Source organism: Strigops habroptila, chromosome 2 (assembly GCF_004027225.2).
Source record: "Strigops habroptila isolate Jane chromosome 2, bStrHab1.2.pri, whole genome shotgun sequence".
In the NCBI taxonomy this organism is placed as follows: Eukaryota; Metazoa; Chordata; class Aves; order Psittaciformes; family Psittacidae; genus Strigops; species Strigops habroptila.
The window spans coordinates 35,005,576-35,071,952 of NC_044278.2; the positions used below are offsets into that span (position 1 = coordinate 35,005,576).

A 66,377-nucleotide genomic window follows, 5' to 3' on the forward strand; every position below is an offset into this window, starting at 1 on the left:
ATTTCTGGTCAGCTAGCCCTGTACTCCTGCACGTATTCACTACTGCACTTTTCACTACCTTGGAGGAAAATCAAGAGAGTTTTTCAACCAGAATTTCTGTTCAAGTTGACTTGTGTTTCATAATAGGAGGCTTAATAGGGAGGTAAGAGAGGTAGGGAACCCTAACCCTTTCTTTCTCTCTGGCTCTGCATGTCAGACCTGGAAGGTCCCTCTAAGGCATCCATCTGCTCTGGGAAACAGAAGTCAAATACTTGTGAGCCAGATGTAAACAGCTGCATGGTAGGTGTCATTTGTGATCCAGCCTTAATACAGACCATGCCTAGGAGCAGTTACAAATGGCTCCATAAAAAAGACAAAATACGTAGCACAGGTAAGCAGTACCTCTTTTCTTATTTCATCTTCCCTTTTATCTTATTTGCTTTCATATCTGTGGTATGGAGAACACTTTTGTGTGGCAGAATTTTAGCCCCAGCATATTAAATTGTTCAAGTAAATGCTTAAGTAATGTTCTCAGTCTAAGCATTTCTTTACTGTTTGCTTACCTGAATAGGAATACTTTTGTGCTGTTACTTACCTTCATTAACCCTAGTGGCTAGTCTGGCAGGCTGGCTAGTTCTCTCTTTGATATTTAACTTGATGTATGTAAAATTACCCAATCCAAGAGCTGCTGATAGCAAATCCTTTTACATACTGCAACTCCTAGGCAGCACAGACTTTGCAAGGGCATAGCCTTACAGCAAAGTACCTTCTGAAGATTGCTCTGGGTAAGGGTAATGTGCCTTTTGCCTGTAAGACATCAGTGCTACAGGCTGTGGTTGCCTTTGTTCGCCCCTCCAGGGCTGGCTTTTCACTACTTGCTTACATTTTCTATTTTCAAATATTCTGGATTGGTGTCAGAACTGCCTTTCCTAGTTTATTTTTATTTTAAACTTGCAACTTCTTGTCTTGTCCAAAGGCCGCGGTTAGCAACTGTAGAAAATGCACTGACTATTTTCCAGTAGTCTGTGTGCCTTTGCTGACAACTTCAACAAATATATTGAATTTCAATCTGGATCATAATATTTTATAATCTCACATTTTATAATCTCACATTCCAGGCAGTTACAGTTTGATTCTCCTGTCATTGTGAACTACTCATATTTTTAGCAGGCTGCTGAATAGTTCCTGCTGTGTCATATCATGCTGGTTTCTCTGTAGTAGCTGCATTATAAGCCCCCAAGGAAACATATTCTGTAAAACAGGTTTGGCTCAGACTGGATGTTAAATCAATGTTATAAAGAAGGTTGCACTTTTCTTTCTTTCTTTCCATTCCCCCCCTTCCTTCCTTCTCTTTCTTCTTGTTCCTTCTTTCCTTTTCCCTCTTTCTTTCTTCCTTTTCCTTTTCCTTTTCCTTTTCCTTTTCCTTTTCCTTTTCCTTTTCCTTTTCCTTTTCCTTTTCCTTTTCCTTTTCCTTCCTTCCTTCCTTTCTTCCTTCCTTCCTTCCTTCCTTCCTTCCTTCGGTCTCTGGCATGTATCTGTTTCCTTTTGCCATATAGGGCGGGAATCCTCAGGAAAAAGAAAACCTTGAGGTTGTCCTCACCTACCATCAGGCAAAGTTGCTGAAATGAACTTGTACACACAAGAAGCAGGATCAAAAGGTTAATGATAAATAAAGGCCATGTCAATATACTGCTTTTGCAAGCCAATCTCAGATGATAGATACATTTCAGAAACCTTTAGAAAATGGAGTACCTTTAAGTAGAGTTTTAGTGCTCCATAAGCACTATGGACTTGATACTTGCAGTCAATTGCTTCATGTTTACTTTATAAAACAAACAGCAGCCATTAACTGGTATCCTTAATTTTATCCTTACTAAAATTTTAAGGGGCAAATAAAATACAAATCTAGAGATAACAAGCACATGTCTAACAGCTAGGTTTGCACATGCATGGAGACCTATAGCAACTACTCCATATAGTAGGGCTGGAGATTATGTCAGTGCTCCATTAAATCAGATTAGTTAATAGTGGTGGTCTCCTGCATGGGTGCATATTCCCTGCCATCTATCTCTGCAATGCTGTTTCCATGGTATCACTTTGGCGACAAGTCCTGAAGAGGTGGGGAGAGATCGGAGCACAGTGTCTGCTGGTACTATCGCACGTAAACATGATTTACTTAATCTTGAAATGTCAAAAGAAAATGTAGAAAAGTTGGGCTCAGCTGGCAATACCAGTAGTAGGTTGGACACTTGAAAGTTAGAGATTCAGTAAATACAAGCCTTTTTTTTGCCTTGTTTGCTCTTACTATCTCCATGCCCTTTTCCCACCAAACACTTTGCTTCCTGACTCAGCAATAAATTGAATAATTTTTGTTCCTGTTCCAAGAAGTTCTAAAAACAAATTTTGAACTCTAATAGAAAGCAAGAAATGGCACAAAGGAAATATACCAGCTTGGATTTTTTTTTTTTTCTTGAGAGGAAATGTGCGGAACGTTATTTGGATAACTTAATTTTCAAGAACATAACAGAAAATGGAAGATGGCATTTAAGCATGTTTAGTGTCTGAGCAAACTTTTAACGTGAAAAAGTTACTTTGGTTTTCTTTGAAATCCTTGTATTAAGGCTGGGGTTTACTACTGAGGAGAGAAAAAACCCAACCAAAAAGAGAAAAGAGCAATAGATAGGTTGCTTTTCCCCATAAAAAAAGGGACTGAAACATAGTTTTCAGCTGGAAAGCAAATAAAAAAAAAAAAATAGACTTTGTAGGGTTGAGTAACCCTTGCTAACAGCTACTGCCACTGTCCTGGAGTCTAAATGAGAACTGTACATTGCATTGAACTGTGTGTACAGCCTCTGAAGTTAAGCTGCAAAGCAGGAAGTAAAAAGTTTCTCTGTATTTGATCTAAAGGGTCTAGGTTGTTTGGGAAAAGGAGTTGAACAGATAGACCAAGTTAAAAAAAAGCCACACAATGATTCCTGAAAACTTCCAACCCTGCACCCACCCTTTCAGGCCTACATATATAAATGACCTGCTGTTTCAAAATGGCAAGACCCCATAGCCTTGCAAAGGCAGCCACTTTCTGGTCCTTGACATTTTGGTGCCCAGCAAGTGGCTGGACAATGCAGCCACACCACGGACATGTTGGGAGGTGGCATAAGCCCTTTTCTCACTTCCCTTGCTGGGCTGTGGGACAAATGCCCTTCTGAGAAAGCCCATTGCTGCTTACCACAAGTCAGAGATGCTCCAGCTATCTCCTTGTGTTTTGCTTTCTCACATGTGGTTTTAGTTCCCAGATGCCAAAATTGCTCCACCGCTTTGTGGGTGGCAGTGCCCACTTCATGTTCCTGAGGAGGGCACTGCACACAAAGGCTGAAGCTGGGAGGTAAATTTTGGGAAAGCAATGCTCCCAACTGACCCTGTCATAGCCCCACTTCTTCATATGGGTGAAGCACGATGCCAGACCATGCTTCGGGCAGACTACCCCACATGAGGGCTGAAGGGGTTGTTCATCCTCCCACCTTTGCATGAGTTGAAGACAAGAATAAAAACTTTCAAATGAGATTCACAAGCCCATGCTGTGTCTTACCTTTGAGTGTTGCAGCGTGCATGATGGCAAGTAGGGATTTGCTATTTATCATCGACCTTCACCCCCTAACCCCAAGTACAAAGCCAAACAATTTGAGGGACACAGCAGGGATGACATGGTAATACCCCAAGTTATTGCAATTAATGCCTTTGGTCTGTGCCTGTCAAACACTGCCCTACAGAAATACTGTGTTTATAAAGGAGTGGAAGTGCAGGATCCTGATGCTCTAGATGGTATAAGGAGTTGTACCTGCACCAACACAGTGCAGTGGCTGTGAAGTGGTGCTGGGACTGCTCCATGCTTGCCACTGCAGCCCCAAAGCCCACATCTGTTTCACAAGCTTGCTATGGTACCAACCACTTTTATTTAGATGGCCCCTGCCCTTCTAGAAACTGCTAATGAACAGCAGGATTTCAGTTTGCTTTTGGGACCCACCAGCAGTTGGATGGCAACTCTGGAGTATCAGGTAGACTTGGACATGTGTGTTAGTAAGCACTAGAGCTTGTCTCTCCAAATGATGCTCCTGCCTGTTTCTGTGCATCTGGGGGTATTGCTGCTGATAGAGTTCTACCAGTGTTGTGGTTTGAGCTGGAGATCTGCAAATGAATTAACTGTTGACTGGTGGGCTTAGTTCTTATTTTTAGATTTCTGGTCCTTTGGACACATCTGAATTACCAGACAGATTTATCAAATCTTCTGGATCTTTGTATGTTTGATTTGGTAGCATTAAGTTGACTTGTTGACTACAGACAACCTTTTCATTCAAGACCATATAAATGCAGTCACTGCACAGCTTCTGGGGGGAGTTGTTTATTTGGAAGAGAAACCATCTCATCAGCTCTCTGTCATAAATTAGAGATATTTATGCCTGTCACAAAAATTACTTTTGGGTTGGTTTTTTTTTTTATTATTCTTGTTCTCTTCTGTGGTGCTCCTGTGTCAGACAAGATGGTAATGCACATGAATTAAATTTTATATAGTCTTCTAAGCTTCATAGCTTTTTCTTCCTATACCATAGATGGAATACTTTGGGATCAAAGCATGTCTCACTGCACTGGAGGATACCAACAAACTCTCTCCTTTACCATAGGTGGTAAATGATTTCAGCATTTTAGTAAGGGGGCTGCCTTCACCTGGAAAATCAGAATTGGCAATGGTAATTAAAGAAACTGCTTGTACAGAGACATCAATGCTTGAGCAGTCTGGGACTGCTGTGCTGAACAAAGATGCACTTCAGTTAGTTACAGAGTGGATAGATACAGCTGGCCTCTCGAGCTCTGTAGACTAGGCCATTTAAATAAATGGATTTGATTTACAACTACAGAGAATCTCAATTGTAATTTTAGTATTATAAACCTCCAGAAGAGATAATTTCTGTTTTCTAACAAACAGCATCATTTTCTCCAGTACAATACAGTGAAAATGTTGTACGAAAGTACAACATAAATGCAAATGAAATGTTCTGTGAAAACATTAACAATCTCAGAAAAATATGAGACAAACAAAATCAGGAAACCATAATATATTTCTTTTCTTTGTCAGAAGGTTTGATTTTAATAATTTTGAGATGTTCTGTTCTGAAGAAGCAAAAACATTTCATTTGGATTTCATTATTTGCTTCACTTAATTCAGCAAACTATTGTGCCATGTTGTGTCATGCTGTAATATATCTTCTTATATCAACCATAGAACCCTAAGCACGGCTGCGGTGCACCAGGCAGACGTCCACCTAGCCAGCACCCTGTCTCCAGCAGTAATGAATTGTCACCATGACTTCACTCCTGTGGGAAATCTGAAAGCTGCAATTCACCCCCATTCTCAAAGGGGAGAGGTCTGGATAAAGAAAGGAGGATGGGTATTTCTCCTGCCAAGTTATCTAACTGTGCTGTAAGCAGCTTTAGAAAACATAGTACCAAAAATGCTGGTGTATTGTCTACACTACAGCTCCTAGTCCTCCAGAGAGTCGAATTGGCTTGCCCCACTTCCAGTGTGGCTCTATAGCATTAACTCGCATCTCAAATACAACCGAAGGGTGAGTTTGTATGCCTATTTGCAGATGACAAATGCAGGAACGGGCAGCTCAGGCACACAAAGGGAGTGAAGCTGTGATAGCAGAGGCTGAGGTGCACCTATGGCATGCACAGCTCACAGTGCCTTCATCGCACTGTCAGCTCTGCTGGCTGCTGCATTTCTATCATAGTGTTGTACACATTTCAGTGTCACTGAAACAATTGGTCTTGCTGGTTATGAGTGTATTTCTCTTTTGATCGCCTTTTTTTGAAGGCTGCCTGTTTTAAGCCGGAACAACAAAAGAATAAAATGGCAACAATTACAACAGACTGAGCATCCCTTTTCTGTGTTGAACAGTAGTACAATAAACTGCAAGAACCATGTCCCCAAACTCCAGAGCTTTTTTAGAAAGCTTAGAGAGCAGCCATGGTTCCTTCCCAAACTTTTATTGAGAAATCAGCATCCTACAGCACTGTGTTTTAAACACTGAAAAAATACAACTGCATCATCCCATTCATTTCATTTATTAAATAGATCAAAGTATTGAAACCACCAAGTTAAATATTATCACTGTGTGACTGGAAGGGTAAATTTAATGCTGGTGTAAATTCAGGAGTCTCCCTGATCAGATTAATTCAAGCCTTCAGATTTTGCAAACTAGGGCTATGGCATTGCCACTTTAATTGCCAGAGTGGTCTTTTGAAATGGAAAGTGTGAGCTTAGCAGGATGAGGCACTGAAGTTCCAAAGCATTTCTTCTAGTAATTGCAAACAGATCTTATGGGCTGGTAGAAGATTTCAACCTCAACCTAATCTTACAAAGGGTGTAGCTACCCAGGGTCTCAGCGCAGACAAGGGAACTGTGAAGGGGCAGTTGAGGAGGGGGTGAATAACTGGAGCTTTTATGAGTTTTGGACCAGTTCTGGCTAAGCCAGTCCACAGTCAGAGCTGTCGGCAGCCACAACCAAGCCTGTCAAGCTCAGAAACCAGGGAATCTGACAAAGACCTGTGTAATCGATTTGTTCATTCATTCATTTATTCGTTCATGCAGTGGCTGAGTTGTAAGTGATTGGCCTAGTCCAGCAAGGAAGTATGCAACTCACAACCGTAATTCCAACCAGCTTTTAGAAAAGCATCCCAAACAAGATTCCTGTTTCTTTCCTACCAGGTTAAACAATAAAAGTAACAAGGAGGAATCAACAACACAGAAGTTAATGCCATGTAGGCAATGTACTGATTAGTGGTGCTTGCTGAGCCTCCGAAAGAGCCTGTGGCTGTTGAGTGAAGCTGCTGACTTTGCTTGAGATATCTGCACCAGTGGTGTTAGGAAGCGGCAAACCCACTGGCTGTCCTGACCTCTGGAGCTCTGGAGCTCACCCCCAGCCTGCTGCGATGGGACAAACTGGGTAGGGGCTTACAAGGATGGACAGTTGCATTTCCAAATCCACATCTCAGGGTCTGGCTTGTCACCATGAGGCTGTGCCCTTGTCAGATATTCTTAGATGAGGTATGATGCCTGTGGCAAATCCCAAATCTTTCCACCTATTTTCCAAGGGTTTTCAATTAATGCATGCGTCTGAGTCCCAGCCCCTAGGTCATGGGCTCACAGCAACATTGGTAAGTCCTTTTTCCTTCTCTGTGAGGTTTGCCCTGGAGGCAGCCAGCTGAGGTGGCCCAGAGCAGAGCCAAGGACTGTAGCATGGACCAGCAGGAAACCACACCTAAGCTTGCTGCATCAGCCTCTTCTAGTCAGCAACATGCCCAGACACTTAATGCCCTTTCTGTGTCCTTCAACCTTCAAAGATTTCTTTTAGGACTGAAAATTTTCCCTTTAATGCTTACTAGGTAATGAGAAAACCCAGTCCCTTCATCCTGGCCAACATCTTGAACTGCAGGGTGAGAGCCTGGGCAGGCTTTGGCAATCACAGTGCATGGTCTGTAAAATGTCATTAAGATCTGTCTTTTCCTTGCTCTTGGGGCTGTGGACAGGCACTCTGCACAATGCACAAAATGCTGATCTCCAGGCAGGAGACTCACTCATCTGCTTGAAGGTGTCTGTAGGAAATTTAGTTTTCAGCTTACTCTCACAGTGGTGCAGGGTCAAGGATTTTTTTAAGCTTTCTTTTTCTTTCACAAAGTCTTTATTAAAATATACACACTGTGAGCAATGAGCTGCCTATGAGCTGCCCTTGTCAGCTTCCTGGTGCTGCAGGTATGCTCCCCATACAGGTCACCATCCAAAAGATACTTTGCATCCTGTCCTTGTCTGCTGGGATGTATTATGATTTCAGCTCTAACAGGATCTGCCTGCACCCTCCCTGTGCTATTCCCCCTGCCAAGCATGTGATTTCTGTTGCATGGACTTGGCAGTTGTCAGCCCTGGGAGGCTGAGCCATTTCCCAAGCTCAGATTTCTAGACTTTCTTCCCTTCAGACAATATACACTGCGTATAGAGACCAGGAAGCTTTACATAGTCAAAAGGTGGCTTTTCTTGAGAGGTTTCTTTTCCTGAGAAACACCTCTAGTTTGCCTCACTAGGCAATGAAATGAGGATGCCGAATGCATTCTCTGGTGTGTCAGGTGTAGTGTATGATATCAATTGTCTTTTAAAGTCCATTCCCCTCTGAGAAGAGAGGAAAATGTGCGCTGTTCACATACTGACTTCTTTTTCCTTATTTGTTAAGGAAGCAACATGTCCTCCTGTGGATGGATGTGGAGTGCCTTCAGGGCTGAGTTTCTCCCTGGATCACCGGTTCCCAGAGCAATGCACTTGTAGCGCACTTTGCAGGACTGGCAGTGACAGGCTCCACTGACCCCCCCTCGGTGCAGAGATGAGAAGGGTGAGGTGAGGTGCTTTTGTGCTCTGTTCTGCAGTTTGCAGAGACCATCTCTAATCTCTGAAGTCCCTCAGATTTTTCTGCTACTGTTTTGACTCCAGTACATTTACCCTGGGGGTGAGAGCAAGGACGTGACATTTTAAAAATCCTTGACACTATTATGAACTCACTCTTTCATTTGCATGTGCCTTTATCTCCTTCAGTGGGGAATAGCCCTTCTGAGCCCTTTCTTTTCTTGCTTTATGTTGCCTGTAGCTTTTCTTTCAGAGCTCGTAACCCTGTCAGACACCTTATCAGCTTGTGCAGCTCTGTCCAGCTGAAAATTGATTATTGACATTTGTCTATGGGCTGATTGTCCTTTTATCTTGTGCACAGCATCTTTCATGGCTCCTGTGAATAAGTCCCTTCCCTCTAATGGTGCTGTCACCAACCTCTTTACCCATGCTGTGTACCATAGGTTAATGCTGCTTCTTTCTGAGGCAATGTAATCTGTTGCTATTCTTGCATCTTTTCCCAAATGCTGGGCATAGCTGTGTCTTGCCAAGGCATGTGCATCATACATGGTCTTTCATAGTCTTCCAGCTCAGTAGACATTTCATTTCAGGGCTCTTTTCAGAGTCTCTGCCATCCTTACATCATCCTCATTCTGTTCTGGTTGACTTCCTTTGTTTGGCAAATCCTAATTCCTTTCTCCAGAGTTAATTCTGCTTTCTGCAGTAGCCTGCAGTCTCTGCCCCAGACAGCATTTGCAAGGGAGGTGCTTGCTAGGGTCCACTCCTGAAGCTCCTGAAGCTGTAGCTTTGGCTCTGCCACATAAGGGCAAACTTTCCTTTTTGTACCCTCTCTTTGAAAACCTCCAATTTACTTTTTTAGCTTTTAGATTACAAGACTCACATTTCTACATTTTTTTTCTTTGCCCAGCAGAATTGAGGATTATTTGGAAACACTAAGGAATGTCTCTTTCTCCTGCCTCTCCTGTCTTTTGCTGGCAACCTCTCTTACCTTTGCTATTCTCACTCTCAGTTCACTGCAGTTTATAATCTCTTCTGGTATCCTCTTCAGGTCCAGTGTGTTTCAGCACTGCCAGGTCTTTTGCCACTTCTGGTCTTACAGAAAGAATGTTTTCTTCATTTGTTTTGCTCCTGAGGCTGTGTACTGATGTCCTTGTGACCCCCAAAATCCCTCTGTTGTCTTGCTCACCACAGCCCAAGCTAGGGCCAAGGAGGACAGTGAGTCCCTTGGCTTTTCATGACCTGTCACCCCTCTGTGCCCTGAGCACCCCCCTGCAGCCAGCAGGGCCCCAGGAACTTGACCAGCTGTGGAGAGTGCCTGGATTTCCTTACGGGGTCCTTGGTCATGCACAGCATTGGACCTGCAGAGTGTCTCTCCTTGTAGAGAGGAATCCAAACCTCTCTTTTCTAAAGGTAGTAATGAGGCCGTGGTTTAAAGTGCTTTTCTCAAGTTCAGAGGTGCTTAAATTTATAACTGTATGAGTCTTTACTTTCTCTCTGTACCTGAAGTCTGCCTCTGATTTACATTTGCAGTTTGAGACATATTCTATATCAGAAAGATATTCTTGCTTTTATTTAGGGGAAAAAAAATCACAAAAATTTGCATAAGATGCCAAAACTTCACTCACATCAAAATCCATAACAAGAGCTATTTAAATTCCTGTTCTAGGCTTATAGTATTGTGGAATAATTAAGTTCATATGTTCATTTGGACTGAAAAAACTGCAATACTTTAAGGAAACTCAGTGAGCTTCCCTTCTGCTGTGGAGAACGGAAAGCAAAGCACCCAGCTGTCAAGGACCAGGCAGTGATGGCACCAAATCTGCACTTGGTGCAAGGTCACAGGTTGCAGCAAAAGCCGCAGAGCATTGATGGCTCTCATTGGGTCAGGATCCCACCTTGGGGCTCTCTCTTCCTATAGTCTGAACTAGTGCAATCTCCCTTCTGCAATTTTGGTATCTGTCAGTATAGGCATAGATTGCATAGAAGCTGGGGTCCACAGGCAGCTGTGTACAGACATGTCCTTGTGGCTCTGCTCCCACCAACTGCTCGGGCTCCAGGAGTTCATCTGAATTCAAAGGGACTTGTGCATGTGTTAAACTAGAGACCAGCATGGATTTCAGTGTAATTAGAAAGCTGCCCAAAAGGAGAGCCAAAAAAAGTACTTGTTTCTGGCCTGGTTTAGTAGGTAAGAGTTTTGACTGGAGACATTTGTGAAGCTGGGATTTTGGTGAATCGGCCAAAATGACCATATGTCTGAAGAGCTACCTGCAAAGAGGTATTAAAATGCAGAGGTTTTGCAGCTGAGGGTGCAGTCTGAGCATCTGACCATTCCACTGTAATGACTTTTGTCCTAATAATAACTTAAATGGTTTCTTAAACATTAACTTGAACTTGCTCAAGGGAATGGCCTTTCTTTGCTTATAACAATTTCACATGAAGTACAGCATGCACATTGGAGGGTAACTGGAGTTAATGTCAATTATGAATCACCAATTTCCTGCTCTAAATAGCATTTCTCTTCAGCAGCTTTACATACAGCAAGCTGCCCTGCAATTTTAACCCAAATTATTTAGCTGAGACTGACTTTCATTTAATGTTTCCTTTTTAAACATCAGATTTTGCACAGGGAGTGGCCACATGAACCTGGGTGGTAGACACATAAATTGGCTTTAATTTTTCATAGTAAATAGTAGAGAAAAACATCTTCTACATTTTGCTTTTTGTATTTTTACTGTAGAAAATCACATCATGTGTGTATTGGCAGGAGACTGCAACAAAATAAGGTTGCCATTATTAGTATCTGGCTGTACCTTGCCATGTCATTTTGGCAGCTCTAAGTGAATTTATGGAAAGGTTTTTGTCATTATGAAAATGTTATTCAAATCACAGTCCTAACCTGATATTATATTGAAAAAGGCAATGATACCCTTTTCAAGTAAGTGGAGATACTCCTGACAACTTAGTGTTTTCTCTCTCTCATGCAAACCATCCTAGAAATGAAGCTACATTTGACCCTCAGAGATATGCAAGCTACAAGGAAACCCTTAGGATCTGAGCCATGCTCAGGGAGTCTACTTTACATCACATTTAGAAACATTAACCCCAGTTTGTACTCAGGCAAACCTGAGTGGCACTAAGTCCAGTTGTGGCACTGGATGCTGTTTAGGACTTTCTGACAAACTCCAACCTCTTCAGGAATATGGGGGACAGGAAACAGCAGAAATGTTATTGTTTGTGGTTTAGCATGGTGGGGTAGAGAGGCCAACACTGGTACCCAGGGTGCACCATATATCACCCACATGGGGAGGTGGAGATGCTAATGCCGGAGAAGCATAGGAGAAATTGCCAGAGACACCACATGTAAGCTGTATCCCAAGGTCCCAAACTCCTTGTTGGAAACTTGGGGGGCATGATTGTAAGTCCTTCCTACAAGAGACTGGAGTTAATACAGCCTGCTTTTAGATGTGGTTTGGGGATCCTGTAGAACACATCATAACTGTTCTTTGATATGCAGATAAACATTTGACAGACTACAAGTGTTCACAGAGAGACTCTTTCTGCCTCTACCAGATGGAAGAAATACACTGCAAATTGCACACTGCACATAAGTGTCATTATCCCACACTGTTTGACACAAAACTTTCCCTGCAGCCTTGACAAAAAAGCAAGATCTGTAGCACTGACCTATGTACAACTATAGATAGCTGGTATGTTATGTATCTACCACATATGCTTGTAAAATAATTTGAAACAACCATAAAGGTGGAATTCATCTGCCCTAACCAAGTCATCCAACATCTGGATGACTAAATCCGAACTACTCACTCTTGGCTCTCTTTGTTATTAATAGAGATAAATAGATACTGTCAAAAGGCAATTCTACCTCATCCCTTCGGGCAGTACCTATTTGTGGTTTCTACTGACAATAAAAGGATCCTAGCTGGGACTGAGATATTCGACTTCAGGAAGGGCAGATAAATCCCACAAGTGTCTGCAGAACTGCTGATCCAAATTGGTGAGATTCAGAGAAACACAGTAGCTTTCCTCATTCTCCATTGGATATAAAGTAGTGGCAAAGGACAACAGAGAGGTGCAGCCAGTCATTCCAAAGGTGATGGGGGCAGGGATCATGGTGGCCACAGTCTCTTCTAGGAGAAAGAGACTCTACCTACCAGCAGCCTGAAGGCATTAAAAAAAGACATCTTTACCCTTTTATTTATGATCTTCTCATAGGATTGAGTTGCCTTTTTATCTGTCTGCCCTGATGTTAGTGTCTCCCATTGGCTTTTCAACCATCCGACCAATTTCAATCAATTTTAATGGCAAGGCATATGTCTCAGAGAAAACTAAGATTCTGAACAACATGTAATGAACTGTAGTGCTTAGGCAGGAGTATTGCATCCTATTGCTGTCCGGCAGAAGGAAACTGAAGCACCCACAGTTTGGCAGTCTGAGGAGGCAAGGAACCACAGCATGCTGGATGATGAGCATGTGCTTTCTAGCCAGCGAGGGCAGGTTGCCCCTTGCTCAGCCAGCAGTCCTGTAGGGGCTTTAAAAGCAGTTGAAAATTTTGTGGGAGGGCACAAAGCGCAAGGGGGCATCATTACACATCTTCAAGAGATGCAGGGGTGTCTCCTGGTTTTTCTGAGACAGTTTTCAGTGAGTTGAAGGTAATGTAGAAGCAAAACCTGAGTGGGTAGCCATGAGGAAAAAAGGCTTAAAAGTGTGTAGGAATCCAGACTTCTTCACTTGTTCTATACAAACTGTTCATCACAGCTCTGTGGTGAGTGCAGGGGAGCTGGAGCGTGACTAATGGCAAGCAGCAACTTTCATTAGGAGGGCAGAGCAGCAACTTCATGCACTCAGATCACCCGTGCTAACCTTCCCCTGGCACCTGCCTCTCTCCCACAGACATGTTCAAGCCACTGTTTGCCCAAGATCTCTCCTTGGCATATTGTTTTCCTTTCCAAGTTCTTCAGCTTGTCTCTTTTAAACATCGATACTCCGATGTCATTTGTTCCTTGTAAGCAGCATACCTCAGGGGGGCCTGACCTGACTGACTACTCCTTCTTGCTGAAGGAGCCAGGGGGACATCAACTTCTGGTCCTGCTGCATCCACATTTTCAAGCCAATCTAAAGTCCGAGTGTAGTCCATAGGTGAGATGTCTTTTTGACTTTTGTCGTAAAATGAATAAGCGAATAGTTAAGACCCAATTTTCACTGCCTTCTCCATCTTATTCCCAAGATGAAGGGAGTCTTGCTGTAATAAAGATGTATGTGTAAGGCACTGAATAAACATTTCCATACTGTGTCTTAACAACACACATTCATGGATACATATAAATGTTGAAAGAAGAAGCCCATTTAGGTTACAGAAGAATATATGTGTTTAGGTATATAAACATCCTTGCAAAATGAATCTGAGATATCACACAATGGGGAGAAAGAAGAAATGAAAAGCATTGAGTGTTTAAACAGACTTTTGTGATAGAAAATACTTCCTCTAAGAATTCTGGGTACCTCTTGTCTGCACAAAGTATGTATTCATTATATCAGTATTATGATGCTTGTTACTGTAGACTACCATTACAATACTTTCAGTTCCTTCTACATTACCAACTACAGAAAGAATACCAATAACCAAGCCCCAAATATAAACAACCCTTTAACAATTCAATAATGGCACAAAGAAGCGTCCTTCCCTGAACTGCATTCCTATACATCCCACTCCCTCTAACTGCTTGCAGCAATAGCATGCGTGTTATTTTCTGCGCGTGAGTATATATCTACGCTTACAAATTGTCTTTGCATGCATAGTCCATTTGAGATCTTTGTAGACACAACCAGCCCAGATACCAAGTAGTGCCCCTTCTGACAATACATTTGATGACATAGAGGTCTCTTACCCACTGTCTCAGAATGCAAAAATTGCCTGGGGAAAACTAAAAAATGGCAGCACTGGAAAATCCTGCAGATGCAAATGAAAGATCAATTTTGCTGCAGAAGTCTGAATGCATTTCACAACATGCACATGATGAAGAGGTGAAATTCTGCTCCTTTGAGGAAGCAACAGGGTGTTTGATGATGCCAAAGGCGCAAAAAATTTGGTCCCACGGAATTGCAAGTAATGGTAGTACAATGCTTTTTTGAGGACAAACATGAGTCTTGTAGGTCCATACAGTGGTGGAATAAGGAAACCTGCAAATTAGGGTTTCAGGTCTGTAATGCTTTTCATGGGGATGGAACTAGGGAGGTTCATAGAACTCCATGCAGAGGTGGATGCATGGAGTTCTCCACATCTTAAAAAATACAGCCTGAGTCTTTGAGGGATGGATTTGTCTCACCTAGTTCTACCTATTTAAAAAAGTAGATATTTTGTCCAGCTGAGTCAGCAGAATATCTTTGTTTCTTCACAGAGAGAAAAACTGTTATTGGTGCTGGCCTGAAACTGGTCTGAACTGAAAATAATTTGGGATGGAAAATTCAATTTGCAGCTGGGAGATCCTGAACTTCGTCTTCAGGCAACTACTGTTAAGTGAGATAAACTCCCTCTGAAGGGAACTCAGATCAGAACTGATGGGAGTAGGACACTTTAGATGTTCTGGAAATCTTATCTAATATCTGGGGTCATCTCAGATGTCTAATTGTCTTTGAAAACTGAGCTCCTGTGCTTTCTGCTTTTATTTGTTTCCTTAAAATGACTGTTTTTATGGGTGGGATTAAGTCATAGTGGCTGAGAGAGGCTGTGAAAAGCTATGAAAAAGTTATGGGCCATAGTGTTCTTGAGGTAGTGGCAGGCTACATTTGATGCTTCTACTCTTGTGCTTGTGATAATGTATAAGTTCATTGAGAAGACCACAAATAAGAGTGTCACTTTATAACTCACCAGCCTATGAGGTCAATTAACTGTCAATTAAGTTCCACTTTCTGCTAAACATGGCTTTGAAGATGAACATAAAAAATTGAAAGCCAATTTTTTTAAATTTTTTATTTTTAGTCTAATATCTGCAGATTTTCATGTATTAGGAATTTGTAGCTGTGGTATCAAACTGCTGAGCACTACTTCTCAAAAATACCACTGTTTGAGGTATTATTGATAATTGTTGAGTATTTAAAGTATGCTTAGCACCCAGCAAACAATTAGTACAGGTATTGCCACCTGTAGATGACACAAAGATAAGAAACCTAAGCTGCACCAGTAAAAAACTTAAGCACCATTTACAGCAAGGACCATGAGTAGGATATCTACTGTTTCCTGAAGAATTTCATCCAGGAGCTACTTAGCCAGGCCTTTGTCTTGAACAGGGCTGGTCTTTAGCGAAAGCAACTAGAATATGTGAGCCACTCTCTTGCCATGGAAAAAGAGAGACAACCTGGGAGTATAATCAGCAAAGGGCCAATAGCTTCAATTTTAAAAGACGGTGTTGCCTAAATTAAAAAAGATCACTAGGTGTAGTCTGTCTGTTCAAGGTAAGCATAGTGCTAGACATTTCAGCTTGCAGTTAGTTACAGGAGGGCAAAGGTGCTTGGTGAGCTCTGCCATCATCCGCCCTGGGTGACTGCAGTGGCATCTGTGAGGGAAGCAGCGAGCGGGTACACATATGGTTGGTGAGAGAAACCCAGGATTGACTGAAGAGGCAAAACAATATAAACACTGAATATGAGGGGGAAAATGTTCAGCAAAACTCACATCCTTAGAATCTGGGTCCTAAGCGGATCATTTGTTTATCCCACTGCCAAACCTAGCTCTGCAGCAAAGCAAGCCAAAGAATGTCTCCTTTATTGTTTCCATGGTGTTTAGTCATCTACAAGCCATTCCCCTTTTAGATTATTCTATTTTTAAGGCATAATTTCCATCTGTTCTTTGATCTTATACCACATAAGATGTTTAGCTAATAACATCATCCATCAAATACCAACTTTCCTTTAGAGTTCAAATGCAATCGACACAGGACCCTGTCCATCTGCTGGACAGTGCCTCTGAATAGATCCAGCTTGTGAATGACCAGCTATGTTGTGCGTTTTTTAATTAACCAACTAAGGTCTGTGCTTCCCATGATGCCACAGGACAACTAGGGGGCACTCCAAAGGGAAGTGAAACATGCTCCTCCGTGGAAGAGAAGGTCATTTGGTGCATCCAGAACTGCAATGTGCTTGTTTTAAGTGGGATTTTCCAGTGGATGGAGTCTGCCTTCAGACCCTGCTGGTATTTTTTTTTTTTTTTTTTTTTTCCTAAACCCACAGTATTTATATAAAAGGTTTGAATAAGAACAGTTTTCAAACTTGCATTCTTCAGAGGAAGGTGGGTAAAGCAGAAAGATGATGTTTGCTTCTGCGAGCAAACTTTTGCGTTTATTTGAGAGAAACTTTAGCGTTTCAGGGAAGGTTATCTGAAGCATCAGAATTGCAGATTTGCAGAGAAGTATTTACACAGAAAATGCTTGTCTCCCTACCCGACTGGAGAGCCAGGGAATGTCAGATGATTTAGGTGACCAATTATAGTGAAGCAGCACTGTTTGAATTAAGGGTGTCTGAGATCAATTGCAGTTACAAAAATTTTAAGAAAAACCTATCAGGAAAAAGGAGATTTGTGAGTAAACCAAGGAAAAGGTAGTTTTTTAATGGATATTTTCCAAGAGCAGCAGATATAAAATTTTTTAAATTGTTACTTTCAGATTCTTCACTTAGCTCTCTTACCTTGCTTCTCAGTGGTTTGCTTTATCTTGCACACAGTGCATTTGTTTAAGAAGGAATTTAATTCAGGATTTATATTCCACTGGCTTAGACGTGCCGCAGCATACGTATCTCCATAACCGAAACAATAACAACAACAAAAAAAAGCGCCTACATTTCCTTCTATTTCCTGGCTTGCCAATAATAAGAAGTCCCTGCAGAGGGGAGCTTGGCTGGTGGTGTTTTGTGATTTCTCAGATAACAAGAGCTTCACATTTCTGTGGAATTCCCATTTGCCAGCGAACTGCTGCTGCTGCTGCCCTGATTGATATATGACTGCAATGGCACTTTTCCATTTGACATTCCCTCTCTCTCTCTCTCTCTCTCTTAAACAACAGCCCTAACTTTTGTGTGTTGCAAATATAAAAGGCAAGCCATGTGACAGAGGGACAGAAGAACAAAAGCATTTGGAAGTAACAGGACCTCTTTTTAGCTCTCTGAAGGTTTTGAGGGAAAGAAGGAGCAGTGCATTTTCCAAAGGTAAGCACACAAATAGATTCCTCCAGGTTTTGAGTACTACAGGGGCTTAAAATGAGCTCTCAATCTCTTTACCTGACAAATACATGTACTCCTCGTACCATTTTTAAAATTAAAATATGTTGATGTGGAATTATATCTTTATCTCTCCTGACTGAAGGATGCCTGTATGCAGTCAAATAGGTAGTCTGGTGTGCTTCTGAGCAACTTGGTTAAACATCTATTGTTATGAGCATGCTGGGCTCATGTCTGCAGCTCTGAGCTGGTCCTAGCTGTATGGCTTTGGAGTGAATGAACATGCTGGACTGCTCTGAATTCATCAAGAGAGCGGCGATATTGCCAGTACCGTCTTTGTCCCACTACAATAGGGCTCTGTGACCACAGGCAAGCCTGCTAGTTTAAAGCTGGACTGTTTACTTTTATCACTACTTGTGCATGCTGTTCTGTTGCCAGTCATCTGCCAGAGTGCTTAGAATAATTTGAAACAACAGGCAATATTTATTTCTAGCTTTGTGTTGTCATGCTTTGCAGAAGCACTTGTAATTTGCACGTTATTATTTATTCAAACTTCTGGAAACCTTTTCTATCGACTGGACAGCACTGGTTACAGATTAGGACAGATTTAACATACACTGTTGGTTGGCTGAAACCTATGAGGAAAGCCACAGTGTTTGCCTTTGCTGTAATGCCGAGGGGTATATTTAGTAGGAAGCCAACCCTGTCAGTGCGACTCGTAATGCAGTGTGGCTGTGCAGGCAGTAGCTGACACGGGAGGATGCTGCAGGACCCCAGACCGCCTGCTGAAGGAGAGAGGGAGGCTCTCCTCATTTGCTGGCAGATCATTTCACTGTGTATCAGCATCAGAGGCACGAGCATAACTGTTCTCTCTGTCTTTGGGACAAAAGAAGAGTTTCACTGTGTTGAGCCCAGTGATATAGCATAGTGTAACTGCAAGGCACAGGAACGGACACTACCCTGAGAAAGCCTGGCTGAAGACAAAAGCCCTGTCTCCCTGCTAGGATTCAGGTGAGTGAATTCATCCTATAAGAGTTCAAATGAATAGGTCCAGCAGAAAAAAAAAAAAGAGTAACAAAGATGAACCATGAGAAGACTAATCTCAGTACGATGTTAGCTAACTTTTAGTGTCAGTAAAGCAGGCTCACACAGGGTACAAGTTGGGGGGGCAGTAATTGTGGCTAATCTGAATTTTCAAGACTCTGTGTGTGTGTTCTGACTCTTATGGGACTGTCAGGCAGATTTCTTACCCTACCTCTTAAGTTCACTAAAATTTCTCCCATAGCCTCCCCATAACACATCTTATTTATTTCTGCCGGGGACAGATGGCATGACAAATAACTTGTTAGGGTTTCTGCAGCTCTTTAAAGATAAAAAAATCCCCCTCCTATATGCTAAATATTACTAACAGTTCCTAAAGCTTTGTAATTGTCCCAGTGGCTGAGAGAGTGGCTCACCCAGTGGTGAGAACTCTGCATATTAGACAAATGATTATTTAAAACCAGCAGTGGTTTGCTTCAAATCAGCTCCTTACTGCAAAGCTATTGTCTGATAGAAGCAACCCAGCTGCCTGGTGGGGTCAATAAATGTGGATGTAATAAGCACAGTGCTGTTATTTGTCCCTCCTCAAAAGAACAGTTACATTTTGGGACTGTATTTCTTTCTTTTCTTTTCTTTCTTTCTTTCTTTCTTTCTTTCTTTCTTTCTTTCTTTCTTTCTTTCTTTCTTTCTTTCTTTCTTTCTTTCTTTCTTTCTTTCTTTCTTTCTTTCTTTCTTCTTTCTTTCTTTCTTTCTTTTCTTTCTTTCTTTCTTTCTTTCTTTCTTTCTTTCTTTTTCTTTCTTTCTTTCTTTCTCTTTCTTTCTTTCTTTCTTTTTCTTTCTTTCTTTCTTTTTCTTTCTTTCTTTCTTTCTTTCTCTTTCTTTCTTTCTTTTTTCTTTCTTTCTTTCTTTCTCTTTCTTTCTTTCTTTCTTTTCTTTCTTTCTTTTTCTTTCTTTCTTTCTTTCTTTTCCTTCCTTCCTTCCTTCCTTCCTTCCTCCCTTTTCTCTTTTGAATTATTAATGATGCTCACATTTGCTCAGGCTGTGGGACCTTACTCATATCTGTGAGCAGTTATACCCATGAATAATTCCCTCAACCTAAATAGAACTATTTGGTGAGCCATTACCAGCTTGAATCAGGGGTTCCTAATGTGACATATATATATGCTCTTGCGGGATTAATGAAATCTTATTTGCAATACTAGTATTATAAGAAGATGTTTTAAGATTTTCCATTTAAAAGAAAATATGGAAGCAATGGATATTTCAAGCTTACAAAATAAAATGCAATTTGATTTAGTGAAGTGGTATAATTAGGGGCTGCTGCTGATTACTCTAGTCAAAAGCTCAGATCTTTACCTGAAGGTCCCCCATATAGGTTTCCTGGGTTTGCACAGCACCTGGTTTTGATCAGATGCATGTATGCTAATGATTCTCCCATGCAGAGCAGGATACTTGTTACAGGTAGTTTAGTGTACAGTTAACAGTAGCAATACCCCAGGTAGCTACCTATGCATGGCTGATCTCCACAAAAGCCATCTGTCCCAACAGAATAATCTCTCATGTGCCATCGAGGCTTGTGACAGCATCTTGCTTGCTTGAGTTGCCAGGATAGCAGTCTTTTTTGCCCTAGTGGGAGGAAAGAGAGCTAGCTCCTTAGGGGCTCATGCTGATGCCTTTGTTGACTTATTTGGCAGGGACTCTTCCTGGAATCAGCTTTATTTCCCTGGGACCATCTGCGTCCCCTTCCTGGCTTGTCTGCTCTCAGATGCACTAGGAAGTGCTCAAGGTTGTTCTTGGACCTTGAAGTGAGTTGACTATCTATGGTGCAAAACTTGCATGAAGCCACTGAGACTTTTGTTTCTGCAACAAGTCTGGTGGGCTCTTTATTTAACTGAAAAAAAGAGAAAAAAAAAAACCACTCCTTTTTTTTTTTTTTCAAATACTACCTTGTCATCTTGTCATTACAATTTTAAATATTAGATAGTTGTATTACAAATGCTAGAAATTCCTCTGCCTCAAATGAGTGTGAGGAGAGAGCTGTCTCTATGAGTTTTAGAGAAGTTTTGCTACATGAGACTGTGCCACAGTCCCAAGTTTTGAACAATCCACCTCTTGAGTGCGGCTGGAAGTGGCCACATCAAAGAAAGAGCTAGAGACCCTGTGGCAGGCAGCTACAGGGTAACTTGCTGCGGTGAAGGATTTTTCCTTAACCCCATCAGTTGAACTCTCAGAGTTCTGAGAGTTTATATCCCTTCCAGAAACTCTTTAAAAATAAAACCCTTGCAACTGTAACCCTCCCATACATAACAGGTCCTTTTGCTGAGCCCAGCTAAACTTTTGCCCTCTGTGATATCTTGTTCCACCGGATCATTGTCAGTTGTGTAAACATGTGTTTCTTTTCATCAGTGTTAAATGTGCAGCCTCTCAGCTCCCCTGCCCTTCTCCATGTTCTGTATCTCAGGATGGGGTGAGTAGCCATGCCCAGATTGCCTTTTTTTCTGCTGTCTTGCTTCCTGCTCGACAGCCCTTTAGCTGAAACTCAGTTCAATGGCAGAAGAAAGGTTTAGTTGGGTCAGGTTAGTTTGGGTGCCTGAGTCTCCCTGGCCAAGAGCACTCCACTTTGCTCACACTTCTGTGCATGCATATGAAGAGATGCTGCAGTGTCTGCTGACTATGATCAGCTGTTATTTCCTTTTTATATGTGTCAGTGGGGAACATATTAAAATTTCTCAGTAGTGGTATGTTAGGAATCCCTCTGATGCCCCACCTCTAACTTAGCAGAACAATAAAAGCAAGGTTGTAGTAAGCCTTTGAGCAGCTGGCTGTCTATATATTCCTCCTTTTTTCACATAATCTAATTCAGACTATTATCTGGGTAGCAGTGGCACTACCACTTCCAGACACCATCAGTCCTTGTCCCGTTTGCTGGAATTTCCTTGCGTGGCACGGAGTTCCTTTCTAGCATGGAGAAGTGTAGGCTTTCTTCTGGTGTCCGGGTAGCAGGCTGCTGGTGCCATAGAGACACTGGTCCTAGGAATTCCACTGCACCACTAATTTTCAGCTTCTCTTTGTTATTTTTCTATTTGCATCAATCATTGTTAGAGCTTACACTTGTCACATTTATGTGCTTATTATTACTGAGCTGCAAACTGTGCCAGTCTGGCAGCATGGAGGCAGCACAGGTTATGTTGCCCTTTAAGACATGTGAATTGAGGATCTGAGTTAATGCCTCAGCTCTGGTTTGGCAAAGGTTAAGCATACCATGGCAGTGACAATCGCATTACTGTCATAGCAGCACGCTCAAAGAGAGTGGGACCTAGGAGAATGCTGTTCCCCTTGTTAGAAGACATAAAATTGTTACCATGAGCCAAATATTTAGGTTCCCTAATTATCAGAGGCTGAGGTATATGGATGGTGGTCTGAATTTTGCCTGTGTATAAAAGAAGAAAGGATTTTGCCCCTAGAGTCAGGAAAGAGGGAACATGCCCTTCGATGATGTGCTATCATCTCCAGCATGCATAGCACTGTCTGCTGGTCTCAGTGGCAGGAATGTCTTCGCTTAGTTTTAAAGAATAAGAAACCCATTCCTATTGAGCATCTATTGATCACTACAGTCCCTTGAGTTCTCTAGAAAATATGCAAACGACAGAATAAAACCTGCCCACCTGCTTGTAACACACTCCAACAGGTAGAAGACATGCCTGAATGCCCTAGGCCTCTCAGCAACTTGTAATTTGGCCAAGAGTCATTTTACTTCATATTGGGTCATAAGACTAAAGCAGAGGTAATTACTGGAGCAAATCCTATAGCTAATGCTTTGTTGGGAATATTTGCACTTTACCCAGCTGCCACCCTTGCTGGTTTGCCTCCTGAGAGGGTTGGACAACCTTACTTATCTTAGCTCTGCACCTGGTGCTTCAGTGAGGAGTGATCCCATCTGGCACTCTCTGGATGAGCAAGAGGAAAACTGTATTTCTCTTAATTCCTGTCCCAGACTCAAAACCATGACTATTCTGATATTTGGCGAGACACAAGAATAAAGAAAGAACCTAAGGCTGGCATCACCTCACCATTAAATGGCTCTGCTAGCTCATTAGAGAGAGATCCCATGCATGCCCTTAATCAATCTATTTAAAGTTTCCTGGAAGCAGAAAAAGGAAAGAATAAAAATACAAGCCCTCTTTTGTCCGCCAGTAGTTATTCTTTGCAAGTGTATTAAAAACCTTTTCTCCATGTTACCCTGTCTGCTGGCAGGGCGCCAGCTTGCAGTACCCACTAGAGTTTGTTATTTCAACCACCGAGCAGGAAGGCGCTGTTAGCTCCCCCTCTCCTAGCTACCTGAAGGACTGGAAATGTTCTTGGAAACTTCAAAAGGAGAGGGAAGCTCAGCCAGCTCAAGTGCTGTTCAGCTTAATTTGTTCCACCTCATGCACCGGGTCCCCGCTGAGTGAACACTTATGGGAGCCTTGCAAAATTCACCCCATCAAAGCCTGGGAAACCAGCCCCATGCATGCTCATCCCATGCCTACTCATGCTCCCAGGGTGCTTGCAGCAGTGTGTTCTTCCATTATATTTGCTGCAATTACTATGTCGTTTCTTGTGCTTCAAATATGATGGTCTTCCTATTTTTTCAGTCTGCTTACAGTCACAGGTATTCATCTCCTGAAATACTAAAAGACTTAGCGAAGCCTCACAGCAAGAAATGATGTGCAGGAGTTTCTCTCAAATACCATCAGCGTGTTTGACATTTCTGACTGCTCAGAGGTAGCGTCTGTTTTATCTTCTTGTTTTTTATGGGACAATACTCTGCAGCTGCTGGCTGGCAGGCAGCAGGACAGCACAGCCTCAGTAGGACCAGAAGATATGCTCCCCTCCAGTGGACACAAGGTGAAGAGGCTTGAGTCCCTTCTTTTGAGCCTGTTTTCCTTTCTACTGCTTTTTTCCTCCCCCTCTCCTCTTGCCCACTCACTGTTGCCAGCTCTGGCCGGGAGTGTGGGTTATTTGTGTACCCTCCATGCAGGTGCACGCTGCCCTGCAACCTGCTGTGCGCTGGGGGGATGAAGCCCCTGTACGATGGGTAAGAACATTCCCCTGGGTGTCAGAGGGTACAAGCTTCAGCACAGCTGGATGTCAGCAGGGAAAATGCTCATTTGGCACAATGAGGCCTTGGGCAGGTATTCCAGTTATTTAGACCTGTAAGGATCTCACTCAAAATACTTAGTTTGGTATTTGCCCTGTCTCGGGAGAGGAAGGAACCTGTTCAAATGCTGCATGGAAGCATTTCACAAACAACTGGAGTTCCCTGTGTTCATCTGCTGCTTCCTGGTTGCCACGTGGCTGCTCGGTGACTTTGTCAGGTGTTTTGAAAGGCGGCGGCAGAGCGGAGAGAGGATTTTGACAGCATGTATAGGACGCCAGCCACTTCACTTCTGGAATAAAGAAGACCACTGTAAAATAACTAGATGAGAAGATAGCTACATTTATATACAAAACTAAAACACACACTGGAGCTGATAAAGCCTCTGAGTTTTCAACAGAAAGCAGGATCGGGCACAGCATCTTAGGTCGTCTCTCCTACTAGACAAACTGTTCTCTTAAATTGCTCAGTCACTCATACAATTTTGTCCCATAGCACACAGTGCTTCCCAAGAGGTTTCCAGGCATGGTGCAGGCGGTTGTGTGGGCTGGAAGATATCCGAGTACTGTGGAGGTTGGAGGAGGTCTCAGAACAGACCTCTCCATGCCGTCTGGCTGCAGGGCTGAAGAGCCACTACAAGGGGGTTTAATGTGCCAGCACAGAGGTGCCCTTAGAGCAAGACTTGAGCTCTGGACATGCAGAACTATTCATGCTTCGGGAGACAGGTACCCCTGCACAAGGGTAGCCCTGGCAATAGAGCAGTCCAGCTGCCGCTGTCATCTGGTAGCTCTGGTGGAGCATGGAACAGCTCTAGGGGACTCCCAACTGACAGGCCAGCTGAGCAGAAGCAATGGTTCCCCAAGTTCCCTGATAGCATAGATCTGTTATTCAGAAATCTCCAGCAGTGGGGACATGAAAGCACTACCCCATGCCCAGAGGTAGAGATTGCTCCTCCTTGCCTTCCCATCCCCACCCTTTTCACAGCCCTTCTCATGGAGAGTTTAACTGCGCAGAACAAACCCCGGTGTAACCTGACAGTGTAGTTTGCCCAACACAGCCATTCCCACTTCAGTCCAGATCCTGGAGCACAACCCACCCATCCTCATCTTTCTGGCCTAAACTTTTCCAGGCTGGGTAAAGTTCTTCAGAAATCTGGTTTGGTCTCATGAAGATCTTTGTGGCTTTTTTCTCCAAACAGCAGCTCCAAACTACACATACATACACATACGTATACACATACATGGTTAGTAACACTTTTTTAGGGCTGGAGTTTGGAGAAACTGAGTAGTCTTGTAACTGTTCTGTTTACATAACAAATTCAGAATGAGGGAACCACATGGTAGGATCCAAGTAATTGTGTTTACTAAATATGCACAGCGTGCAAGGCCAGGCTTAGTTATATATACACACTGCTGCTCCAACGGCATTTTGGCAGCCTCCAAAACATAAAAGGCACTGAGTGACTTGAATTGTACCCTCACTGTCAAGCAAGAGTCTCAAACAGACAAAATGCACAGCAAATGAAGGCCAAGCTGAACATACGTGCATGCCTAATTCAGGGGGCTCGGGAGCGGGGAACAGCTAAGTAGAAATACACTATAAATGAGCTTTTCCATTGCTCCCTTCCTACCTTCCAGGGTAAAAGCGGTACAGATCCAATAGACCTTTGGAGAATTGCTCAGCTCTTTATTTTTTCCAAGATACATAGCAAAAAGGGAATTTCTGTTTATGTTCTCACAAAGTGACTGGCTAAATAATTCCAGATGATGGAATTTTCTTCTGTCCTTAAAGCAAAACAAAATCTTAACCTTCACCACTCTCTAAATTATATTAAGACTATTAAAAGAAATCTTTATTTCAACATTCAAAAGCAGTTAATAATAACATAAAGTTGGAAAAATAACCCTAACTCTACCCCTATGTCCATGTGCAATACTGTCTTGGATTGTATGTTCATACGGTCTTTCTTTGAGATGTCTTCTATTTTTCACTGAAGTTTTTAGGGAACAGCTGTAGCAGTTTTAGGTAACAGCTGTAACAGCTTTTAGCATGTTATGTCTTTATGAATTCCTGAAAAGTAGTTATATGGAAAAGACACTATAAGCCTATTACTGACAATATGTAATGCCCATATCAGTGAATTGTGAAAAAATGGGAAGTAGTGACTTTCATCCACTGTTAGGCCAAATATTTCTGTAGCCAATTTTCAGCCTGAGAACACGAAGTCACCTTTGCATCTTTTTCTTTAATGGATGTTGTAAAGAGGAAGCATTTTAGCTTCCTTTTTGTTAGCCTGGGAAATGAGCTGTTTACCACAGTTTTTCCCATGAAAAGAAACTAAGAGAAAACCAGCTTAAATAAAAGAAAAAAGTTCTATGTGAAATTGTTGATTTTTATCTAAAAAATGTATTTTTCAAATGAAACAAAATGTTATCATAAGTATAGCTATAGTGATTAATTATTACAGGTGTTCTTGCTTCTGTTTTTGGACAGAGGGATAAACTGGAAGCTACATATGTGACTCTTGATATCAAGTACTGTTTAGAATTTTATAATTTCAGACAGCATTTCAAAAAGAATACAACCTTTTTTAAAACAAACAAACAAACAAACAAAAAAAAACAAACCCCAAAACCCAAGCCCAAACAACAGAACGTTAATTTAAAGGGAAATGTCATTGTACAATATCAGCTGGAAATGGAAGATGCTATAAATGTCATGTCAACGTACTTCATCACAGTGATGTACCTGAGTGAAAATATTTAGACTTTTTTGCACAATCAAAAATATACACACTAACTTCTATATGTTCAAATGTCCTTGTGAGACTTTTTTTCCCATGTATCTGTTATGCATGGCATATGTACTTGAAAAATGTATTTGTGTACTTCACATACATATGTTAGGAGATACTGGCATGTGCAAAGAGCCCGGTGTTGTCTGCAGTCCTGCTTCCAATACCTATACATGCTTTTGGCTGCATGTTTGTCACAGAAACTGTACACAGATTCTTTACAAAACATGGGTCCAATTTATATCCGTGGTCTCTCTTTTTACTAACAAATATGTGATAATAGTACTTTTTTCTTCTTTCAAGGTTTTGTTGCTAAACCCCGCTACATTTCTTTGCCATGGAGGTATCGGGAGAATTTTAAAAGATTGTGAAATTGTTAATACTTTTCGTGTTGTGCTGTGCTTATACTGAAGAAGGTACAGACATCTTCCTTTTCTCACATTTTCCCCCACTTCTTTCCAGCTTTTTCAAAGTGTTTTCATGAGGCAGACTCTATGTCATCCAATTATTTCCTGAAGAAAACTAGAGAGATAAGCCTTTGAAAACCGAGCCAGGACTCCAGATTTCTCTCACTGTATTAAATCATACTGATCAAAACCATAGAAAGATATAGAAGCACAAAATTAACAGTGGGACAGAGAGAGTGGGAAATGGGCATCCCTGGACATAATATTACATGAGCTGAGACTGTCCAATATCAAGCAAATTTATTTGGACAGAGAAAGAATTACTGGGTGTGTAATACTGATTAACTATGTTGGAGAGAGACCTTGCCAAGCAGCATGTTTTGGTCAGCCTCTTTCTAAAGAATAGGAATGTAGGTAAAAGGTTAAATATAAAAAAAAACAAAAGTGCATCACTCCTCCTGTTAGCTAATCCTTGGGCATCATCTGCATGAACCAGAGTAGTACAGTTCAGTTCTGGGAAGAAGTCCCTGCTCCCATGACCAAGAGATTTTTCTTACCCTGCTAAAATGTTTGGAGAGATATTTATTGACATGCATGAGACTGTGCATAAATGTGTCCAAGATCCTCAGTGTTAGTGTTGTTTCAGCTCCTTATACTGCAAAGACATAGCATTTTTTTCAATGCCATATGCACTGAAAAACTTTTGTTTGAGGAAAATATACCAGGCTCTGCCACTTCAGCCTGACAAGTCCTGACTCCCAGCTTGGATGAACTCTGGAAGTGTTTCTCACTGCTATGCACTCCTCTCACAACAGTGTTTGAGCAAGCTATAAAGCAGTACACAAATCATCAAGCACTCTGGTGAGGAGGCCTTGTAATTTCAGGCTGTTTGGGAGATGAGTATTGGTCGGTTTAGAGTATTGCCAGCAAACCAGAAAACAGTTTGGAAAGTGGCTTGTATAAGGCAATAAAGGCATACATCAGCTCTTTAAATAGGCAAGAGGCTCTGTGGGAGCATTTCTCTGTGACCAGGGAACTGTTTTATCGTAAGTTTCTTCAGAAAGTTCTCATGCTTTTAAGTTTACTTATGACTATCCTTTGCTTCATCAGGTTGTATTTAGGTGGATAATTCACAGCTTTTTCAAGCTATAGCCGTTTCTAGAAAAAGAGAAATTAAATCACTCATTTGAGATTACAGGCTTTGTGAGATGGATCAAGGGGCTGTGATGAAGCAGCTACAGGAGATGCCCCCCATTTCCCTGCTGGCACAGAGCTCCAGGCAGCATTTCAGGGGCTGTCCTGTGCCTGTTTTCTGGGGGATCTCCTGGTCTCCAACATGCATCAGAAATCCAGATGGATATACACATGACTCCACCTGCATATGTTGCTATTTTTTTCTCCCAACGGCAGCTGGATATTATGGAATCCATAACACTTGGATATTATGGAATATAGGGTATTTTTCAGATGCTGATCTTTGATTAAGGGGGAAAGACTGACACTGAGCAAGTGCAGCCTGAAGAGAATCCAAGTAAGGCATGCCCACCTGCATGTGTCTGAGTTTGGTAGTCAGGAAGGCAGGGCAGCCAGAGACATAGGTAGTCCTCCATGCAGTGCAGGTCAGTGCTCAGCAAGATTCCTGGGGGACCACTTTGCTCATGCCTAGACTCGGACCCTCAGCATCCCTGCATCCTGAGGGTTCCCTTTGTCCCTGCAGGAGGCCTGAATAAAGGCTCTAAAGCCAGGGGTCAACCTGCCTCCATCCTTCCCATGTGCTACCTAGGAAAGAAATCTCCATCTGTAATGCAGGAGGCAGCCTGGCTTTGCCCCCTTGGATGCCTTGAGTGGATACATAGTTCTTTCAATTTGCAGAAATCTCAGATGTTGTTCCTAATCACCAGTTTTGAGGGTAACCCATTAGGGACATCACCCAGTGAAAAAGATTGGCATTGCACCACTTGTGCTGTTAAAAGTCAAAAGGTTCTCCCTGGTGAAATGATAGAGCAACGCTTAAAGTAACAAGGCCTTGACATGTTCTCCCTAATGTCATATACTTACTTGCTGTGGGAATGATGCTCACTTAGAGCATGTATTTTGGCTAGCAAAAATCCTGTGTGCCTTAGTATTATTCATGTCTGTTTTAATTCAGAGGTCTTTTTGGTCAGGATTGTGATTGATGTTGTTTTTATTCCAGCTATGCAGGAGATTCTTTGACGGATTACAATTTCAGCAAACTCCAACTCGAGAAGAAGAATGACAGCTAAGACACTTAAACCAGACTTGTCACCGTCCTGGAAAGGAACTGGCTGCCAGTATTTGAAGTTTTTTTAATACTCTACCTCCCTCTGCTGTTATCAGCGAGAAGTTCCTCGACAATGGGAAATCATGTACTTGCGGCTTCGATTTCCATGCTTTCACTCCTGGCGATGATGGGAGATGCAGACAGTAAAACAGACAGTTCCTTCATGATCGACCCCGACCCCAGCCGCTGTATGAGGCATCACTACGTTGACTCCATCAGCCACCCCCTCTACAAGTGTAGCTCGAAGGTAAGGACTTCCCTTACCCCCTCACAGCAGGGTGCTGCATTGACAGGGTTGCTAAAATGAGCCATTTGGGGTGATTTTCTCTACACAAATTCCTTACTATGAAAATCTAGTTGCACAGACATGTAGATGTAGAGACATTGGAGGGTGTACATTAGAACTAGGACTGGAGAGAAAGGCTTTTGACTCTCTTTTCACTTTTTCAAAAGGAGATATACACCATGATGGTAAAGCTAATGTGCTAAATAATAATTTTCAAAGGATCACGTTGGGGGCTCAGCCACTGGTGCCAAGAAGATGGGCTAGTTTGGAAGTTTAGATCATCCCAGTCACCCTGTCCTTCAACTGAGACTTTAATCTAGAGTATGTAAACTTACAAATTTTGAGGTGAAATACGGAGACAAAGAACCAAGCTGAAACACAGAGATAAAGAATCAAGCTGTAATATAGTAGTGAAAATAAAGTGTGAAAAACATTGCTACTTTTTTCCCCTATTTAGTTTCAAGGCCTTTGTTTTCATGCAAAATTACAATCAGATGTTTACTGTCAGGGTTAGGAGCAGAATGAAATAAAATATTGCCTTTCATTTGAGATTTTAAGCCTGAAATTTTTTGTGTCAAAATGGTTTAGCAGCCTGCGCATGTACCCTACGGTCATTTACTCCACTGTGTGGAGGAAAAGAATGGAGAGAAACAATGGAAAAATCCTTACTGGTCCCTTTTGTCTTGTCCTAATTTGTTCTGGCTGAGGTAACACATACTGTACATTCAGATGTACAGTCTCCAACTGGCCCATTCCTCTGCCCTGCAGATAGTGGCTTTACCTCATGCACCCTATGCACCCACATCCCTGAATTAATAAAAGAGGTCAACTGCTAGCACCAACGCTTTTGCCAGCCCTGTGCTGGGTAAGAGAGCAATGGGAGGCAGGTACGTGATGGGTTTTAGGACAAAAGGGCTGCTTAAGAGCAGACCCCAGAACCAGTGATCCTGCGAGGATTTCCAAGGAGAGACGATCCATGCAGTTCAGATGGGTGCAGCACTGGCTGAGGAGAACCCCGGATGCCTTTGTGTCAGAGCAAGTTATTTGCTTCGCGTGATCAGCACAGGGGTGAGGTAATACCAGAGGTAGTAGCAGGCCATAAAAATTAAAATAAAGCACAGAGAGTAGCATCAACAGACAATTAAGACCTGTTCGGTGCTATGAGCATCTTCAGTGGGTCTTGCTCTGTGCCTGCTCACCAGAGAGGAGCTGACAGCCCCGAAATGGGGCACTGGGGAAAGCCCCACTCCGCTTACACTGGTCTCACAGCAGTGATGCCTGCCTGGTTTGGCATAACCATGGCTGATCCACAGCAGTGAGAGATCAGACTTTTGCCCTACTGCTTCTGAGTTTGAACAGTAACATCATGTACTACTTGATCCCCCTCTCCCCTCTACACTCTGGTTGCCACAGACATCAGATAGAGGGTTATTTTTCTGAGGAAAAGAGGAAGGGAGGGATGGAAGGAGAGAAAGAGAAAGAGAGAGAGAAAGAGAGAGAGAGAGAAAGAGAGAGAGAAAGAGAGAGAGAGAAAGAGAGAGAGAAAGAAAGAGAGAGAAAGAAAGAGAGAGAAAGAGAGACAGAAAGTCAGCAATAACTCATTTTCTTACCATCCCTAGTGATACTGGAAAGCAATCAGGCCTTTAGGATTGGGACTGATAGAAATGAGAACACAGAATGCATTGTAATGAAAACCATATTATTTCAAAACTGAGCTTTGAGAAAAAAGCTGTTGACATAAACATTTGTAACTCTGACTGAAAAAATGTCAGTGATTTTTTTAAAGTCAAGCCTTTAATGGAAATCATGTTTAAAAATATTATCACATCTCTTGGCTTGCCAAATTCCACAACGGTTTCAAGAACAGTTTTTTAACAATACTGCAAGTTGTATGGACTTTCTTATGAAGTGGAAAATGAAAACAGTTTCCATACAAAGCGAAATAATTTTGACATTTCCTAGAAAACTTCTGTTTGTTAAACCAAGCTCCTATTTTTTTTTAAGGTCTCAGGGATCTGAATCACCCTGGTAGACATGTGGCTTCTGTTCTGGATCTAGCATATAAACACAGACCAATATTAGACTTGCTAATGAAAATGAGATGCAATGTCTGTTCCTATATATATTGTGATAAAATATAAACAAGTCAAATAAAGGAAGGTTTTGTGGGAGTAGCTGTGGGAATTGTGGTACCCCTTGTTTTCACTGAGTTTCCATTGTGAAGCTTGGACTGCCAACTGATGTCAGAGACTTTGCCCTTTTTTGGCACTATACATTGGTTCCACCAAGCCATCTTTTTTCACTCCATATGTTTTCTCTTTTAGTGCAGCATAGAATTACAGAAGTTAAAAATGGCTTCAAAAATTGCAAGACATACTATATTTGCTGTCTGTCTTGGTTAAAAAAGGATTATGTCCACTGTGCTTCCATGTGGAGGCTGCCAATTGTACCCACATGGGAAGTAGCTTTGTTACATTTGGAAACATCCGCCCAATTTAATTTAATCATTAAAATCCCTCTTGCTTGTGACCTCAGGCAGATGTTGAAAACAGGTTTCCAAAGCCTTCGGAAACGTAGTCCATTATAGTAACAGAATGCATAACAAAAGAAGGGTGGAAGAAGGTTATTTGTTCCTGAAAAACAGTGTTTTCCTTTGACTTCAAGGAAATGTTTGTATCAGCTGATGAGGTATTGCCTTTCCTGACCATATTGGATTCTGCTTGACCTCTGCCACGGAGACCTACTGGTCTTCATTGATGTGCTGGATTGCCTTGCCGCTGCAACCAGAGACTCCTAAATTACAGTATTGGCTGTCATAAGTGCTTCCTCCAGATGTGCCAGAAGTGTGCTACCACTGACAGCCTTGTACTAAAGAGTCCAGCCAAGAGAGACATGGACCAGATGAAGAAAGATTTAGCAAATATTTGATGATATACTCATGAGGTAGCTCAGGAAATTTTCAGTAATGCTTGCTTGCAGCCAGGCCACAGATACTGTATGAAAGTCTATTCTCAAACATCTCAGCCTATCTGCTTTCAGGCCTCAACTTGTTGCTGAAGAGTGTGGAAAAGAATCTATAAACACCATTAATAACAAACCACTTCACAGCTTCTGAATTTCCAGAATACAGCTTGAATGATCACAGTCAAATATTGCCTCAGATTCAAGTTGCCGTTTTTTGTGGCCTTCCAGGTACTGACCTAGACTGATGACTTTAAGTAAGAAAACCCATTCTTCCCTAGCTGCTCACAAACTAGACCCCCGTGGTTCCCGCACTGTAGCATACTGTACTTCTGGATCCAGCATCACAAGGTGACACATACAAGCTCACATGTGCAGGGGATGAGGGGAGCCAAGAGGCATGCATATCAGGTTATAAAATTCCCGCAGGTTTTTACTATATATACATCCACTGTATTATTGTGCTATGCCATCATAGCATTACTAATTATTTAGGCGATAATCTCTATTGTGCTATAGTATACCATGTAATCAGCAGCTGGTGCGATTGATTAAATGGCAAAGCAGAGCTTTGAAAGCACATGCTATTTCCAGCTCATTTGCACACCTGCCAAAATCTACTGGTGCTGTTCTGGATTTATGAGGACAAGGAGGTTAAATTTTGCTGAGAACTTCAGGTTAGCCCAGAAGTTTAGAAAACTATCAAAATGGGAAATCTGAAATTTTTTATCCTGGAAAACCGAATTAATACGTATGGTGCTGTGCCATTTGCCATCCGAACACAGGGCATAAACCCAACACTGTGTAATTTAACATGATACGAATACTGACCATACTCTTATGAAAGCAAAATAAAACTTGAGTTTAATAAAAAAAAATAGAGTTTAAAATTAGTCTCAAAAATGTTTTTAAAGACAACGCTTGTTAAGAAATTATAAACGCAGTGCACATTGAAGAAATATTGACTGGTTTTACATTAGAAAGCTTGCTGTTCATAAGAAATGTATAGAGATACAGTTCTTGTCACGTCAGATAATTCTACGTTATAATTACACTGCTGTAACTCTTCCACAGTCCTTAATCCTGTCCTTGGTTGTTTGTGTTTTTTGGGGTTCTTTTTGTGTTTGGGTCCCCTTCCCCCACCCCCCAGCACTTCTGAAAGTACCTGAAGATGCAGGAGCAGATGTGTGCCATAAAAAGTCCTTAGAACAATGGTACCAGAAATAACTAACTGTTCCAGCTCCAGAAGCATCAACTGTTAAAAATCACCTTCACCATATAGCAATGCATGCTGACTTATTTGGGCTGAAATCATAGAATCATAGAAATGTTGGTTGGAAGGGACTCTGAACATCCCCAAAAGCAATATGCGGCCTTTGCATGTCCCCTTTTGTCACCTCTGAGGAGTGTCTGGCTCCATTGTCTTTGCAATCTTCAAGCAGTTGCCAGCTGCCGTTGTATTGCTTTTTACCCTCCTCTTCAGCCAAATGCTTGGGAATGGCCTGTGACAGAGAGTGCTGGTTAACTGGTCAAAGTGGGGGACCTAGCAGGAGCTGTCAAGATGCTGGGAAGGTAACTAACTGTTTTGAATGTCCCAATCTGCTGTCTTTCCTTTGCAACACATGCGGGATTAGGTACCTGTGTAGCTCTTTACTAGCTGCCTGCATGTCACTATGGGAAGAGAGTTTTGTTTACCAAGGGGAAAAAAGTGGATCTCTATCTATCAATAATGTGATGCTAGCACTGTAATGATTGTCCGTTTTCCTGTTCTCATGTACACTAGACACTGGTATTAAGGAGCTAGACATAGCTGATTGATACATACAAAGCTGGGGTGTGGCTTAACAGTACAGTGAAATTTCCTTCCCACCGTATTACTACTAATAGATGAAATGAATATGCTTATGAATATGCAGCATCACAGGACGGGAACCATACATTTATGCTACAAAACATGAAAGATAGCAAATTTGTCAGAAAGAACAAGAACCCATCTCTTAATTAAACCAAGAAACAAGATGGTACCAATCCCAGATTTGTCAGAAAGAACAAGAACCCATCTCAATTAAACCAATAAACAAGATGGTACCAATCCCAGATCATCAGCTCATGAAGACATCTTCCTTGTGATCTGTCTGTGTTGACTGGAAACATGGTTGATAGTACATTTCCAAGCAAACTATTTAGCATGCAAGTACTCTTGGAAGAGTAACTTTTAAACACTGTATAATGGATGATCAATGACTTTCCCATGGACACAGACAATGCTGGTATTTCCTACTTGATACCAGGAATAGGTTCTTTCTCTCTCACTAAAGGGAAAATTAAACAGTTGACATACATGCTTGCAAGACTTGGAGATTGGCAGTCAATTCAGCATGTGCAGTGGAAGAAGCTCAAAAAGGTTTAACATCGTAAAATATTTCCTGTCTCATCTGTAGTTATCCTTTTAGATTGTCTGGAAAAAACATGAGATAAGTGTAGCATGGTTAAAATACAATTTTCTTCCTTGGTTATAGGATAAGCTTATGACTGCTTTACTGCCTACTTTCCCACCTCTGTCATATTTTGACCTTGTCTGGATGATACAATAAGTTCATTTTGAAATTTCTGTTGGTTATGCAGAATTAGCTGATATGGACTTAATATTTCACTTCCCATGAAGGTATAAGAGTTTGTTCAAACTTTGTAACAGATGTTACTACCTTGATAATTTCCACATAACTTCCAGAGCTTTAGAAGATCCTTTCCATGTTTTCTATAGAGCTTAGAGGACTATCTATCTCCTTTGCTCAACAAGGTGTTGGGAAGGGGAGTGGGTGACTCCCTTTGAGCTTTTCTTCCTTCGTGCCTCCTGTTGTGCAAGTCACCTTGTTCTGGTCACAGCTTAGTGAACTCAGAACCACGGAGCCTGTACTGCTTTTGGAAAATCTTACTAGTGAACCCTCATGTCTGGCAATGAGTTCATCTTGTTTACATTTTCACTCCCTTACACTATCACTGTCTTACACTATGCAGGGCATTTCATACAGATACAACTGATGCAATTATATTCATATACACACACACATGTAATTGCAAATATATATTCAAAGTGATCTTTGTAAAAGGAAGGAGCTAGAAACTTACTTCTTTAGAAGCAATAAACAGCATCTTATTTATATTTGTACTTTATATGTTTATATATCTAAACATGAGACATTCACTAGTCCTGAGGACCAGTCCTGCTGATCACTAGTAAATACACCCAAAACATTGGAAAATATCCAACCGAAGTATCAGTATGGCTGACGACTTAAGGGCTTGGCTGCCACAGATCTGGGGTCAACAAGTCAGAGTTGCAGTCACTATGCCTGGAAAGTCATGGGGTCCCAAGGCCAGCTTTCAGAAAACCAGCCCCGCTAGTCCTTACTGGTGTTGGTACAGGGGCTTTCAGGAGCCTTGCTTTTCCTCCTGCCCATGTTACCTCCTCTGCTCTCTGACACAGCTCAGAGGAACACCCTATGTGGGGCTGGCTGCCCTAGCCAAAGTGTGGGGGATGCAGTAAGCAGAGAAAGACCAGCCAGACTGGAAGGAGGTACTCATCTGCTGGTGTTAGATACGTGCTGGCAGCCATGGGGGCATATTTCCTAACCTGTCTCTTTTCCTTTGCAGATGGTGCTGCTGGCTCGCTGCGAAGGGCGCTGCAGCCAGACATCACGCTCGGAGCCAATGGTTTCTTTCAGCACTGTCCTGAAGCAGCCTTTCCGCTCCACCTGCCACTGCTGCCGGCCCCAGACCTCCAAGCTGAAGGCCATGCGGTTGCGATGTTCAGGAGGCATGCGTCTCACTGCCACCTACCGCTACATCCTCTCCTGCCACTGTGAGGAATGCAACTCTTAGGGAGGTATCTACCACAGCAGAGAGGGGACTGGGATGCTGCTGGTGGGGAAGGCTCCCAAGAAGTAATACAAGGTGAAGCTGATGTTCCCAGCGTACAATTGCAGCAAGGACAGCACTAACCAGGCTGGATTGGATCTGAGAGCTAAAAATGTCATGGGGCCCTGGATGGTACCACTACTGAAGTGTGGGCTGTGACAAAGGTGAAAGCACGAGGACTTGTTTTTAAGAAGCCTTTCTTTTTTTTCTGAAAGGATTTTTTTTGTGAGTTTCTTCTTTTTCAGGCTCAGCTCTGACTACAGGGACGTGCTCTTACTTTAGGCCACGGGCAGCAGGAGAAAAAGAGAGGAAGGTCAGCCGAATGACAGCACCGTGCTCTGGAAGTTGGCGTTCGGACAGAGGATGAGCATCAGTTCCCATCCACAACCTCTTAACCTACCAATTTATTCTCAGTCTCCTAGTTATATTTGCCTTCAAAACAGACTGTGTTGTTGGCAAGGGTTACCTGTTACTGATCTAGCAGTCAAACGCTGGATAACTTTAAGTGCGGTTTAGCAGAAATTACAAATAAATCATTGAAAAGTGAACTGGATATGAAATGTCACGCTGGGATTACCCAGCCCTAACCAGGCGAAATTATCTGTAGAGTGCAGCATCAGAGTTCAGTGGCTGTGGGACTCTTGAGAAGTGAAAAATTATGAGACTCATTATGCCCCACTAAAAGCCTAAAATGTGACACATCGCATCTGTCACAAAAGCTATTATTCAAATGCTAAAAACTAATCAAAGATTAAAATAACATGTACTAAATGGAGTCTTTTATTAACTTGGGTAGACCTGTCGATGTACAGAGACAGAGCCACCAAAATAATGACCAAACCTAGGACTTCTTTTCATCTATACTTTATGCTTTTCGAAGAATCATGGAATAGTTAAGGTTGGAAAACACCTTAAGATCCTCTAGTTCCAACCCCCCTGCCATGGGCAGGGGCACCACACTAAACCGTGTCACCCAAGACTCCATCCAACCTGGCCTTGAACACTTCCAGGGACGGAGCATTCACAACTTCCTTGGGCAAGCTGTTCCAGTGCCTCACCACCCTCACAGTAAAGAACTTCTTCCTTATATCTAACCTAAACTTCCCCTGTTTAAGTTTGAACCCATTACCCCTTGACCTGTCACTACAGTCCCTAGCAAAGAGTCCCTTTCCAGCATCCTTGTAGACCCCCTTCAGATACTGGAAGGCTGCCACGAGGTCTCCACACAGCCTTCTCTTCTCCATGGTGAAGAGGCCCAATTTTCCCAGCCTGTCTTAGTATGGCAGGTGCTTGACCCTCTTTATTATCCTTGTGGCCCTCCTCTGGACTTGCTCCAACAGTTCCATGTCCTTCTTATGTTGAGGACACCAGAACTGCACACAGTACTCCAAGTGAGGTCTCACAAGAGCAGAGTAGAGGGGAAGGATCTCTGCACCTCCTTGCACCTCCTGGTCATGCTTCTTTTGATGTAGCCCAGGATACGGCTGGCTTTCTGGGCTGCGAGCACACACTGAAGCCAACTCATGTGAAGTTTCTCATCAACCAACAGCCCCAAGTCCTTCTCCACAGGGCTGCTCCGAGTCTCTTCTCTGCCCAACCTGTAGCTGTGCCAACCGAGGTGCAGGACCTTGCACTTTGCTTTGTTGAACTTCATGAGGTTGGCATTGGCCCACCTCTTAAGTGTGTCAAAGTCCCTCTGGATAGCATCCCTTCCTTCCAGCGTATCAACTGAACCACATGACTTAGTGTCATCAGCAGACTTGCTGAGGGAGCACTCAATCCCACTGTCCATGTCGCTGACAAAGATGTTGAACAGGATCAGTCCCAACACCGACCCCTGAGAGATATCACTCATTACCAGTCTCCGGTTGGACACTGAGCCATTGACCATAACTCTTTGCGTGAGGCCAGCCAGCCAGTTCTTTATCCACCAAGTGATCCATCTATCAAATTGATGTCTCTGCAGTTTAGAGACAAGGATGTCGTGTGGGACAGTGTCGAATGCTTTGCACAAGTCCAGGCAGATGACGTCAACTGCTTTGCCGCTGTCCATCAGTTCTGTAGCCCCATCATAGAAGGCCACCAAACTGGTCAGGCATGATTTGCCCTTGGTGAAGCCATGCTGTCATGGTAGCCATGGTAGTCACCAACCACGTCGTTGTTTTTCATATGCCTTAGCACGATTTCCAGGAGAATCTGCTCCATGATCCTGCTAGGCACAGAGGTGAGACTGACTGGTCTGTAGCTCCCTGGGTCTTCCATTTTCTCCTTCTTGAAAATGAGTGTTATATTTCCCTTTTTCCAGTCATCAGGAACTTCATCTGACTGCCATGATTTTTCAAACATGATGGACAGTGGCTTAGCAACTTCACTCAGGAGCTCCTTCAGGACCCGCGGATGGACTTCATCAGGTCCCATGGACTTGTGCACATTCAGGTTCTTAAGATGATCTCGAACGTGAACCTTCCCTGCAGCGGACCTAAGGTCCCTGCATCTGCCTTCCAAGACTCAGGCAGTGTGGTCAGAGCATTTGCCAGTGACGACCGAGGCAAACAAGTAATTGAGAACCTCAGCCTTCTCCAAATCCAGGGTAGCCAGTTCTCCTGATAGTTTCTGGAGAGGGTTCACATTATCCCTAGTCTATTTTCTGTTGGTACATACCTATAGAATCCTTTCCTGTTATCTTTCACATCCCTTGCCAGATTTAATTATAACTGGGCTTTAGTTTTCCTGACCTGGTCCCTAGCTTCCCAGACAACGTCCCTGTATTCTTCCCAGGCCACCTGTCCTCACGTCCACCTTTTATAAGCTTCTTTTTTCCTTCTAACTTTTTCAGCAGCTCCTTATCCATCCATGGAGGTCTTCTGGCCCTCCTGCCACATTTCCTTCTAGTTGGGATGCAGCACTCCTGAGCCTGGAGCAGGTGATCCTTGAACATCAACCAGCAGTGTTGGGCCCCTGCCCTCTAGGGCTTTATCCCATGCAATCTTACTAAGCAGGTTCCTGAAGAGGCTAAAGTCTGCTCTCTTGAAGGCCAGGGCAGTGAGCTTGCTGCATGCTCTTCTCACTGTCCTGAGGATCTCGAACTCGACCATCTCATGATTGCTACAGCCAAGGCTGCCTTGTAGCGTCACATTTCCAACCAGCCCCGCCCTGTTGGTGAGCACGAGGTCAAGCATGGCACCTCTCCTTGTCAGCTCCTCGTCAGCTCCTCTATTACTTGCAAGGGGAAATTGTCTTCCACACATTTGAGGAACCTCCTGGATTGCTTGTGCCGGGCCGTACCATCCCTCCAACAGATATCAGGATGGTTGAAGTCCCCCACGAGGATGAGGGCCTGTGAGCGTGAGGCTGCTCCTATCTGTCTGCAGAGCGCTTCATCCAGAGAGTCCTCTTGATCAGGCGGTCTGTGACAGACCCTCACAGTGATGTCCCCCATCGCTGTTCTCCCTTTGACCCTGACCTACAAGCTCTCTGTTGACTCATCACCTGTCCCCAGACAGAGTTCCGTATTCTCCAGCCTATCACTTACATGAATAGCTACTCCCCCTCCCCATCTGCCTGGCCTGTCTTTTCTAAAGAGCCTATAACCTTCCATTCCAATGCTCCAGTCGTAGGAGCCATCCCACCATGTTTCTGTAATGCCAATGATATCACATCCCTGTAGCCGTGTACACATCTCTAATTCCTCTTATTTATTCCCTATACTATGGGTGTTTGTATAGACGCATATGAGCCGAGCTCCAAATAAATTTGACTCATTGGCTGGAGCTCTGCATTGCTCCAAGCATTTATTACAGGTGCTGGCAACTGACTGGGAGTGTTGGGATGGATTGATGCCCCCCTCCCCCAACACATCTAGTTTAAAGCTGCCTTGACCAATCTGGCAAGTCCCCTACCAAAGCAGCTCTTCCCCTTGTCAGACCAGCTCCATCAGCCTCCAGGAGACCTGGCCTCCCAGATCGAGTCCCATGTTCTAAATAACCAAACTCCTGACTATGGCAGCACTCTTCTAACCATTTACTAACCTGCCAAATCCAACCGGCGTTTCCAAGGTCTTCCCCTTTGACCTGGAGGATTGATGAAAAAACTATCTGAGCCCCAGAGCCCCTAACCACCTCTCCCAGGGCTCTGTAGTCCTTCTTAATGATTTCCAGGCTACTGCTGTCAATATCACTGGCACCCACATGGACCACAAAAAGTGGGTGACAGTCAGCGGGACTTACTAGACCAGGCAGCCTCTCAGCAACATCTGTGGCCCAAGCCCCTGGATGGCAACACACCTCCCTCAAGATGGGTCAGGACAATAGATGGGTGCCTCTGTGCCCTTCAAAGTAGAGTCACCTACTGCTGTGACCCGCTGCTTTTTCCTGGAGGCACCAGTAGTGATCCTCTTTACTGGTGCACCAGCTGGTTGTTCATTTGGAGCGGTGTGCGTGTCCTCGTTAGCCCCCCTGCAGAACTGTGAAGAGGTTCTGGGTGGGGATGTTGGATTTTGGAGAAAGCCCCTTGCTTTCAATAGTCCTCTTCCTCCTTTTTTTGTTGGGTTTTGTTTTTTTTTTTTTATTGTCACTCACTCCCAGTTTCCTGCATTAACACCCTCCTCCTTTTCTGCATGCGCTATCGTGGACACTTGTGGCCCCCGCACGGTTTGGGCCTGGAGCAAGCAGTCCAGCTCCCTCTCAGCTCCCCTGACATCTTTCAGCTACTGACAGTGTCCCGCACCTCAGCCCTTGCTGCAGGAGAACCTCCACCAGGCGCACCGAGCGCAGCCCTGCCCATTGCGCACCCTCGCCCCAAGAGGCCAGCGGAGGCACTTTGTGCACCCCGAGCTCCGCGCCGCAGCCTCCCTTCTCCTCGGCTCTGTCCGGTGCCGCCGCTGCCACCGCCGGGGCAGTCGGAGCAGAGCTCCCGGGGCGCGCCCTGCCCTGAGCCGAGCACTCCCTACCCCGCCCGCTGCCCGCCCGCGCTGCCGGCGCCACCTGCCGCGCCCCGCGCTGCTCCCGCGCTCCCCGGGGCGGGTTCTCCCCGCTCGGGCGGTGCCTCCCTCCTGGCACCGCCCCCGGTGAGTCCCTGCGCGGGGCAGCGGAGCTGCGGCTCCTGGGCAGGGCCCGGCGGGGGCTTGGGGCTCTGTCGAGGGCTCCCGCCGCTCAGAGCTGGGGCTCCGGGACGGGGCGCTTCCCCTCGCTCCGGGGTTGAAGGCTCCTCTCTGGAGCTGCTCACCTCGTGGAATGACCTCTTTAGGCCACTGAGGAAGTACCATTTTGCCTTTTAAAGACAGGCCATCCCAAACACAGGGAAATCACGCTCACATGTCCGTAGGAAGTTTAAGGCAGATTCTGAGTCTCATTGCTATCCACTTGACCACAAAGGCTGTGTCCTGACTTAACTAATGATCTGCTACCTGGGGTCCTGGTTGACCGACCATTCAGCTCGGCAGCTGCTTGGGGAATGGAACATCCAAACAAGGATGTAAGAGGCTGTGGTGTGGTTAGCGCAAGCCCAGACCTCACCTGTATCAGCTATGCCACAGCCAGGGCATCATAGCCGCAGGGTCCTGCAGAGCAGGGGTGGCCAGTGCTTCTCTGTAAGAAGCAAGTGAGGCCACGAGCTGCTGTCCCCTGTAGGACCATTGCAGAAAGAAAGGCCTCGAGGAGCTAAATGAATTGCAGTGACTGATAGGGTGAAAGGATCTCAAAATCACACAGGATTTCAAGTTTTGAAATCATGTTTGGTATCTGTGAGAAACTCCATCCCTCCTCCATTAACAAGAGGTTTTAGGAAGGTACAGTCATAGTCTTTTGTAATTGCAAGGAAACATAACAGTTCTTATATCATATTACAGTTCTTATCTCCTTAAATAGCAGTAAATGGCAATCAGCAATATGTCTGTGATGTTCACATAAACCTGGCTAAGCCATTTTTTTTATAGAAGTCATGAAGATGTTGAGAGCATCTTTGCTGTGTTGGTGTACAGAGTGTACAGAGTACTTTCTACCCTTTAGTAGCACACACATATGTAGTCCCACATACATTCTGTGGGGCAGGCTGGAGCACCTCCCTTGCACAGCAATATCTGGCAGTAAGGAGAAGTCCTATCCAAGCCCAGTGTTTGATCCATCTGTTCAGTGTTATCCAGACTGTCGGCTTTCAGCAGATGCCATATACAGCAGCTCGAGGATGCACACTGACATTGCAGGGGATCCCCAAGGTCTGCCAGGGAGGGCAGTCATCCTGTGGTCTATACAGGAGTTACTGTGGCTTTTCAGGCAAAGCCAAATTCCTTTACACTGCCTCCTCACGGTGAATATGTATGGGATGTGAAGGCAGGCTTGCGACAGACACTGGCCTTGCAAGCCAAATCCTGCAGCAGGTTGGCAGTCAGTAGTGGAAAGAGATGGGAGACAGGTACACCTGCAGATGCCAGACTGTCTCTGTCTTCCAGGGATGACTTGAAGATGGCCAGTTTGCAATAGCATAGAGCTGTGGGCAAACGAAAGGGAGAATCAAACGGTTAGAAGCTGAGGAGCTCAGATTAAAATATCAAAACTGGGAGCGATGAGCACCAGTGAGCTCATTAGACACCATGCGTTGTTTCAGCGCTGTCAATCATTCTTTTCACATCTCATGCATGGTCTGAACATCAAAGGGTGAGTGAAGGGAGTGTGAGCCGGGCATTGTTACCAGACTACTTTATATGAAAGATCATATGTGCATCCCTTTTCCAATCTCTTTCAACCTCCAGCATCTAAAAATCCCACTATCCAGAAAAGCACCACCCCCTACTGTTAGCTATATCTAGAAAATTCCAGTCCTTATCTGAAACATCAACCATACCTTTGATGATAACCAAATAACTAAACTGCAAAATATGCATGACCTCTAAGCGTGGGTATAAAGACTGCTGCACACAAGCAATGCTATGGAGTTATCTAAGGAACCGGGAATGTTTGAAGGGTAACTGCTATATCCAGCATCAACTCCCCAGGGTCATGCTACCACTGGCCTCCTTTGCCAGTGCAAAATGGGATGCTGGGGGCTACAGCATGAAATCTGAGTTACGACTGCAGTACTCCTGCATGGCTGCAAGTGGCTTTGCTGGCTGGACAGGACGTGGCAAAGCAGCATGGCCCAAGTCATGGTCCTCTGGTAAGGAGAGAGGAGGAGTTTGAGCAGAGACATGCCTGAGCCAATTAGCAGAAAAGAGAGTGTTTATAATGAGGGAAGAACTTGGCTGTTATTTATTCCCACATCCTCTCACTATCACGAGCTATAACTGCTCAAATCCATCTCCCAGAAAAAATATGTGTTTCAACAAAAGGGGTTTTTTCCTCTCTCACACCCCACATTCCTTCCACTTTTGCTCGGTTCCTCTAGTTAACTCATCACCTTGTGACCACAGAGGCTGTTGCCAGGCATAAATGTTGAGGTGAATTGAATATTATCTAATTTAACTGTTGAGTCGAATAAATGGATGGAAGGAATATAACAGAAATTATAAGCGACAAGACAAAACATATTTTTAAATAGCTAGAACTGGGTATTAAATGATGAATCAAACTTTCAAATTCTCCTTTTGGCAGTCTTTATATTAACATTGAAGAAAAGGAGGAGCTATTCTTCAAACCCAAATGCCCTGGAGTCAGTTATGTTTTGGTACTTTTTCGTCAGTATTTTAGGCAACTAAGTGCTGAATGTAGCACACAAGTGCTACCCATGTTAAAATTCAGAAGGTGTATTGAAGCAAAAGAGAATGAGACTTCAAGTAAAAACCAGAGGATATGGCCCATGATGAGAAAGAGTCTAAATGGTGCTTGGACATGAAATGGCTTCCTGATTTCTTAGCCTGACACCACTCTGGACACTTAAGCTCTGTTTTTCAAGTCAGACTACCATATAAATGCTTCTTAAATTGAGCAACAGGGAGGGAGATGTCTAGTAGTCCAGATAATGCTGTGGGACTTTTTCTTTGATAAAGCATCCTTTTGCTAGGACTCGAATAAGAAGGTTTTGTTCTTTTTTAACCTTACTGTGCCTCACCCTTCAGGGCCCATATTCCCTCACAGGAAGGCTGGTTCAGTCGTGATCATCCTGTGGTTTGCTCAAGGTGAGATGTGATACAGACTTTTAACTGTCACCACCCTATGCCCTCTTTTCTCTTGATTAAGTTTCTGAGTCCAGCTTGGTTTACTTTTGAAAGCCGCCTACCCCAGCAGTGGTGGTGCTGTTTCAGCTGAATTGGTACTTCTGGAGACCAGAGGGAAACACTAGACCTTTGCTGGTACTCTTTGCTTGTAAGAAAAGCCTTATAATGGCACTGCATTTTGTGCCTATCAGAAATAACCTGTGATTTGCCAGAATAAAAAAGTCTATGACCTAGCAGTTTTTTTCTGCTCCCAGATTCAGTGGGTCTGTTAAGCACTTAAAGCAGTTTGCTGATTCAAGCTTTATATGAATCATTAAACTGAAGAACTCGCTGCTTTCTCGGAGATGTCCACATTGACTTTCTTTACACCTCACCTTGCCCTCTGAGGTTAGAGAACTTTTACCAGACATGAGATCCTGACCCTGGCTGTCTCCTAGTGGCCTTTATTGGAACTTTTGACAGTGACTGTCACAGTGCTCATGGCAATAATGAAAGGTGAAGTTTGCTGACATCCATGGCACACCACAGTCTGTGCTGAGCTTTCAGTTGAGCCTCAGTTGAGACCCCTATACCAAGTCCTTGCAGATCTACCACAAAGCCCTGAAACTCAGGCAGGACTGCATAGCCTTCAGCCAGAATATTTCTGTGAAGGAGAAGAGAAATAAAAAAGGAGAGGTTACTGTCTCATAGGAATAGTCCAATGCTCTGCTGTTCTGTGTGTCTAACCTCAGTTCTTAGGACCTAATATGAGAAAAGAGATGTCCCTGAGCTCCCTTCTGTGAGTGAGTGTTTTTTCAGTGCCTACTCTTAAATGTTTAAAGACAGGGTTTCTTACTCAATTTGTCTGAAACAGGATTAAACCCTCTAGGAAACACAGTTCTACTTAGAAAGGAATTTCTCTCTGACTTGAACATAAATATTTTTGAGAAATCCAAATGCCATTAAGGGTGTGCCTTACTTTCTTGGACTCTTCAGTTATTAAAAATACCAGGGCTTGGGAAAAAGAAAAAAAAAAGATTATAGCCAGGGTAAAAGCAACTGACAGGCTTCTAAGATCATGTTATAGCTAACAGGTATTGAGACAGATGATACTCTTACAAAAGTGCAGCAGGCTGTGTTGGAAAGTAGCAGCTCTGTTAAGTTTGTTGTGTTGCACATATACAAATAAGATGATAGTTGGAAATCCAAATAGTGAGTGTATTCCTTTTATTTTACAAGCAATGGGTCACAATCTTTATTTGCGGTTCAAAAGAGAGAGCACAGGTAATCACTGGTATGTAAACTATGTGATTAAGCAGGCTAATGCACTGAAAATGGTTCTTGGTGTTTCTATGATATGAAGGAGATGCTTTATGTACATCAAGATACAAAAGATCAGCGTTCACTGATGAGAACAAGTAATCTTGTTTGGCCTTCATCAAGAATGCATATTTCAAAATGTTTTGTTTTGCCCCCCCCCCCCCCCTTTTTTTTTTTGAATAGACCATTTGGGAGCACTCTAAGAATCAAAAACATGTATGAAAAGACAAAGGCTATCTATTATTTGTCTGAGTCAGAGTTAATACTTCCTTTAGATACTAAGTAACAGTACATTCCATGAAAATGAAACATTAAAAGCAGTTAATCACATTCCCAAGAAATCTATGTATATTAAACTCATCTTTTTTTTGTAGGAAGAGTTAAAGAGCAAGTGCTGAGTTAGAGTTGTTTTCATTTGGAGGCACAATTGCTATTCCAAGCTCTACACGGATCTCAAGACTTCATAATTTTCCATTCTTTTGAGGCTTAAATCTAACGGAGGTCAGCACTGATGTCGTGTAGTGCAGACAATCACTGTATAAAAAAGAGGATTGATCTTGGAACCAGCAGTAAGTGGTGTGCCAGGATTAGTCTCCCCTAGTTCTCTGCCGTAAGCACTAGAGACTTTGTCTTGTCAGGTCTCCAAAATGAGTGATACTCAGAGGAGAGGTGGAAGGTCCTCTCACCTAAAAGCATCAATCCCCAGCGTATAACAGATGGGGATCAAACCCCCTGTCTGAGTGGAGGAAGGTCTGGAATCCACTGTCTTGGGTAAGCATGTATTCTTGCGGGAGCTGGGCAGAAGTGAGGTGTTAAAATCACCAAAGCAGTTGACGGTAAATGCAGTGCAGTCTGAGTGAGCTAAGCATGCTCGCAGCATTGGCAGGAAAATTAACATCCTCTTTGTACTTGATTGTTCTGTACGCCAAATGATTTTACACAAATGCAAATTCCCAGGTAGTTCTTGTAGGAGCTCTATTCCACAAACATCTCTCTTCAGCATCGCAGCCTTCTGCCCCTCTCTGAGAGCCTGTAGCAGGAGAGGAGCATAGACCTCTCCTAGACCCTTTTCACTGCTTGGAAAGCAGCTGTGTTTCACCACTGTTTGCAACAGGGAAAAAATTTAGTAAGTAGGTGGCCTGGATCACTCATCATTTTTCTGAAGTCAGACATCACAGTAGACACTCAAATCCACTTTAGTCCCTCAGCTGACTGCTCAAATACATCTCTCTTTGGTCACACCAGGGTCACTTGCTGGAGCCAAATAAGTATTCCAAACATAAAGTTCTGTTGCTCCTTGTATAAAAGGGATCAGAGTGATCCCATGTGAAGCTGAATGTCTACATTTACGCTTTTCATTTGTCCTTTTTATGGGTCTCTTATTTTTTAAATTGAAGATCTTCCCAACTCTTGTTTTGATCCCTTCAAAGTATTGACAAATACATTATTGACACTTTAGCAAGATCGTTGCATGGTGTTTAGAAGTTGTACCATTCCTCATCCTTGGAATAATATTTAAAAATGTAGTTCTTTTTTACAGACTGTAACTCTGGGAAAAATACATCAGAAGATGAAATGCAGCAGAGAATGCTCAGGGGAACTAAGACACCAGTTTCAACACTTTGATGAAATGACAGTAGAGAATTTTCTTTATTTGAAGAGATCCCATAAGTAATACTTAATTGAATAACACTAAATGAATTCTCGATGGGATTTTTCAAAGGTGCTGGGTATTGACTTAACTCCACTTTCATTTATACAGATGGAGAACAATCAGTAACTTCAGTGAGAACAACCCTGGCCAGCACCGTGAAGGCTCCTGCCTGAGGGCGATGGAGGAGGCAAGGAGAGAAGAGAGGTGAAAGAATTCAGTTCTGCAATGCACCTGCTCAGAATAGTGGCAGTCTTCAGCATCAGATGTTAGCATGTCAGCTGCCTTTAACTGAGGAAAATTCAGTCATGCTCATTTAAGTTTTCTTCATCCCTCCCGCCTGTCCTGCTCCTCCTCACCCACCCTGCACCTCTAACATGTGGAAACAATTGTGCTGCTGGGATCCCAGTGGTAATGTCAGACACATCTCCACATTGTCACATACAGAGCTTGTCCAAACATTCCCAGTAACTGAGAATGGGATGCTGGAATAAGAAACCTGTGACTTGCTGCAGTAAGACTGTGCAGACTTAAAATCAATTCAATTTTGCATGAGCTAGATATGTTCAAATATTACCAGTCCAGGGACTGGAGTTACTACTGCCTTACATATTTCATTCCCTTTGAAGTGCAAGAGAATCCCTACACTGGGAGAACCTACTCCGATGTTTCCTAATTTTTCCCATGTTGTTTCTTTGTTTATATTTGCTGTTGCCTTTAAGGCCTTGAGCAATGAGGATCCAGTTCCACCTCTCTTCCTTTGTACTCTACAATTTAAAAACAACCTCATGGGGGAAATATATGCATCATCATCCTCTGAAGGATCCTCTGAAGACTTCTTTCCTCTCTTGCATCTGGTTTCAAAGATTGAATGATGTACTAATTCTGACTTTTCATCTGCAGGCACTGTAAACTCCAGAACCCTTAAGCTGTAGTAATAGATACAGGTGTAAGTATATGTGTATGTGCACACATACACATACATGCACGCACACAGAGAGACAGAAAGACAGGGAAGGTAAGACTCTGTTTACTTTAGGATGGAAAAAGCTATAGTTTCTAGCCTGGAATTGGATAATTGATTTTCCCACAGCTTTGTGGGAAATGATTTATGTTACAGTCTTTCAATGATTTATAAAAGAGAAACATACAAACACACACACAGATCTACTCTTATATATTCATAAATATATTTTTATGCATTTAAACACCAATAATGCCATTATTGTCAAATAACTGCATGAATGACACAATAAAATAAAAGGTCATAAATACAAAATTATGCTAAGCCAGCAGCACACCTGGCTGTGGTGGAGGCAAAGGGCATTACTGACTGCTCCTACATGTTGCTGAGTAACCTACGCCTTTCCCTGGAGGTGGAGCACAGCATAAGCCTCAGTCAGGATTAAATCTCCGCAGATCCCTCCTCCCTTCCTGGAAGAGAGCTGGGGCTGAGCCTTTAGGTGGAGCTCACTTCCCACTGCTCCTGGAAGAGCAGTGCAGCAGCTCCTGTTGCACACAGCAGACTTGGCCCAGCCCTGCAAGAGAGAGCCAGGAAAGCAGAGCTACTCTGCTGATTTTCACAGCTCTGGTTAATAACCAGGTTACTCACAAGCTGAAAAATGGTTTCTTTCAAAAGCTGTTTGAAAATGACTTTTGTCCTGCGTACACAGTGTCGACTAGTCCATATGGGACATAAGGCTGCTAGTGGATCCACCTTGGCTAGGCTACATTGCCAGGGCTGGAGGTGTTGTGGGCACCTGGCTACCACTGCAGGATGAGTATGGTATCAGAGACTCTTTATATAGGTCCACACAGCCAGGAAAGCTCCCTTCAGATCTACCACATACCCCAGTCTAAATGGACCCCATGGACCTTCAGCCGTGTGGAGACTGTATGACTGAGAGGAGGGCCGTTGCACAAGCAGTGTGAAGAAGCAGGCTTCTGTGCAAGTTCAGCACTCAGCAAGGGAAATTTGGCAGGCTTGCATCAGCTGTGAATTGTGTGGTTCCCAGTTCTTCCCACACCTTCTGTGAGATCTGGCAGGCTGGAGAGTAGGCAGAAATAAGTGGAAGAAAGCTTTATGCTTGCAGCAAACCCTAAATCAGTGGGCTGCAATTAAGTCACATGTGAAGGCTTGCAATTTTGTTTCACAAAGCCAGGCTTGTAAAAACTGTTTATTTCACACTGGAAAAGTCATAGCAGGCATCACAAGCAGGTCATGTCTTAGCTCAGGAGAATTAAGAATATGAGTGTCCTGGATGGCACCAGGGGATAGCTCAGGACAGAAGAATGTTCCTTACTTGCAAAACATGAGAAAGCAAAATCAATGCATTCCACTTTTCTTATTATGCATGAAGCTGCCAGCAATATTACACGATACTCACAGAAGAGCCTGACATCATCCTAAATCTTGCCCACCATATTTTTACACTACCAAGCTTCCTGGGATGAACAGATATTTGGACCGCAAACTTTTACAAAAGCAACTTTACACTGAGGCTGTCCTGTTGCCAGCTGTGGGATGGTGAGGATCTTGCTTGGATACCAAGGAGGGATCAGGAGATGCCCAATCCCCTGTTAAAACCCTGGCAGTGAATTCTAACCTTTTGGTTAGAATTATAACAACTGCCCCTGGCTTGCTGTCCCAGGGCTGCACTAAAAAGTTGGGTGATTAGAGTAAACCTAGGCTGTGGGGTCAGTGTGCAGACAGCTTCTCCTGACTCCGCGGCCAGAGTGGCGATGTGTGTTAACAACAGGGTTGCTCTAATGCCCTTGTTGTTTCATGACATTTTGTGAAATACCATGACTATGAGCTCTTGCTCCTTCTTGTACTTTAACGTAAGTTGACGTGAAGTTTGGTCAGGGACAAACAAGGCTGATATTGCCAGTCTACAGCTTTGGATAGCAGAATCTGTCTTACAGCATCTGCGTTTATGCAGCTGGGGCAACTAAAGGGGAGGTAAAGTTCAGATATTCATTTAGCAGCCAAGGCCTTTGAAGAGCAGATTTTGTGATACAGCTTCAGCTTTGTACTTAAATGATATTTAAGTCTTTACAGCTGAGAATCAGTAACAGGTAGAAGAGGAAATGTAAACTGATGCCTCTAAGGAAGAACTGTTGGCAACTATGCTATAGACAAAGAAAAGTGCAGAAGTGCAAGAGGCATTTTGAAAGAAAAAAAAGGAAAAGAAGAGAAAAGAAGAGAAGAGAAAAGAAGAGAAAAGGAAAGGAAGGGAAAGGAAAGGAAAGGAAAGGAAAGGAAAGGAAAGGAAAGGAAAGGAAAGAAAAGAAAAGAAAAGAAAAGAAAAGAAAAGAAAAGAAAAGAAAAGAAAAGAAAAGAAAAGAAAAGAAAAGAAAAGAAAAGAAAAGAAAAGGAGAAAGCAAAAAACAAACCTAAGCCTAAATCCAAACCAGGCAGGCTCTGTAATTCTGCAGCCTGCAGAGCTACCCTTCTTTCTTGCTTTAATGCTTGCTTATTTTTGTTGGATTCTCACAAATTCCTGTTCTTCTTCTCTGCTTGTGAAAGAAAAAACCAAAAATCCTGAAGGTTGTGAATATCTGTAAAATATCTAATTGTTTGGTGAGCTGTTTTCCAGACAAAACTTCATCAGCTGAAACTATCTGTACTAAAAATCCTTCCCCATTTTGTGATCCCAGTATCCAAACCTCCCTCTCATGCATCCAATAAGAAGTTTTGATGGGAAATCAAGTTATAAGGGAAAACAAATTTTAACAGTGTTGCTGGTGCATGCTTCTCATTCTGTTATTACTTCATTTTCCTTCCCAGTCCCCTGTTTTTTTCTCGTGATAAGGCCTAATTACTACAAATGCAAGCAACATTAGTAATTTAAGATGATCTCATAGGTCAGGGTTAGGAAGACTCACCATCTCTTCGCACAACAGACCACTACCCACTACAGTAAGTAGTTTCTGAGATCAGCAATAACGAATTCCAGTGCTGTAGCATTACTCCTATTTGTACTGTAAATATTACCCTTCTTACTGGTTTTCTTCCACACTCTAAAAATGTGTACCAAAACATGACTGAATATAGTGAATACAGCATGTCATCCTCTGTGTTATACAGAAATTAGCAGGCAGGGTTCGGCTCACAGATCAAGGCACCCAGAATCAGGCCCATGTCTAACTTCCTGATGCAGTCAGTGGAGATCCAGCCGAGATGACTGAGTCTAGAGCCAACTCACCTGGCTCAACATTAATGTATACCTCTGGGTGAGCTGAGTAGCCTTCTAGAGTGAACTGTCTGTCCTAACTAGATACCTATGGATTATAACAGCAGGTTAGACACCTATTACATAGGTAGACATATCCTCTCCAGTGTTAATCTGCAAGCTGAATCAACCTGCTGTTTCTCTCCTCAAAAAAAGAGAGCAATTCCATTACTATAATTTATTACTTTTCCTATCATTCTTACCGCAGAACATCACACGTACAGATCAATATAGTGTACACACACAAAAAAGGGCAGTTTTAACTCAGAGTACCCAGATCCAGGTACAGCCGCACAGCAGCTGTGGAGATTAATAGGAGTCACAGGGATGCTCGCTCTTACCATAGTCTCTCTATTGATATCCTCACAAATAAAGTGAGGAAACTGGTCTTCTCTGAGAGCTGAGCAAGCAGCTACTCTCAGAAAGTAGCTACGAGTGAACACTGTCAAAATGGGAGTTGGGGCCCTTCATATTTGCACTGATGAATGAGATGATGGAATAGACAGGATTTTACTGTATTTGCACATGGCATTAAGCAGGAGGGACTGCAAATACAAATTAGTATTCAAAGCAATCCTGTCAAATTGTAGGTACTGCCCAAAGTAAACAGAAGACAGATTTGAAAGATGCAGCAGACAGGAAAGAATAATCAGCTGTACAAATACAAACCTTCACCAGGAGAAGATATGGGGGTTATGGTGGGTCACAGCAGAGTGTAAGTCAATAACAACATGTTGTTATAAGAAAGCTAAACTCAATATGTTTCACATAACGGGGCAGCCTGCACAGGCCTGGCAACATTTGTCTAACTTAAAGTGTAGGCTAAGGTAGCCTATTTGGCCTGGATTTTCTTTGGCAAGAGGAAATCTAGCTTTAGCTTGCAGCTGTGAGCATGAGCTCTCAGTGTCTGCTGCAGATGCCTGTAGAGCTGGTGTAGATTTGACCCAAAGTCTTGAACATACCTCTCTGCATCTGTTTTTACCCTTTCTCCTCCCACTTTTTCTCTCCATGAGTGACTGGATTCTTTTCCTCCTGGTTTTCATTTTCTACTACTGTTCTTGTTTATACTCTGCACTTTCCAAAGACCTTAAAACTCTTGTCATGTAGCCAGGAGGCTTAGAAATCTCTTGAAGCTTGAAGTCAGGTCCTTGACACAGCCAGTATCAACATTAATCCTTCCTTGCTATAATACTCCAGCAATAAACAGATATGCCAGTGGTCTAAAGTACAGTGTCAAGACCATAAGAAATAAGATATCTTGTTTTTGAATAAAGGAATGGAGAAGTTTAGGCTTTATAGCTGTGAAGGTCTACAGGAAAGGGGATGGCCAAAAGGCAGGGAAAAAAGTGTTTTGAAACCTCAAAAAAACAGCCCAAGAGGAAATACTCTGAGGGTAGAAGTAGTGGTAAGGCATAGGAATATGACTTTTAACTGCAATTCAAAAAAAGATGCAAGTGCTGGTTCCACAGAGAATAGGCACACAGAGCTACGCCATCTGTAAGAGCAGTCATCTCCTGGAGCCTCTGCTAATGGCAAAGAGCAAAGGTAAAATGAAGATGTGTGAGGAACCTCAGTCTTTCCCTGAGTGAGCTTTGCCATGTGTATGCCTCTGCTAAAGCACTATAGCTCTGAGACACCAATTCAGGAGGCTTCTAGGCAGGTTCACGGACTTCTTGTAACACCGAAACACCTTTCACTAAACCCTGTTTTCCACTAGAACTGATCAAAGCAAGTACTTCCACTTTTAAAAAGAGCTGATTATGCTTTCTTCCTATTCTCCACCTCCCTACCCACCAACCCCAGCTAAAGAGGGAGTTATGTGTGTATCCCCTACTTTTCTACCTACTTATCTGTGCTCTGGAAACAGCTGACTTTCAACTGAAGCAACATTAAAATGCCCTCTCCTGTGTCCAAAGAAAAGCTAGTGGGGAAAAAAAGAAAGGGCACAGAAACCACCAGGAAGGAGCAAGGCCCAATTCCTCATCCTTTGGGTTCAGCAGAGTACCTCATCATACAATACAAAGATGTGTCACACCACACTTTTTCTGGTTTTAAGGTTTGTGATGTTTCTTTAACCTGTCTGCACGGACAGACAGCAGCAACAGCTTGCTGGACACTGGCTTCTCTTCTGCCTTTCAACATGTGAGGCAAGGAGCAGATCCATGTTGCCTGAGGCTTGTGATACAAGTTGTTAATCTTATGATATTCCTCTTCAGTATTTATTTGTTAGAACTATTTACAAATAATTCCTCTTGTAGAGCACTAATAGTGTTGAAACACAACAAAAATCCTACGGTCTACGATTAATATAGTGCAGGATAGGATGGGACTAATGCTAACTGCAGAATATGCACAGTGATGGCTCGCCTTTGAAATGAACTGTATCATGCTGCGTGTGGCATATATGAATTTTAAGCTATAGCTTGTATCTAGAAATGCTGTATTTCTTCACAGTAAGACATTCAACACCTATACTGTTTCTAGTGGATAGAACTGAGATATGCATTTCACATCAGCCAAAGGCAGACATATATTTAGAGCAGAAAGGCTTTCTTTTTTTAAGCATCTCCAATAATTATAGAATGGTAGAATCACAGAATGGTTTGGGTTGGAAAGGACCTTAAGATCATCTAGTTCCAACCCCCCTGCCATGGGCAGGGGCACTACACACTAAACCATGTCACCCAAGACTCCATCCAACCTGGCCTTGACCACTTCCAGGGATGGAGCATTCACAACTTCCTTGGGCAAGCTGTTCCAGTGCCTCACCACTTAAGAACTTCTTCCTTCACACAGTAAAGAACTTCTTCCCCATATCTAACCTAAACATCCCCTGTTTAAGTTTGAACCCGTTATCCCTTTTCCTGTCACTACAGTCCCTAGCAAAGAGTCCCTCTCCAGCATTCTTGTAGGCCCCCTTCAGATACTGGAAGGCTACCATGAGGTCTCCACGCAGCCTTCTCTTCTCCAGGCTGAACAGCTCCAACTTTCTCAGCCTGTCTTCATACGGGAGGTGCTCCAGCTCCCTTATCATCCTCATGGCCCTCCTCTGGACTTGCTCCAACAGTTCCATGTCCTTCTTATGTTGAGGACACCAGAACTGCACACAGTACTCCAAGTGAGGTCTCACAAGAGCAGAATAGACGGGAAGGATCACCTCCTTCAACCTGCTGGTCATGCTCCTTTTGTTGCAGCCCGGTAAATGGCTGGCTTTCTGGGCTGCGAGCACACACTGAACCTGGATCATGGTCAGTTTCTCTTCGAGCAACACCCCCAAGTCCTTCTCCACAGGGCTGCTCTGAATCACTTCTCCACCCAACCTGTAGCTGTGCCTGGGATTGCACCGACCGAGGTGTAGGACCTTGCACTTTGCTTTGTTGAACTTCATGAGGTTGGCATTGGCCCACCTCTTAAGTGTGTCAAAGTCCCTCTGGATGGCAGCCCTTCCTTCCAGCGTATCAACTGAACCACATGACTTAGTGTCGTCAGCAGACTTGCTGAGGGCGCACTCAATCCCACTGTCCATGTCGCTGACAAAGATGTTGAACAGAATCAGTCCCAACATCAACCCCTGAGGGACACCACTCATTACCAGTCTCCGGTTGGACAGTGAGCCACACTGAGTCGACCACAACTCTCTGCATGTGGCCATCCAGCCAATTCTTTATCCACCGAGTGGTCCATCTATCAAATTGATGTCTCTCCAGTTTAGAGACAAGGATGTTGTGCGGGACATTGTTGAACGTTTCGCACAAGTCCAGGCAGATGACGTCAACTGCTTTGCCCCTGTACATCAGTTCTATAGCTCCATCATAGAAGGCCACCAAACTGATCAGGCATGATTTGCCCTTAGTGAAGTCATGTTGGCAGTCACCAGCCACTTTGGTGTTTTTCGTATGCCTTAGCGTGGTTTCCAGGAGAATCTGCTCCATGGTCCTGCCAGGCACAGAGGTGAGACTGACTGGTCTGTACTTCCCCAGGTCTATAAAAAATAATAAAACAATCCCTCTCAGAAACAATGTTGTTCCATACTTGGGGATTAATGACATAATTTAAATTTGATGTTGTATCATTAGGCTGTCCCCAGACATTAATGTTCATTTATAGTTTATCTTCACTCCTCCATGACACCCAGAGGTTATGGAGTCTGGCATTCTTCGCTTGGTGATTTGCAGATTTTTTATCCCTCAGACCCATGTCACTTCTCAGAATTTCTGTAGGAAACCATGCATCTTCAGCACAGTTTTAACTGGGAATACTATGAAGGCGATGATAGCTGCATGATCATCTGCAGATCACTTGCCACAGTCTTGCAGAACACTATGCTTTGAAGACAAACTGTTCCTCAGGATTCATTTACAGGGTAGAAAGAATAATTTCCTTTAAAATTCAGAATGATATTATTTGGTGGCTAATAAGTAACACCATTATCTCTGGAACAAGCGCTTGTTCAGGATGCATTTTACAGGCAGTCGATGAAGACCAGAAGGCTATGAAGGTTGGAAACTGTTTGAAAGAAATTACACGGTTACTGCCCATGACAACATATTATCTAACCTCAGTCATTTGGGGAAAGATGAACACACAGTACCATCTAAATATACAAATCTCAGAGCCAGGTTACTATGTTCCCAAGTTTAAAAAGGTCCTCAAATCTAACAGTGAGTGCCCTGGCCACATAAGACTTACTGTATGCCTGCAAGATTATACACAGAGGAACTGTGCTTGAGTGTGCAGAATCCTTGTGCTTACCTTTATTAGAGTGTGTCCTATTCACAGGTGCCATACCTGTTTCTGCGGTCATTGGTCAACACTCATCTGGAGCTCAGGACACCTAGCATAGGCTGTTTTCATAAATACTTTTCAGAGGGGAGTGAAAACCAATTACTGCTATTCCTAATGAAGACATCAGTCAACATCAAACAATATTACATGTCTGGATCAATTAAATGTCACTACATGCACTCCTTTACAGTACCTGCGCATGTACTTGTACTACCTTAACCTCCTGTCATCAGAAAGTCCTTCATCTAAGCTTTACTTGCACTTCCCTGTGTACTGTTAATTGCCAAAGTCTTGTACATCTGCAGCTTCTTTTTCAAGCATAGCAAACGACTGTGAAAGTAGGTGCAGCAACACTGCCATATCACCAGATGAGAAGGAGATACGAAATTTCACAACACAGTTTAGAAGGCATGAACACTGTTTACTTAAAAAGGCTTATGCAAAGGAAAACATGACAAAAAATTCCAGGCATGATACTGGGAAAGATAAATCAAACTTTTTGATAAAGCAAAGTTCCCTGGAAGGAGTCTGTGACTGTCATAACCCTTCATATTCAGAGTGGCTAGAAAGACTGTTCAAGTGAACACCACCACTGCTTATTTTTGTGGGTTCCTCTACACCTTAGGCCAAAGTCTCATTATTTCCTCACATGGATTGGCAATGTGTTCAGTATCAGCACCGCCTGAAATAGTGTGAATGCAGCCTCCATCCTGGCTTCAGGAGGTCTCTCTGGCGCTCCATCAATACTGAGCTCATGTGTAACCTGTGAGTTTATATCTGACCTTTTGAACAACCTGAGTAAACACAGACACTACTGGCCAGCCCAGCTCTGCAACACAATTTTGCAGTAGCACTGAACCTAGAAGACAGTTTTATGCATAGTGATCTCTAGGGGTGTGAAAATGCTGCTGCCTTTCTCCGGCAGACAGCTCAAGGGCAGAACAGAGGGTTTTAAGAGTTTGATTCTTAGGTATATAATTCAGTGGCTACTAGCCAACTTTTGCAAGATCTCCCACCACTCACCATGGGACCAAGTCTAAGGAGCCCAGACCCCAGCAGTTGTGCAATGGAGTGCTAATTCATGCTGTGCAATGCCTACTTCAGACGAAAACCTATTCCTGTTTCTGAAGAGAAGGAGATTTTATAATGCAGTAGAAGTCAGTGTTCATGGGGATATGGCTACTAAGTGCTGGTTTAAAAGACACAGATACATCGAAGAATCTCACTTCAGAATACATTCCCTCATTAAGCAAGCCACATGGTTATACAGTATTTACAATCCCATAATCTCCTGTGAAAATGTCAGGATTTTTTTCAGAAATACCACATGTATTTGCTAATTAATCATAGTATGTTTGCTTTGCTTGTCTCTACTTTTTCTATTGGTCAGTTAATCCAGACAAAATACCCTAATGAACTCAGGGTATTTGAAATCCTAACCAATATTCAAAAGGCCATTTCTTTCTGGTATTGTCTATACATATTCTCCAAGTATGAAAGTATGCAAATATGCTTAGTTTATTAAAATCTTACATCAGTGCTAAGACATTTATGACTGTGAATTTATGAGACCTGACTGACAGACTTGCTTCAGTTACTTTACTTGAGTGACATAACTTAAAAGTCACATTTATTTGCCAGAAGAATTACCAGATGAGATATTTCTTGTACATTTGTCCAGGTATCTCTTGATAGGCACCAGTTCCAGAAACATGTGTGGCTTAGACAAAAGTCTGTCTAACATCAGTGAACTGCTTGTATAAGTTAATGTTTTTTTCATCTAGAATCTTGTATGAAAAACAAAACATTTTTTTCAAACCCAAGAATTTAGAATAACAATAAAAACCTTAACACAGGCTCTCCGAAAACAGTCTCTGACACCAGTACAAACCTCTCCACCAACCCTAACAGCCACCAGAACAAGATCACAAAATATGGTGGTGATCAGCAACATGCCAAGCAAAAAAAAAAAAGGTGACAGAAGTTGCAGATGGCTATTAAGTAGAAGTAGCCCCTCACACCACAGTCTGTGATACTAAAAAATTCCAAACAATTAAATTTATTTTCTGACCTATCTCCAAACTGGTGGACATAGTGGATGGACCAGCCTACAGCTGAACTAGACATATGCACAATATAAACAAGAGCAGTAAGCAGTGCTACTATATTCAGAAAAATGTCAGAGCAGTTTCCCTGACCACTATGCTTATATTGGCCAATACATTCAAGTAGCAGGAATAGAGACCGAGGAAGTTCAGGCTCATTCAGCAGCAGTAGAGAATGCCAACAATGGGGAACCAGAAAAAAATAATGCAAAATAAGATAGACCAAAAGGATGTTAGGGAAGTGGGCAAGACTGCAGAAAGATTACAGACTCAAATCAGTGCATTGTCTGAACCCAGGGCATCATCTGGAGTTCTAATAGAACATTTTACATACTAGAATTCCTGTCTGAACCAACAAAGCAGCTGGAAATAGCCTTGCAGAGTACTCTGCTGCAAGTGCCTGCATACAATGAGTTAGAAAAGTCTGACACACCACCACTGGGTATTATCAACCATTCCCCCAAAGGGCATGGGAGAAATCAAAGGCTACTGCATACAGAAAGGAGGCAATCAGTCAAATGCACATGATGGCTCAGGACCAAGATTTTAATCCCAACAGAGAAAACACAGAAGGCTCACCTTGATTTTTTTCTGCCATCTGCTGTGAAATGATAATTGCCAGAAGATGAAGGATCATTGCAGTTCTCCCAAGCATGCAGACATTAGGGTCAGGTATTTGAACATGACAAGCTTGTTTTCAGACCACAGCCTAGATAGTTGGTGATATTCTAGATGATATTCTGATTCAAGAATCTAGTTCATTAAGGTAGATCCAGGACCAGGTGAGGTCTTTAGGTAAAATAGTTAAAGTTGCTCTCAACCCTAACAATTCCATTCAATGCAGTCACCAGCAACAAGAAACTAGATCTCCTTGAGCTAAGGCATGGGACAGAGACAAGGCCTCCTGGTGCTGTCCATCTGTTTGCTCATCTCTGTAAAGTAATAGCATTTTAAAATATCCCATCTAGCAATGACCTCCTCTAAAATCTACTTTCTGTGAAATACAAGCCACAGTTATACTACCTACCTGCTGGCTACCTAATGAAACCAAAATACCAATTATGAGAAATGTAAGAGGAGGTCAAATAATATTTTTATCTGAAAATTATTGTTCAGTGTCTGTATGTGACAGTTAAAATTCTGAGGTACCTAAACTCAAAATATTTTTTATTTTGTTGAACCTAGAATATTGGCTTCTGTAGGAGATCTGTAAACATGAAGTGAATGCAGCAGGCTCATTTGACAGAAAACAGAATTCTGACTGATCCTAGTTGCACTGTAGAGAAGTGCTAATATACATATAACACCTTTGCAAGTTGGGCTTATTAAAATAACCAAGCATTTCAAAACAAGCAGGCTATAAAATTGAAGACAATAAGTGAAGACAGACCTAAATACTTAGAGTGACAAAAATAGCATGGAGACAACATGAAAAGCCTTTCTCATTATTAAACCATATTCTACACATACTTCTGGGTTTTTTAATTATCTGTAGGAGGTTTATCTTCTACGGAAATGAGTTAAAGGAAGCATACAAGGGAAAGTTGATAAGGAGGTGGACTTGGGAATTTATAGAGTAAGTAAAGCTTTTGGAGAAAGTTTAGGTCTGAAAAGAATGAAAACTGTGTGTACAATAGAAAGGAAAAATGAGTATGGAAAATCTACCTCAATCCTTAAAGAACATGATCAACTCCTGATCCAGAGGATTTAACACAGAATGAGTCAGATTAAACTCAGAACTTTGCAATGTTGGGATTTTGAATGTTTAGAAAACACAGAGTGCAAAGGGCAGTTATAAGATAAAGACTTGATTCTGGTCCAGCATACAGCTAATGCTGTTTGTGGGTGACTAAAATCTGTGCTGTGATGTTAATAATTAGCAAGGCCCTATTCTTCCTATGTAATGGGGTTTTCCATGCCCATTCAAGAAGCTGTATCAGCTTTGCTTCAGGACACTGAGGGGCACTAATGAAAGGCACAGAGGATGAGCAGGACACACAGATGTAATCCTAGCCTTCATGGAAGAGCAAGGAGCCAATTCATCTTGAAGCCACAACCTCCTCCTGCTACTCAGGAGGAAAGACAAGATTCTATGGTTTGTACAAAATAATCTGAGTGGTAAGTTTCCAGGGAAGACTTGTATTGGTTTCTCATTTTTTTCTAGGTTACAAGTATTAGTTAGCATTTCTGTCACCTTCACTGAAGAACAATATGAGTAGCAGTTTGCTCCCCAGGTACATGCCTGGAGTAGGACTTAGTTCACTAGTTCTAATAATCTGAACATTTATCTAGTCAAAGTCAATTAGTTAAGTGTCCTTGGAGAAAGCCAGACATCTCAGGGGGAAAGTTGTCCCACCTCTCTTGATTAACTATCCTAGTATAGTATAAATCAGTCTACAGACCTACCTATCTCTTCCGCTGCCCAGAGAAGGGAGATTCTTGGCCAGTGCAGATGGTCAACATAAGGAGAAATGAATTCCACCTGTAAAAACTATAACCTCTTAACATTCTCCTCTTTAAATTTAGTTTTTTTCACTAGAAGCATATTTCCCAATGTTAATTATTTTCAGGCTTTTCACTGGAGCCACTTCAATTTTTACAGGGCCATCTTGGATAATGGAAGTGTGCACAGAAGTGTAAGCAACATCCCCCTAGTAGTCACAGCAGGATTATCATATACACACACACAGAGTAATATATGTATACGTGCATAATAACCTCCTCAGTGATAGTAACCTCCATATCAATACATGGTAGCCCATTGTTCATTATTTCAATTCTTTCCTAACTGCACTGTAGTAGGTTCCAGAGTACCTTCCTGAATACTTTTTCCTGCAGAAGAACATGAGCTTTACTACTGATGTTGGTCTATTTCACCAAAGCTAACAATTAGAAAATGAAGGACTAGAAGCAGCATGGTGGAAAAGGCATAATGAGGAATCAGAGGAATGCAAGCCTAGGAACTCCTTTTGACTCCACTTCAGGTGAAATAGTTTAGCAATGAATTAATAAAGGCTGGCAGTGGCCAGACTGAGAGGGAGCTATCTTTCAAGTGACAGGTGGAAACAATGTGCTGTGACTTCGATAAATGCAAAGCAACAGGACCAGCATGCTTAAGAAAAAAAATAAAAGGTCACCTGCCTTATTCACTAAGAAAACATTTGACATGAGTGAGAGGCATAACCTGTCTCTTCAGGAACTCTTCAGATTAGGTTATTGGTGAAGGACGTGGCAGTTATTTTTGTTAAAAGGATGAAAGTGCTTTATCTCCTCATGTGTTTTAAAGTATGCCAATGCATATTATACAGGCACTGTCTGTTTAGAGGTATGAGAAGGAATTTCACTGCTATTATCTGCTTTGCATCTTTAGCCTTTGCTCATGTAGTTCAGGGGAAAAAAAAAAAGCTCAAAGCTCAAACAGACTCTAAACAAGGATCAGAAGAAAAAAATAGGCATTACATTGTAAAAAGTGTTGATTTTCAGTTCAGGACATATGTCTTCTGGTCACTGCTTAAAAATGCTGATTATTTTGGAACAATACCCTTTGACTGCAAATTTAAGTCCCCTCTGTCTGAAGCAGGAAGATACTCATTTGGACTGCTCTCTGCCATTCCAGGCCATGCTCTACCTGGTTGTCTCTTCTGTGGCATTTAGGCTACAGATGATCTGGACAGCTTAGGAGCACCTCATCCAAACTAACTCTCCAACAAGGACAGTGGGGGAACTAGTGCTCCACCTTGCCATGATGCACATATGGAGCTCAGTTTAGCTGCTGCTGTTGAGAAATTTTTTTTTTTTTCCATTTTCCATTTTTGTTACCTTCTAAGGGATTTTAATTTTTCTAACTCCTTTAAATCTACTTAACACATTGCTTTCCATTCTGTCATTACCCTTGTCTGCCTGGGTTACCTGGGGAGCTCTCTGCTAAGTTCCCTGCATGCCAGGAACTGGCATTGCCTGTGAATGAATGCAAAGTGTCTTTTGAAACTGGCAGAAGTCTATGTCGCAGATGCCATGGCAGTACCAGGCACCTCTGCCAGATATGCATGCTAATACCAATAGTGAACATCACTGCAAACGCGATGGTGAATTTCTTTTGGAGGAAAGTTTTGCAAAAGAGAAAAGGCGTAGGAAATTGGACCAGTCTGAACTTCCAGCTAATGGTCAGGAAGAGATTAGCATAACCTAAAGATGAGTTTGACGTCGGGAAAATAATTTCTGCTGGTTTAAGTTTTTTTCCCTGTTTTTAGTTTATTTGCTATACTAATAAGTATGCATATATTTGTATAATTATCATAATTGTTATTAATCCTTGCAAAAGAATGGTGGTTGCATCAGCCACAGATTTGTAAAAGCAGGCTTATTAAGAGTGGGAAAGGGAACTAGAGACTATGAAGTAGGACTAGATGGAATGGTTTGAGACGTCACATTAACTTTCCTCCACTCCTTGGTGTTTCATTACACAAGCAGTCTTGATGAATGGTTGCTCTGTGAGATCTAATGAGGGGACATGTGATTGACTCATTGTGTTAGAGCCTACATGTCTTTCCTCCACTGAACTGGAGGCTGCCTCTATATCCATTACAGATGCTTTTGGCTAGGAAGATCCTAAAGTCTAGATAGACAAAGAGCTAATAAGAAGAAAGTCAAAATTATTTGGTGTTATAATGCTGTGGTCTAGAAACTTGTGCACTTGTGTTTAATTATTATGGTATCAGTAGGGACCTAATTTTGCTGGTCTTTCTGATTAACCTGAAAATATTCAAAGCAGTTTTCACTCACCTTCAGGCCTCTGAAGGTACCACCAGCCCTGACTGCCTCTTGGCAGCTCCTCACAGCTCCCCCCATGGGCCATGGCCCAAGATCCCATATCACCCATTTGGGCCCATCATACCCTGCCCCACGGACACCACAGCAGGGCTGGTCTCCAGCTCTCAACAGCCCTGCCCTGCCTTACCATAAGCCCAGGTAAGCCAGGCTCACCTGCAGGACTGTGGTCTTGCCCTGCCGCACTAGTCCCTATCCCCAGGGATGTGCTCGACACCTGGGGCTGGGACTGCCCTCATGCCTCGGCTGCTCCAGGCTGGGGGTAGGATGGGGCAAGGCTGCCAGGGCCTGCCCTGCCACCATGCTGTGGGGTCTCCCATGATCCCAGCTGCTGGCCCCAAGCAGCTGCTGACCTGCGTGCACCATGGCACTCAGACCCTTGTTCTGTTGTTGTGCTATGGCTCTGTGTGCTCAGGAGTAATGTGTTTACATTCACTCATTGCAGTTACTAGTGGGCTTAATCTTGTAGGTTTTACATTTAATGATCAGCCTTACTTTGAATGGAATCTGACTGATAAAATATTCAATTTTTGCTTATTAGCTCTAGATTGATGTCAGACTGTTTTATGTTGGATTAAAAATCTTGGCTATTAACATTTAACCTCTCCAGTTAACATTCACTGCTAATTAAGCTGATGCCACTGTAGGGCAAAGGGACAGTCTAGACAACCTCCGGAGACTCCTTGCAGCAGTTTTCCTTTATTGGAAAGCCTGGCATGGAGCTTATGCTCATTTAATTGTATGCTATTTTCAAAGGCACTGAGATGTGCTTTCACAATTTCTACATTGATTGCTTTAAAGAAATTTGAAATTATGTAAAATATATATTTAAAAAATTATTTAAACCTGCCTGTCTTCTGTAACATCAGTATTCAGAAGACACAAAGGTACTAATCAGAAGAACAGCATGACCTGGCTGCAGACTAGAGGAAGCAAGCCATGTTCACCCTACGTTCAAAGGATTCTCCACCACAAACTAGTAATGAAGTACAAGTGCCAAATTCACTAGGTGCCTGAAAGCATGAAGTCTCAGTGTACGCTCATGGCTGATGGAAGATGCAACCTTGCTTTTCGTGATCAATCTCTTTGTTATCTTTCTCTATATGCACTGCTATATAAGGAGCAGAAGCTGAGAGAATGTGTAATTTAAAATGCCACACTGTTTTTACCAGCCACTGACCAGACATCAATGAATCATGTGTCTAAATTCTACCTCTTAGTCTTTGTAAATTTGGAGATCTTTTGCTTTGACCCCGAGTCCATTCATTTTCCACTAATTTCTCAAAATTTAGTCCAGGGCCATCAGTACATTTTCTCCCAGACAGTATAGCTATTTATGCCATCTCATTACCACAGTGTCTAAGTGCCTAACAGAATTTATGAAAACAATATACTTTGTCTCAGACAAGTTCTCTTCCAAGGTAAGAAAATGTGGAGGCTCTCAGTTTCTGTTTTCTCAGAAAGTTTGCTCTGCTTTTAACATTTAACATTATGCATTCAAAGGATAATGCACTAAAATCCAGGCAGAAGACTCTTCTACTTGTTTAATTAGTTAGAGCAACATGGGATGAAAGAAGTAATGGGGCCATAAAAACCAGAAACAGAATCTTAATATGACTAGATGTGAGGTTGCCAGACACCCCCTCCAAGAAAAAAAAAAAATAAAAATCCTTATGCAATCAAAGAGGCTTTATTAGGATTGTGTCTACCATTCTGGTCATACCTGTTGAGGATAGATATGTTTGGATGGAGACAGGTGTATGAAAGATCAGCGCCAAATGTGTATCCTAGTATGTGAGGATACTAAAGTGCTTGACAAGCATCAACACTGCAAACAGAAAAGCAGAAAGAGGAATATAATATCTGTTTAAATACATCATGGTGTGAACATTTTGGAAGCAGAAGCTACTGAGATGAGAAAAATGAAAAACAGACTTTTTGTGGGAGAGAGGAGGGAAAAACTACCTACCTGGCCTTGGGAGAGGTTTGGCCTGCTCTAGACAGAGCTAAATTTATTCATTAGAGAAACATATAATGTCTCCATGATGATAGAAAACAGACTTAATGACACAGATGTTTGCTCTGTTATCTATCAACAGCAGCCCTTTGAGGACTTCGTGCTCTCAGGCACACCCATGGACCTTCATGTGGCTCTAGGGTATGCACTATCTACTCTCAGTTGAAGGCAATACAGTCCTCTGTTTCAAGGCCTCTGATTAAAAAAAAAAAAAAAAAAGAAAAAAAAGGAGAAAAGAAGTATTATTATTTCTTAGCATCACAGGAGGAGAATAGAGACCAGAGGAATCCCAGGAATAAGTGTTACACATTGTGGACATTTGGAACCTGTGGCACTTGGCATTAAGTACATAGATGTAAACCATAGCTACCCTTGTGAATAGCCCAAATAAAATCACCTACTTCTGCTTTTGGAATAGTCTCCCCTAATTTTCAATGGTTCATATGGGGTTTGAAATAATCTCTACAACTATTATTTCTGACAGCCGTTGGATAATTGTGTGTCTCCCAGTTTGAAGACGTCTTAGAGAATCTTAGAGGTCATCAGACAGATTCTTATAATCAAAGTAAGAATATGTATTTCTTAGTATTTTCTGGCCATTAATTCAACCTCATCAGTCACTCAAATTTTTATTCCAGCTGTTTGGAAAGACCTCTTTCTTCTCCATTAACCACTTCTCTCAAAGAATACAGAATTTCTCCCTATAAATGATCAATCATGTACCATTGCTTCAGGCAGGCCAAGTAGCACTGAGGAAAACTGTTTTGAGAGAGAAATATTTATGACACTTTTAATGAGGCAGAGTTTTTTGTCTTC

At 42.7% G+C, this 66,377-nt stretch overlaps 1 protein-coding gene across 6 annotated transcripts; it reads left to right on the forward strand.

Annotated features, from left to right (window-relative positions):
- Positions 1–17,379: 17,379 nt before the first annotated feature.
- Positions 17,380–37,267, forward strand: NDP (norrin cystine knot growth factor NDP). Of its 6 annotated transcripts, none has more exons than XM_030477355.1 (4): positions 17,387–17,638; positions 26,926–27,038; positions 29,224–29,578; positions 36,233–37,267. In XM_030477355.1, exons 3-4 carry the CDS (start codon positions 29,405–29,407, stop codon positions 36,458–36,460), a joined length of 402 nt encoding a protein of 133 aa, XP_030333215.1. In that variant the 5' UTR covers positions 17,387–17,638; positions 26,926–27,038; positions 29,224–29,404; the 3' UTR covers positions 36,461–37,267. The 6 variants fall into 6 exon arrangements, with proteins under 6 accessions (XP_030333214.1, XP_030333215.1, XP_030333213.1 ...); XM_030477358.1 differs by lacking the exons at positions 17,387–17,638; positions 26,926–27,038 and adding exons at positions 18,254–18,661; positions 21,098–21,158; XM_030477356.1 differs by lacking the exon at positions 17,387–17,638 and adding an exon at positions 18,254–18,661.
- Positions 37,268–66,377: the final 29,110 nt, after the last annotated feature.

Excerpts from the sequence above, each read along its gene's own strand:
- NDP (XM_030477354.1), top strand. The coding sequence starts at position 29,405 with ATGGGAAATCATGTACTTGCGGCTTCGATTTCCATGCTTTCACTCCTG. Across the intron at positions 29,579-36,232 it reads TCTACAAGTGTAGCTCGAAG|ATGGTGCTGCTGGCTCGCTG; the intron begins GTAAGGACTTCC and ends TTTCCTTTGCAG.